The sequence below is a fragment of the Zea mays genome, chromosome 3 (genome assembly GCF_902167145.1).
Source record: "Zea mays cultivar B73 chromosome 3, Zm-B73-REFERENCE-NAM-5.0, whole genome shotgun sequence".
NCBI classification, from domain to species: Eukaryota; Viridiplantae; Streptophyta; class Magnoliopsida; order Poales; family Poaceae; genus Zea; species Zea mays.
The window spans coordinates 41658663-41730433 of NC_050098.1; the positions used below are offsets into that span (position 1 = coordinate 41658663).

At 51.7% G+C, this 71771-nt stretch overlaps 1 protein-coding gene and 1 pseudogene across 1 annotated transcript; both read left to right on the top strand.

The window, feature by feature from the left end:
- Positions 1-6406: 6406 nt before the first annotated feature.
- On the top strand, positions 6407-9094 carry LOC103650001 (BSD domain-containing protein). The gene has a single exon (XM_008675682.4). It carries the CDS (start codon positions 6939-6941, stop codon positions 8724-8726), a length of 1788 nt encoding a protein of 595 aa, XP_008673904.1. The 5' UTR covers positions 6407-6938; the 3' UTR covers positions 8727-9094.
- A 28045-nt stretch (positions 9095-37139) lies between these two features.
- On the top strand, positions 37140-46869 carry LOC103650002 (glutamate--tRNA ligase, cytoplasmic-like; annotated as a pseudogene).
- Positions 46870-71771: the final 24902 nt, after the last annotated feature.

The following is a 71771-nucleotide window of genomic DNA, read 5'->3' on the forward strand; positions in this document are numbered from 1 at the left end:
CCACGTTCGCTCCTTGGGGCCCTGCTTCTGACATAGCCGGGGGAACGCAAAAGCCTTTTTGATCGAAAATTTTGGATGTGGAGAGGTTCCCCAATCTTGACGCAGAGGGGTTCCCCCCTTTTTAGCCCCCGAGGGAGGGTCGGGCTCTGCCGAGGCGAGGCCGACCCTTCCTTGACGACTGAGACTTGTGTGGGAGCGAGGTATACGAACAACTTGAAAACATCTTAAGGGTAGAAGTGACGTAGCTGTCGGATGTTCCAAGCGTTGCCGTAGACCTCGCCCTGACTGCTGGCCAGCTTGTACGTTCCGGGCTCCAGAACTCTGGCGATGACAAGCCCCCGGGTGCCCCCAGCAAGGGCTCGGGGTGCTGTGCGATGGTCGCGATCTTCTCCGGGTTGGCTTCGATGCCCCGCTTGGAGATGATGAACCCCAAGACCATGCCCTGGGGCACCCCGAGGACCCACCTTTCGGGGTTGAGCTTGACGCTTTTCGCCTCTTTGATGGACTTCGCCGCCATTAGCTTGTGGATCTCCTCGCCTATCGCTCTGCGCTTCTCCTCGTCGAATCGGCGCAGAGGCTATTTGACGAGTCGGGCTCCGGCCCGAATATCCAGCGAGTGCTCGGCGACATCCCTCGGTATGCCGGGCATGTCCGAGGGACTCCACGCGAAGACGTCGGCGTTCGCGCGGAGGAAGTCGACGAGCACTGCTTCCTATTTGGGATCGAGCCCAGAGCCGATCCGGATTTGCTTGGAGGCGTCGCCGCTGGGGTCGAGGGGGACGGCCTTAACCGTCTCCACTGGCTCGAAGTTGTCGGCATGACGTTTCACGTCCGGCACCTCCTTAGAGAGGTTTTCCAAGTCGGCGATGAGGGCCTCGGACTCGGCGAGGGCCTCGGCGTACTCCACGTCGCATTCGAACGCGTGTTTGTACGTGGGGCCGACGGTGATGACCCCGTTGGGGCCCGTCATCTTGAGCTTCAGGTAGGTGTAGTTGGGGACGGCCATGAACTTCGCGTAGCATGGCCTTCCCAGTACCGCGTGGTAGGTTCCTCGGAACCCGACCACCTCGAACGTCAGGGCCTCCCTTCGGAAGTTGGAGGGTGTTCCGAAGCAGACGGGAAGGTCGAGTCGTCCGAGGGGCTGGACGCGCTTCCCGGGAATGATCCCGTGGAAGGGCGCAACGCCTGCTCGGACGGAGGACAGATCGACGCACAGGAGCCTGAGGGTCTCGGCGTAGATGATGTTGAGGCTGCTGCCTCCATCCATAAGGACCTTGGTGAGCCTGACATCGCCGATGACGGGGTCGACGACGAGCGGGTATTTCCCCGGGCTCGGCACGTGGTCGGGGTGGTCGGCTTGGTCGAAGGTGATGGGCTTGTCGGACCAGTCTAGGTAGACTGGCGCCGCCACCTTCACCGAGCAGACCTCCCGGCGCTCTTGCTTGCGATGCCGAGCCAAGGCATTCGCCGCATGCCCACCGTAGATCATGAAGCAGTCGCGGACCTCGGGGAACTCTCCTGCTTGGTGATCTTCCTTCTTGTCGTCGTCGCGGGCCCTGCCACCCTCCGCGGGTGGCCCGGCCCTGTGGAAGTGGTGCCGAAGCATGACGCACTCCTCAAGGGTGTGCTTGACGGGCCCCTGGTGATAGGGGCACGGCTCCTTGAGCATCTTGTCGAAGAGGTTGGCACCTCCGGGGGGTTTCCGAGGGTTCTTGTACTCGGCGGCGGCGATAAGGTCCGCGTCGGCGGCGTCGCGTTTCGCTTGCGACTTCTTCTTGCCTTTCTTCTTGGCGCCGCGCTGAGTCGACGCCTCGGGAGCATCTTCCGGTGGGCGGCCCTGGGGCTGCTTGTCCTTTCGGAAGATAGCCTCGACTGCCTCCTGGCCCGAGGCCAACTTGGTGGCGATGTCCATCAGCTCGCTCGCCCTGGTGGGGGTCTTGCGACCCAACTTGCTCACCAGGTCGCGGCAGGTGGTGCCGGCGAGGAACGCGCCGATGACATCCGAGTCGGTGATGTTGGGCAGCTCGGTGCGTTGCTTCGAGAATCGCCGGATGTAGTCCCGGAGGGACACACCCGGCTGCTGCCGGCAGCTTCGGAGATCCCAGGAATTCCCGGGGCGCACGTACGTCCCCTGGAAATTGCCGGCGAAGGCTTGGACTAGGTCGTCCCAGTTGGAGATCTACCCCGGAGGCAGGTGCTCCAACCAGGCGCGAGCGGTGTCGGAGAGGAACAGGGGGAGGTTGCGGATGATGAGGTTGTCGTCGTCCGTTCCACCCAGTTGGTAGGCCAGACGGTAGTCCGCGAGCCACAGTTCCGGTCTCGTCTCCCCCGAGTACTTTGTGATAGTAGTCGGGGGTCGGAACTGGGTCGGGAACGGTGCCCGTCGGATGGCCCGGCTGAAGGCCTGCGGTCCGGGTGGCTCGGGCGAGGGACTCCGATCCTCCCCGCTGTCGTATCGTCCCCCACGCCTGGGGTGGTAGCCTCGGCGCACCCTCTCGTCGAGGTGGGCCCGACGGTCGCGGTGATGGTGCTCGTTGCCGAGGCGACTCGGGGCCGCAGGCGCGGTGTTGCGCGTGCGCCCGGTGTAGACCGAGGCTTCCCGCATGAATCGGGAAGTCGCGGCATGAGGTTCCGAGGGGTATCCCTGCCTTCGGGAGGCAGAGCTCTCGGCCCGTCGGACCGCGGAGCCTTCCAGGAGATTCTTGAGCTCCCCCTGGATTCGCCGGCCCTCGGTGGTGGATGGCTCCGGCATTGCGCGGAGAAGCATCGCTGCTGCAGCCAGGTTCTGGCCGACGCCACTAGATGCGGGTGGCGGCCTGACCCTGGCGTCGTCGGCGACGCGGTGCTGGAAACCCTGGGGCAGATGACGTATTTCTCCGGCCGGGGGTTGGCCCGCCCATGCCTGCCCGACGTCCCGGTGGATCGGCTCAAGCGCTCCTGTTCCCTCATCGAGCCTGGCCTGCACCCCGCGGATTTGCTCGAGCTGTGGGTCATGGCCCCCCGCCTGAACGGGGACCACAGCTAGCTCCCGTGGGATGTCAACGCGGGGCACCGGCCTAGGGAGATCACCATCCTCCGACATGCCGAGATGATTGCCTTCGGAGGGACCCCCTAGATCGACGTGGAAACATTCGCGGCTTGGGCCGCAGTCCTCGTCGTCGAGGCTGCGGCTGCCGTCAGAACAGTCGGAGAGGCAGTAGTCACATGCGGTCATGAAGTCCCGCATGGCACTGGGGTTGCCAAGTCCAGAGAAATCCCAATAGATGCTGGGCTCGTCGTCTTCCTCAGACCCAGAGGGCCCGTAGGTCGAGACGTCCGTCAGCCGGTCCCAAGGCGACCGCATGCGAAACCCCAGAGGGTTTGGACTCGCCTCTACGAGAGCGCCCGCCAAAGCAAGGTCGCTAGGCGGGTTGAGGCTGAACCGGAATGACGTGGGATGGGAATCGGTCGGTACCTCTTGGTCGACGAGCGGCGACAAAGTCACGTCGGGGACTGACTGCACCGTCATCTCAGGTACGAGGGTGACGTCCAGCAAGCTCTCCGCGAGCGCGCTGGCGTCGTCCGCTTGCTCGGGATCGGCGTGTCGCGGGGGGACGGCGCTCGTCTTCGTCTCAGGCGCGAAGTTGATACCCGGTGCGCCCCTCGTTGGGGTGCCGGTACTGTCGACTCGCTCGACAGCCGACGAGGCGCTGCCTCCTGCTTGGCCTTGGTCGCCCTGCCTTCCCCTCCGCCGGCGGGGAAAGGGCAGGATGAGCTCGAAAGTTGCTCTTCCACCACGCGGGGAAGACGTCGTCGATTCCGCCGCCGGCGGGCGGGCTGTCGGCCGCCATTGTCGTTGTCGCGCGGCGGTGGAAGAAGTATCATGTCGTAGCTGCCGTCGAAGGACATGAACTCAAGACTCCCGAAACGGAGCACCGTCCCGGGTTGGAGAGGTTGTTGGAGACTGCCCATCTGGAGCTTGACGGGAAGCTGTTTGTCAACACGCAGCAGGCCCCTACCTGGCGCGCCAACTGTCGGCGTTTCGAGACCGGGGGGGTCCCTGGGCCGACGAGTGAGTGTCGCCGCGTGCCCCAGCCCAGATGGGTCGAGCGCGAGGGCGAGCGCGAAGGGGGGAGAAGCGAGGCGGCCGGAGACCGGCGTGAGAGAGGTGGGAATCCCGCGGCCTTCGTGTTCGTCCCGCGCCCAGGTCGGGTGCGCTTGCAGTAGGGGGTTACAAGCGTCCACGCGGGAGAGGGAAGCGAGCGGCTCCGAGCGGGCGCCTGTCTCGTCCTCGTCCCCGCGCGGCCAACCTTCTCTAAGAGGGCCCTGGTCCTTCCTTTTATAGGCGTAAGGAGAGGATCCAGATGTACAATGGGGGGTGCAGTAGAGTGCTACGTGTCTAGCGGAGGAGAGCTAGCGCCCTAAGTACATGCCGTCGTGGCAGCCGGAGAGATTTTGGCACCCAGCTGGTGTGATGTCGTGGCCGTCGGAGGAGCGATGGAGCCTGGCGGAGGGACAACTGTCGGAGCGGTTGAGTCCTTGCTGACGTCCTCTTGCTTCCGTAAGGGGGCTGAGAGCCGCCGTCGTCATAGAGTATGCGGGGCGCCATCATTGCCTATCTGGCGGAGCTAGCCAGATGGGACACCGGTCTTGTTCCCTGCGGCCCGAGTCAGCTCGGGGTAGGGTGATGATGGCGCCTCCTGTTGACGTGGCTGGCCTGCGCCCTAGGTTGGGCGATGTGGAGGCTCCTCCGAAGCCGAGGTCGAGTCTGTCTTCCATGGCCGAGGCCGAGTCCGAGCCCCTGGGTCGGGCGAGGCGGAGGTCGTCGGCAGAGGCCAGGGCGGAGTCTGAGCCCTGGGTCGGGCGAAGCGGAGTTCGTCGTCTTCTGGGGCTGAGCCCGAGTCCAAGCCCTGGGTCGGGCGGAGCGGAGTTCGCCGTCTTCCGGGACTTAGCCCGAGTCCGAGCCCTGGGTCGGGCGGAGCGGAGTTCGCCGTCTTCCGGGACTTAGCCCGAGTCCGAGCCCTGGGTCGGGCGAAGCGGAGCTTCCTATGGTGCCTTTGGCAGGGCCTGACTGCCTGTCAGTCTCACTCTGTCAAGTGGCACTGCAGTCGGAGTGGCGCAGGCGGCGCTGTCCTTCTGTCAGGCCGGTCAGTGGAGCGGCGAAGTGACGACGGTCACTTCGGCTCTGCCGGGGGGCGCGCGTCAGGATAAAGGTGTCAGGCCACCTTTGCGTTAAATGCTCCTGCGATTTGGTCGGTCGGTGCGGCGATTTAGTCAGGGTTGCTTCTTAGCGAAGGCAGGGCCTCGGGCGAGCCGGAAATATGTTCACCGTCAGAGGGGGGTCTCGGGCGAGACGGAAATCCTCCGGGGTCGGCTGCCCTTGTCCGAGGCTAGGCTCGGGCGAGGCGTGATCGAGTCGCTCGAATGAACTGATCCCTGACTTAATCGCACCCATCAGGCCTTAGCAGCTTTATGCTGATGGGGGTTACCAGCTGAGAATTAGGAGTCTTGAGGGTACCCCTAATTATGGTCTCCGACAACTATCTCTGTTCTCGAATATTTGTCGCTGATTAGTTTATTTTTGAACTAAAACGCGACAAATAAAAAAGAATGTATTAAGTATCAACTAAGCTAATCACAGCCCACAAGATGATGTAGCTTCAAATTCTATAAATAAGCAGAGCAGTTTGAAAGGCTTTTTCAAAGAAAACTCACCGCGTTTGAGGGGTCAGAAAGAGCATTAAGGATTGGATAAAAAATATCATTCAGGTACGCCAACAACCGTTCAGAAAATATGTAAATAAACCATAGGTCCAAACGAACATGTGTAATCAAAATGAATTACAACTCTCACATGTCCAACTCTAAGTTGATAAAATAAAATCATGGCAATGTAAAAGTTTAAAAACATGAAGGTACTTGTTGAGATTTATCAAGATGCAGTCTGAAAAAACATCGGTCTTCACACCCTCAGGCTTTATTTGGATACTCTAGTATTCACTCAGATCCACATATGTTGAGGTCAATACTAGAATACCCAAACTAGACCTGAGTGAGATTGAGATGTATTTTAACTTACTATGAATTTAATCCGACTCAATCCCACACAATCCACATGGATTAACTATAAAATAAATAAGCCTTTAGGTCTTGTTTAGTTATTCATATTCCATATAGATTAAGTGTATTGAAATGAATTTTGACTTGCTATAAATTTAAACCGATTCAATACCACCCAATCCATATGGATTAACGATAAAAACGAACAAGCCTAGCTGGGTCAGCTTTTATACCACATTTGCACGGTAAGATAGCACCCAATATATCAGCATAGTAAGGAACAAGTTGTTCCCACCAAGTTTTACAAACTTGTTGATCTGCACTTTGAACGATATGCCATAAGTCCAGCATTTTTACAAATATTTTGTAGACTAAATTCTAGGTTTTACAATCACAGAAAAAACATGAAAGATAAATTTTTATCTCCACAAGAAAATAGAGATGTAGAAAAAATATCTCAAGCGTTCGTCGTCGCGCAGACGAGACGAGGACGTGGAGCTATTTCCCACAATTTCCGTTAGCCATGGCTAGACCTTGATCCAGCGTTAGTGGATCCAGAACCGCTAGTGGGCAGAAAGCTCGGCTTCCACAATTTTCAGAGTTGAGCTCCGCCTGCCTGGTTGGTCCGTCGGATGGTGCAAAACTCCAGATCGCATCGCCCCCAACCCATGATCAGCAGTCAGCCACCGCCCACTAGCAGTAGCACACCCTCTGCCCTCGTGGCAAGCTGCAGTTTTTCTCACTGCAGAAGGGCCCCACTCGTCATCCAAAGATTGATTGAAGGGGAAAATTTCTCGCCGACGGCAGGTGCCTGATAGATCTATATATCTATCCCCGACGCCACCGCCGCCCGCCTTGTCCTCGCTCAGATCCAAATCCGAATCCCGATCCGCGCGCGCATGGATTTCTTCAGCTCCGTCTTCTCTGCCCCTGCCAAGGAGGATGGTGAGGAGCCGCAGCAGGAGGGCGAGGAAGAGCCGGCGGCCCAAGAGTCCGGCGGGGGGTGGATTTTCGGCAGCCTGATCGATACGCTCAAGGAGGAGATCGAGGAGCAGCGGAAAGTGAATGAGTCGGCCGCCGTCGCCGCGGAGGCGGAGGAGGCCCAGAGGGGTGCCGATGGAGAGGCTGTCCCCGGCAGCGGGTGGATCTTCGGCGGGCTGATCAAGACGCTCGCGGAAGAGATTGAAGCCCAGCGGAAAGAGCAGGAGGCCATTGCAGCCGCCGCGGAGTCGGAGGAGCTCGAGCGGGGAGCGGAGGCTGATGCGGCGGCGGCTGCAACGGCAACGGCAACGGCAGATGAGGAGGGAGAATCTTCTGGCGGCGGCTGGAGCTTTGGCGGCCTGATCAGGACGCTCGCGGAGGAGATTGAGGCGCAGCGCAATGAGAATGAGAAGGAGGCTGCCTCCACGGCGGAGGAGGACGGAGAGCAGGGAATCGATGCGGAAGTGGCGGCGGTGGATGGGGAGGAGGGGGCGCCGGCTGGGGAAAGCTCAGACGGCGGGTGGAGCTTCGGGGGCCTGGTGAGTACGTTCGCGTCGCGGTCGGAGTCGGTCCTGGGAGGCTACCGCCGCGACCTCGAGGACCTCGGCTCGGGGCTCCGCCTCGAGACGGCCGCGCTCCGGGCCGCCGCCGCGCGCGCCGCCTCAGCGCTACCTGGCGCGCTGGAGGCCGGCGCGTCTGTCGCCTCCGACAGGCTTGAGTCTGTCGGCCAGGCCGTTGACGACCTCGGTGCCGCCGCCGCTGGGCTCCTCTCGCATGCCAACGAGGCCCTCCGGTCCGCTGAAGCTGACGGTGTTGATGGTGACCGTGCTGCCCGCCCCTCCGACGGCTCTGTTTCCAGTGCGTCCTGGCGCGCTTCCTTGCCGACCAAGAAGTATACCAGGTTCGAGGCCCAGGTCTTGGCGTTGCGTGCGGACCCTGCCACGTTCACTGAGGAGCCTGAAGATTCTGAGGGCTTTGGTAAATGGAGTGCCTTGTTCTCAATTGACGAGATGAAGGAACAGATAGAGACGGTGCTCCATGAAAGCCCTGGATTGGAGAGCTTTGTGGAGAGGCTTGTGCCGTCAGTTGTGGATTACGAGACATTCTGGTCAAGGTATTTCTTTGCTGTCAATAAGCTCAAGCAGGCAGAGGATGTCCGCACCAAACTTGTGAGCAGGGCCATGTCAAAGGAGGAGGATGAAGAACTCAGCTGGGATGTCGATGATGATGATGTTGAAGATGCCAATACTAGTGATCACAAAGACAGCACAAACTCGTTGGTAGATAAGAAAGAGGAGCAAGCAGCGGAGCCTGTTAACTGTGAAACAGAGGGCAGTATGGAACAAGAAGCAGCAGCTGAAAATGATTTGGCCGACGATAAGGAGGTTGCTTTGGCTGCAGCCAAGGATGGTAACGGTGAATCAAGTTTTGAAGCATCGACTCCAAAGGCAAGCAATGGGACCAGACAAGAAGAGAAGATTGAGGCTGCTGACTCATCTAAGGGGGGTGATTTCTCAGTGGTGCCTCAACCATTAGTGCAGGAGGAAGATCTTAGCTGGGAGGAGATTGAGGATGTTGGCGATGAAGATCAGAAGAATGGGGTTAGCAAACGGTCAAGCTCTGTCAGCAAAGTGGAGGATCTCCGGAGACGTCTTAATTCTGTGGAAGATGATGATGAGGACCTAAGTTGGGATGTCGATGAGTAGAAAGAACGTGTGGAGCCCTGCACTGAGTTGTCTGAAGGACTTCTAAATTAGAGAGACTGCCATCCTAAGCATAAATTGAATCTGTATGGTGCCGATGAAGAAGCTTTGTGGATGGATTGCCACAATGTGAATATTGTGATGGACACTGGTGATTCAAATTCAGTGGGGGCTCATTAGTTTCCTTGCAAGAACTCGATAGAATGGTAGTGTTTTTTCTGTTAGTGTTGGTAATTTGTTTCCAGTTAGCATACGTTTGTTGCAAGTCCAACATGTACCACCTTCCTGTTTGAATATGACACATAGTTCATTTCAGATTCACAAAGTAAACATCGAAATTGTGAAACTATTGATCCAATGTGCTTGCAGTTCATGCTGTGTTATTAGCGGATAGGTAGTTTTTTAGCCTTTTTCTGTTATTGTCACTGGTTATTTGAGCTTTTAAGATCACCATGGGATGTCAAGGGCGTTGAGCCCTCGAGCGGCTGGACCGCGACTACGTAGTTCGTAGCTGCTGTTCGTCTTCTCCGGCGAGGGGTTCCTCAGCCGCAGGCTTAGAGAATGCAGGGAGATAGGAGATTAGAGATAATACTTTTCTTATTCCTCATGTCTCACGGTTCCACTATAAATAGGCCACCTGACCAACTAGGCAACAACTAATTAGGTAACTAACTTATTTGGAAACCAATCCGACCAACTAGGCAACAACTAATTAGGCAATTACTTATTTGGTAACCAATCCCCCTGCCATTAAGGCCTATCAATTTAGCCATCAATCTAGCCACTTGCCTTAGTCGTGCCTTCCTTATGCGCACTGCTGTGGGCCTGCTGTTGGCGCGCATAGGTGTGGCCCCACATGACATGGGATGTGTTCTGTTTGGATATAAATTTCAAATTTGCACAGAATCTCTAACAAGGGTGTTAGTGCCACCCTCTTTCAGAATGTCTTTTACTCCTTTTCTGTTTAATATATGGGTATCCACTTCGCAGTTGATGCTACAATGTAGAACTGCACTTTCTGGTTATCTGGACTTGACAACAGTGAGTTGCCCAAGAGATTTGTGTTTCTTTCTGGCAGTTTATGTACCTTCTGTTACGGTTACATGACCTTTGGGTGTGAGCCTGTGAGGCTGCCATCGAGCCCTGGTTCTTCAGAAAGAGAGAAAGAAAAGACTTGCTGCATGTTCCGCTGGTCGTGGTGTCGTTGTCGCTGAACGATGGATGTGGTAGCTGGTAGTGGCTGATCTCAAGGTCTTTCTTGGACATATCATGCTTTCGGCCGGAATATCTCCCCTTAGTGAGTTCTTTTTATGTTTATGTTATGTGATGTAATTCAGACAACAATTTTATCCATTGAAAACTACAAATAATGAAATTATATTAATCTCACCTCATCAGCAGCAACTTTTTGCTACTACCATTGGCTTTCCTAGTAGTGCAATAAGTCCGTAATCTTGTTACTTCGTAGTTATTCAATGAAATTGGATAAGGCTGGGTAATAATATTCTTGTTCTTGGCATAATATTCTTGTTCTTGGCCCATTGATTTGGAATGCGTTGGCGGGTTCATTGGCAATTTACTATTACTCCAGGTAACACAGGAGCAGAGACATCAGACTGAATTCGCTCCAAATGCGAACCACATAAATAGGCCATCTGGGTCTTCAAGTTCAATCTGCGCTAAACGGCCCATGAATCCTGGTCCTGGGGTACAACACAATCCTTTGTTACATTGCTCGTGTCACAATTGTTCCCTTCTATGGTCATGATGCTATTCAGGGGGGCACATGTGTGTTTTGCTCAATTATTTGCAATAGAAGTTGCTTGTCCACGATAATGATGATTGCCTTGTTATTCTTGTTGGGAAGAATGATTCTCAGATTACTGGGCCAACCCTAGGGGTGGCTATATAGGGTTTATACATGGGCCACATGGGCTTAGCCTCATGGGCCTAATCCACATATTCTAACATCCCCCCGCAGTCTGAACTTCCGTCGCAGCGGAGTTTACAGACTGGACTCGAAAAGAAGAAGTACATCACACACAATAGGATCCCCCCACAGACTCAACTAGCCACTACTGATGTTGAGGCTGGACCGAAACTCGGCGAAGGTCGAGGACGGAAGACCCTTGGTGAAGATGTCGGCAAACTGGGAGGTGGTCGGGACGTGGAGGACCCGAACAGCACCAGCGGCGACATAATCGCGGACGAAGTGTAGATCGATCTCTACATGCTTGGTCCGCTGGTGCTGCACTGGGTTGGTGGAGAGGTATACCGCACTGACGTTGTCGCAGTAGACCAGCGTGCTCCTGGAGAGGGGACTGTGAAGCTCGGCGAGGAGCTGCCGTAGCCAGGTAGCCTCCGCCACGCCGTTGGCCACGACACGGTACTCCGCCTCGGCACTCGAGCGGGAAATGACCGGCTGGCGCTTCGACAGCCAGGACACTAGGTTGCCGCCTAAGAAGACGGCGTAGCCGGAGGTGGAGCGCCGAGTGTCTGGGCACTCGGCCCAGTCAGCGTCGGTGTAGACGACCAGCTCGGAGGAGGTAGACCGATGAAGAAGCAGCCCGTAGTCGACGGTGCCCCGAAGATTGCGTAGGAGGCGCTTCAGAGCCGCGAGGTGGGGCTCCCGGGGATCGTGCATATGGAGACAGACCTGCTGCACGGCGTAGGAGATGTCTGGCTTGGTGAAGGTGAGGTACTGAAGGGCACCGACAAGACTCCTGTAGTCGGTGGGGTCCGCGACTGGGTCACCGGTGGCCTCGGAGAGCTTGGCCTGCATGTCGACTGGGGTGGAGCAGGGCTTGCAGTCACTCATTTGGGCCCGCTCCAGAATGTCAAGAGTGTACTGTCGCTGGTGAAGGAGGAGTCCTGAGGGGCGAGGCTCAGCAGTGACCCCCAGGAAATGGTGAAGCACGCCCAGATCCTTGACCGGAAACTCCTGCTGAAGTGCGTCGACGAGGCGGCGAAGAAGTGACGGGCTGGAGGCGGTGAGGACAATGTCATCCACGTAGAGAAGCAAGTAGGCAGTCTCGGCTCCATGATGGTGGACGAACAGAGACGTGTCTGACTTGGCCTCCACGAAGCCCAGGGTCACCAGGAACGTAGCCAGTCTGGAGTGCCACGCCCGGGGGGCCTGCTTGAGGCCGTAGAGGGACCTGTTGAGCCGGCAGACCATGTCAGGACGAGAGTAGTCCACGAACCCCGCCGGCTGACAGCAGTAGACGGTCTCGGTGAGGGCACCGTGCAGGAAGGCGTTCTTGACATCGAGCTGGTGAACTGGCCAGGAGCGAGCGAGGGCCAGCGAGAGCACCATGCGGACGGTGGCCGGCTTCACAACCGGGCTGAAGGTCTCATCGTAGTCGACTCCGGGGCGCTGAGTGAAGCCCCGAAGAACCCAGCGAGCCTTGTACCGCTCCAGGGTACCATCGGCCCGCCGCTTGTGCGTCCAGAACCACTTGCCGGTGACGACGTTTGTGCCGGGCGGATGGGGCACCAGATCCCACGTCTGGTTGGCGACGAGCGCCGCGTACTCCTCCATCGCTCGACGCCAGTGGGGGTCCAGCACGGCGGTCCGGACGGAGGAGGGAACCGGAGAAACCTGCGAGTCTCCGGTCGTGGCCGCTAGGACCCGGGGCGGCAGGGTACCAGCCGCGTGCCGCGTCACCATCGGGTGGACGTGCCGCGGGTTGCGGTGAAGAAGCGGTGGGTGGTACACCGGCGTCTCAACACGTGCCGCGGATGGCCGCGACAGAGGTGTAGGTGTCCCTGGCGGGGACTCGGCCACCGGCAGTGCCACCGAGGGAGAGGTCACCGGTGGGGACGGCGGCGATGGTGGCGACGGTGGAGGTGCGAACCCTGGCGGCGGCAGCCGGCGCTGGTAGACGCGCACCGGCTGGGCAAAGCGGGCCGGAGGGGTCGGTGCCGACGGTCCCGCAGGCGGTGCAGTCCCACCACCCCCGCTCGGCCCGGGGGCGATCAGAGATGGGGCCCCGCGGAGAGGCGACACCACCGATCCCGGGCAAGGCACCGTGCCGGTAGTAGGACCGACAGGCGGTGAGCGAGTACCTGCAGAGAGAGGAAGGAAAGGTGGCTCGACCACCGCGTCAGTCGGAAGGAGAGTGAAGAGGTCAAGGTCAGGGTCGGAGGAGGGAGGTGTGATGGTGGAGGAGTAGGGAAATATGGACTCATCAAACACCACATGGCGAGAGATGAGGACCCGGCGAGAGGAGAGGTCAAAGCAACGGTAGCCCTTGTGGTCCGGGGAGTACCCGAGAAACACACAGAGGGTGGAACGGGGTGCAAGCTTGTGAGGAGCAGTGGCAGCGGTGTTCGGGTAGCAAGCACACCCGAAGACACGGAGGTGGTCATAGCGCGGAGGGGTACCGAAGAGTGCCTGGTGAGGAGTGGGGGCCGGGCACGCAGTGGAAGGGAGACGGTTGAGGAGGTAGGTAGAGGTGTGGAGGCCCTCGGCCCAGAAACGTGCCGGTAGGTGCGCCTGGAGGAGAAGAGTGCGGATGGTGTCGTTGGTCGTGCGGATCATGCACTCAGCCTTGCCATTCTGGGAGGAGGTATACGAGCAAGACATCTGCAAGTGCATCCCGTGGGAGAGAAAGAAGGCGCGGGAGGTGGAGTTATCGAACTCCCGACCATTGTCACACTGGACGGCCTTAATGGTGAGGCCGAACTGAGTGGACACCCAGACGAAGAAGTGACGGAGGGCGGGGAAAGCTTCAGACTTGGCACGCAAAGGGAAAGTCCACACATAATGAGAAAAATCATCAAGCACCACAAGATAGTAGTTGTAGCCTGACATACTGGTAATAGGTGAAGTCCACAAATCGCAGTGTACAAGATCAAATGCATGAGTAGCATGCGAGGAAGAAGAAGAAAAAGGAAGACGAACATGGCGGCCTAACTGGCACGCAGGACAAAGATGCTCATCATGTGATCTAGTACATGGGATAGTGGCACTACGAGTAAGCTGCATCAAGGCATCGCGTCCGAGGTGACCAAGGCGACGATGCCAGGTGGTAGGAGACGTGGTGGCAGCAAAAACACCAGCAGTGGCAGGTGACGAAGACGAAGAAGAGGTGGCGTGCGGAAGCCGAAGGGTGTAGAGGGGGCCGGTGCTGTCACATCGGAGGAGGGGGCACCGAGTTGCCGAGTCCTTCACAGTAAGACCAGAAAAGTCAAACTCAACAGAACAAGAATTATCAGCAGTAAAACGACGAATGGAAAGAAGATTGTGGACCAAAGAAGGAGCGACAAGAACATCGGGAATGCGAAAAGAGCCGGGACGGCCGGCGGCACCCACAGATGTGACAGGAAGACACGAGCCATTCGCCACCATGATGGACGAAGGGAGAGAGGAAGAAGGAGGGCGAACAGAGGTGAGTATACCAGGGTCGGGAGTGGTGTGGTAGGAAGCACCGGTGTCCGCGATCCACTCGGGACCCATCGACGGAGTCAGAGTGGGAGTCTAGAAGGCAGCCAGGGCGGCCGCGTCCCAACCAACCAGCCCGGACGGTGGAGCAGACGGCGGCATGGGCCAAGACAAGGCGGCAGGTGTCGAGGTCCAGGGTGACAGAGAGGCCAAGGCGAACCCTGGCTGCGCACCAGCGAACAGGGCCGCCGGGGGACGCGCCTCAGAACCTGGCCCCTGGAACAGCCACATGGAGATGCGCCTTGACCACGGGTGGTGAAAAGTGGGCCAAGGCGCACCCTGCTGGGGTCCCGGCGTCGGTGCGGTGCCACGGGCACCACCGCCGGAACTGAAAGGGAAATGTGCCCTTGGGCCATTTCTAAGTATTTTGGTGATTGAGTGTCAACACAAGTGCTTAAATGTGAATCAATACCCATGGATGAACAAAGTGCAAATCTAGAGCAAAGGTATGTTTCTAAGCCTTAGTACATTGGTTTTGTGTACTAATATATTTGTCTAAGTGTTAGAAACAGAAAGAAGAAGAGAAGAGAAGACTTGGCTGTGTACAGCCAAGAGGCTGTTTCGGTCTGGGGCACCGGACTGTCCGGTGGTGCACCGGACAGTGTCCGGTGGTGCACCGGACAGTGTCCGGTGCGCCAGGCTGCCTCGGCCGAAGAGGCCGCTCTCGGGAATTTGCTGACGGCGTACGGCTAAAATTCACCGGACTGTCCGGTGTGCACCGGACTGTCCGGTGAGCCAACGGTCGGCCAGGGCCAACGGTCGGCCGCGCGATCTGCGCGGGACACGTGGCCGGGCCAACGGTCGGAAGGGGGCACCGGACTGTCCGGTGTGCACCGGACATGTCCGGTGCACCAACGGCTCCCAGATCTGTAACGGTCGGCTTCGCCAAATAAGGAAAGGAATCGGGCACCGGACACTGTCCGGTGTGCACCGGACTGTCCGATGCGCCCGACGACAGAAGGCAAAGATGGCCTTCCAGATTTGTTCTCAACGGCTCCTAGCTGCCTTGGGGCTATAAAAGGGACCCCTAGGCGCATGGAGGAGAACACCAAGCAACTCTTGAGCATTCTTAATCATCCACACTCAGTCTTAGCGCATCCGTTTGTGATTCTAAGTGATTTGAGCTCCGTTCTTGTGAGAAACTGTGAGATAGTCTTTGAGCTCGATTCTTGGCCGTGTGTGTGCGCATTTCGCTGTGGATTTGTGTGTGTTGCTTCCCTCCCTTACTCCGTGCTTCTTTGTGAATCTTAAGTGTAAGGGCGAGAGACTCCAATTTGTGGAGATTCCTCGCAAGTGGGATAAAGATAAGCAAGGCAAAATACCGTGGTATTCAAGTGGATCTTTGGACCGCTTGAGAGGGGTTGATTGCAACCCTCGTCCGTTGGGACGCCACAACGTGGAATAGGCAAGTGTTGTACTTGGCCGAACCACGGGATAAATCACCGTGTCTACTCTGTGTTGAATTCTTTGTGATTGTCGTATTGTGCAAGATCTCCTCCTTAGCCACTTGGCAATTATTGTGCTAACCCTTAACAAGTTTTTGTGGCTATAAGTTAAGTTTTTACAGGATCACCTATTCACCCCCCCTCTAGGTGCTCTCAATTGGTATCGGAGCCGTTCTCTTCACAAAGGGACTTACCGCCCGAAGAGATGGATCCTAAGGGGAAGGGAATCGTGATCAACGACAAAGAAAAGGAATCCTTCGTCAACGAGCCGAAGGACGACAAGCCTACCGACTCCGGCTCGGGGCATAGACGGAAGGAAGGGAAGAAGAAGAAGACAAGGCGCATCAAGGAGATCATCTACTACGACGATAGTGATGAGTCTACTTCTTCCCAAAAGGATGATGACAACGACTACAAAAAGACGGTCAATTCGAACTTTTCATTTGATTATTCTCGTATTCAACATAGTTCGAATTCGCATTTGCTTTCCATTCCTCTTGGCAAACCTCCACACTTCGATGGGGAGGACTACGGATTTTGGAGTCACAAAATGCGTAGTCACTTATTCTCTCTCCATCCAAGCATATGGGAGATTGTGGAGAATGGAATGAAATTTGATAGCTCGGATAGCCCTATGCTTATAAATGAACAAATTCATAAAAATGCACAAGCTACTACTGTTCTCTTAGCGTCTTTGTGCAGGGAAGAGTACAATAAGGTGAGCGGCTTGGACAATGCCAAGCAGATATGGGACACCCTCAAGATCTCTCACGAGGGGAACGACATCACCATGCTCACCAAGATGGAGTTGGTGGAGGGCGAGCTTGGACGATTCGCCATGATAAGGGGAGAGGAGTCAACTCAAACTTACAACCGGCTCAAGACCCTTATCAACAAAATAAGGAGCTACGGAAGCACGCGTTGGACGGATCACGACGTCGTCCGCCTAATGCTCAGGTCCTTTACCGTTCTTGATCCTCATCTCGTGAACAATATTCGTGAGAATCCCAGGTACACGATGATGACGCCCGAGGAAGTACTTGGAAAATTCGTGAGCGGGCGGATGATGATCAAGGAGGCAAGATACGTCGACGACGCGTTGAACGGGCCACTCCACGAGCCTCAACCCATTGCTCTAAAGGCAACGAGGAGCAAGGAGGCGCTACCCAGCAAGGTGGCACAAATTGAGGCTGCCGGTCTTAATGATGAAGAGATGGCCCTCATCATTAAAAGATTCAAGACAGCGCTAAAAGGTCGAAAGGGACAGCCAAGCAAGGCCAAGACCAAGGGAAAGCGATCATGCTTCAAATGCGGTAAGCTTGGTCATTTTATTGCTAACTGTCCCGAAAATGATAGTGACCAAGAGCAAGGAAAAAATGGGAAGAGAGAGAACAAGAAGGTTTACAAGAAGGCCAAGGGCGAAGCACACCTTGGAAAGGAGTGGGATTCGGATTGCTCTTCGTCCGACTCCGACGACGAAGGACTCGCCGCCACTGCCTTCAACAAATCGGCTCTCTTCCCCAACGAGCATCACACTTGCCTCATGGCAAGGGAAAAGAAGGTAATCACTCGTAATGCTAATACTTATGATTCTTCTAGTGATGATGAATCTAGTGAGGATGAAATTGATTACTCTAGTTTATTCAAGGGATTGGATAGAACTAAGATAGCTAAGATTAATGAGTTGATTGATGCCTTAAATGAAAAGGATAGAATCTTAGAGAAACAAGAAGACCTTTTATATGAAGAACATGATAAATTTGTTAGTGCACAAAATTCACTTGCTTTAGAAGTTAAAAGAAATGGAATACTTTCTGGTGAACTTTCTACTTGTAATGAAACCATTTCTTCTTTAAAAGGTGAAATTAATGTTTTAACTGCTAAACTAGAAGTAGCAAGTAACTCCTGTGTTGAAAATATTACAATTTGCACTAGGTGTAAGGATTTTGATGTTAATGCTTGTAGTGAACACTTAGTCTCAATTTCAAAACTAAATGATGAAGTGGCTAGTCTTAATGCTCAACTTAAGACTAGCAAGAGTGAAGTTGATAAAATAAAATTTGCAAGGGATGCCTACACGGTCGGTAGACACCCCTCAATTAAGGATGGTCTTGGCTTCAAGAGAGAGGCCAAGAACTTAACAAGCCATAAGGCTCCCATCTTCGTCAAGGAGAAAGGGAAGGCCCCTATGGCTAGTAGTGCTAAAAGGAACCATGCTTTCTTGTACCATGATAGGAGACATGCTAGAAATGCTTATAATGATTTTGATTCACATGTTTATGATTCTCATGCCATGTTTGCTTCTAGTTCTTCCTATAAGCATGATAGAGATATGTGTAGGAGAAATGTTGTGCATATGCCCAGGAGAAATTTTGCTCATGTTCCTAGAAAAGTTGTGAACAAACCTTCTACCATTTATTATGCTTGCAATGCTCCCTTTGCTATTTGTAGAAAGGGTAAGAAGGTAATTGCTAGGAAGTTAGGGGCAAAATGCAAGGGAGACAAAACTTGCATTTGGGTCCCTAAGGATATATGTGCTAACCTTGTAGGACCCAACATGAGTTGGGTACCTAAGTCCCAAGCCTAAATTTGCCTTGCAGGTTTATGCATCCGGGGGATCAAGCTGGATTATCGACAGCGGATGCACAAACCATATGACGGGGGAGAAGAAGATGTTCACTTCCTATGTCAAGAATAAGGATTCCCAGGATTCAATTATATTCGGTGATGGGAATCAAGGCAAGGTAAAAGGGTTAGGTAAAATTGCAATTTCTAATGAGCATTCTATCTCTAATGTATTTTTAGTAGAGAGTCTTGGATATAATTTGCTATCTGTTAGTCAATTATGTCATATGGGGTATAACTGTCTATTTACAAATGTAGATGTGTCTGTCTTTAGAAGAAGTGATGGTTCATTAGCTTTTAAGGGTGTATTAGACGGCAAACTTTATTTAGTTGATTTTGCAAAAGAAGAGGCCGGTCTAGATGCATGCTTAATAGCTAAGACTAGCATGGGCTGGCTGTGGCATCGCCGCTTAGCACATGTGGGGATGAAGAACCTTCACAAGCTTCTAAAGGGAGAACACGTGATAGGTTTGACTAACGTGTATTTTGAAAAAGATAGACCTTGTGCAGCTTGTCAAGCAGGTAAACAAGTGGGAGGAGCGCATCACAACAAGAATGTGATGACCACTTCAAGACCCCTGGAGCTGCTGCATATGGACCTCTTCGGACCCGTCGCCTATCTGAGCATAGGAGGAAGTAAGTATGGTTTAGTTATTGTTGATGACTTTTCTCGCTTCACTTGGGTGTTCTTTTTGCAGGATAAGTCTGAAACCCAAGGGACCCTCAAGCGCTTCCTCAGGAGAGCTCAAAATGAGTTTGAGCTCAAGGTGAAGAAGATAAGGAGCGACAATGGGTCCGAGTTCAAGAACCTTCAAATGGAGGAGTTCCTTGAGGAGGAAGGGATCAAGCACGAGTTCTCCGCTCCCTACACACCACAGCAAAATGGTGTGGTAGAGAGGAAGAACAGGACGCTAATCGATATGGCGAGGACAATGCTTGGAGAATTCAAGACCCCCGAGTGTTTCTGGTCGGAAGCCGTGAACACGGCTTGCCACACCATCAACAGGGTCTACCTTCATCGCCTCCTCAAGAAGACTTCGTATGAGCTACTAACCGGTAACAAACCCAATGTATCTTACTTTCGTGTATTTGGGAGCAAGTGCTACATTCTAGTGAAGAAAGGTAGAAATTCTAAGTTTGCTCCCAAAGCTGTAGAAGGGTTTTTGTTAGGTTATGACTCAAATACAAAGGCGTATAGAGTCTTCAACAAATCATCGGGTTTGGTTGAAGTCTCTAGCGACGTTGTATTTGATGAGACTAATGGCTCTCCAAGAGAGCAAGTTGTTGATTGTGATGATGTAGATGAAGAAGATGTTCCGACGGCCGCTATACGAACCATGGCGATTGGAGAAGTATGGCCACAGGAACAGGATGAACGAGATCAACCTTCTTCCTCAACCATGGTGCATCCCCCAACTCAAGACGATGAACAGGTTCATCAAAAGGAGACGTGTGATCAATGGGGAGCACAAGATGATCAAGTGATGGAGGAAGAAGCGCAACCGGCACCTCCAACCCAAGTTCGAGCGATGATTCAAAGGGATCATCCCGTCGACCAAATTCTGGGTGACATTAGCAAGGGAGTAACTACTCGATCTCGATTAGCTAATTTTTGTGAGCATTACTCCTTTGTCTCTTCTATTGAGCCTTTCAGGGTAGAGGAGGCCTTGCTAGATCCGGACTGGGTGTTGGCCATGCAGGAGGAACTCAACAACTTCAAGCGCAATGAAGTTTGGACACTGGTGCCTCGTCCGAAGCAAAATGTTGTGGGAACCAAGTGGGTGTTCCGCAACAAACAGGACGAGCACGGGGTGGTGACAAGGAACAAGGCTCGACTTGTGGCAAAAGGTTATGCCCAAGTCGCAGGTTTGGACTTTGAGGAGACTTTTGCTCCTGTGGCTAGGCTAGAATCAATTCGTATCTTGCTAGCATATGCCGCTCACCATTCTTTCAGGTTGTACCAAATGGATGTGAAGAGCGCTTTCCTCAACGGGCCAATCAAGGAGGAGGTGTACGTGGAGCAACCCCCTGGCTTCGAGGATGAACGGTACCCCGACCATGTGTGTAAGCTCTCTAAGGCGCTCTATGGACTTAAGCAAGCCCCAAGAGCATGGTATGAATGCCTTAGAGACTTTTTAATTGCTAATGCTTTCAAGGTTGGGAAAGCCGATCCAACTCTTTTTACAAAGACATGTGATGGTGATTTGTTTGTGTGCCAAATTTATGTCGATGACATAATATTTGGTTCTACTAACCAAAAGTCTTGTGAAGAGTTTAGCAGGGTGATGACGCAGAAATTCGAGATGTCGATGATGGGCGAGTTGAACTACTTCCTTGGGTTCCAAGTGAAGCAACTCAAGGACGGCACCTTCATCTCCCAAACGAAGTACACGCAAGATCTGCTAAAGCGGTTTGGGATGAAGGACGCCAAGCCCGCAAAGACTCCGATGGGGACCGACGGACACACTGACCTCAACAAAGGAGGTAAGTCCGTTGATCAAAAAGCATACCGGTCAATGATAGGTTCTTTGCTTTACTTATGTGCTAGTAGACCGGATATTATGCTTAGCGTATGCATGTGTGCTAGATTTCAATCCGATCCTAAGGAGTGTCACTTAGTGGCGGTGAAGCGAATTCTTAGATATTTGGTTGCTACGCCTTGCTTCGGGCTCTGGTATCCAAAGGGGTCTACCTTTGACTTAGTTGGATACTCAGACTCCGACTATGCCGGATGTAAGGTCGATAGGAAGAGTACATCGGGGACGTGCCAATTCTTAGGAAGGTCCCTGGTGTCATGGAACTCTAAGAAACAAACATCCGTTGCCCTATCCACCGCTGAGGCCGAGTATGTTGCCGCAGGTCAGTGTTGCGCGCAACTGCTTTGGATGAGGCAAACCCTCCGGGACTTTGGCTACAATCTGAGCAAAGTCCCACTCCTATGTGACAATGAGAGTGCTGAGAAATTTGCTATTTTGCCACTCTTAAATTTGGCTGTCTGTTATTATGCCATCCCGTGTCTATGACTGGTGGGATCGTCTGTGTCTATGATTTGTGGGTCCGATGGCATACTGGCGAAGCCCACAAATGATAATGGCAAAATTGCCAATGGCTCTGAGAGTGCTATCCGCATGGCGGAGAATCCTGTTGAGCACAGCCGCACAAAGCACATAGACATCCGGCATCACTTTCTGAGAGACCACCAGCAAAAGGGAGATATCGAAGTGTTTCATGTTAGCACCGAGAACCAGCTAGCCGATATCTTCACTAAGCCTCTAGATGAAAAGACCTTTTGCAGGTTGCGTAGTGAGCTAAATATCTTAGATTCGCGGAACCTGGATTGAATTGTAGCATACATGTACTTATGCTTTTGATCATGTTCCTTTTTGCATTTTATTGCTTTTTATGGTGCTCAAGTTGTAAAAACACTCCCTGGACCTCACAAGTCCGTTGCAAAGTGATGCACATGTTTAGGGGGAGATGTGTTACAACTTGACCCTTTGAGACTAACCATGTGCTTGGGTTTGATAATTTAGTCTCGAAGGAGGATTGAAAGGAAAAGGTGGACTTGGACCATGAAAGACTTCCACTGCACTCCGATGAGAGGGTAACTTATTCCAAGTTCATCTTTAGACTCTTATTGCCCTTGTATTCTTATTGAAGATCTTGGTGAGGCAATGGGGTTAAAAGGCCAAGATTGATCCCGTTTTGGTGCTTGATGCCAAAGGGGGAGAAAATAAAGGCCAAAGCGATAAATGGATCAGCTACCACTTGAGAGATTTTGAAAATAGTAGAATAGAGTTTTTGTTTTGTCAAACGCTTTTATTGTCTCTTATTGTCTCTCTTGACAAAAGTTGGCTTCTTGTGGGGAGAAGTGTTGATTATGGGAAATAGGGGGAGTTTTTTTTGATCAATCTCTTTTAGAATGACTCTCTTTATGCTTCAACATGTGTGTTTGACTTAGAGATAGAGATTTGAGTTTGATTTGCAAAAACAAACCAAGTGGTGGCAAAGGATGATCCATATATGCCAAAATTGAATCAAAATCAATTTGAGTTTTATTTGAAGTGATTTTGCACTTGTTCTAGTTGCTTTATGTTGTGTTGGCATAAATCACCAAAAAGGGGGAGATTGAAAGGGAAATGTGCCCTTGGGCCATTTCTAAGTATTTTGGTGATTGAGTGTCAACACAAGTGCTTAAATGTGAATCAATACCCATGGATGAACAAAGTGCAAATCTAGAGCAAAGGTATGTTTCTAAGCCTTAGTACATTGGTTTTGTGTACTAATATATTTGTCTAAGTGTTAGAAACAGAAAGAAGAAGAGAAGAGAAGACTTGGCTGTGTACAGCTAAGAGGCTGTTTCGGTCTGGGGCACCGGACTGTCCGGTGGTGCACCGGACAGTGTCCGGTGCGCCAGGCTGCCTCGGCCGAAGAGGCCGCTCTCGGGAATTTGCTGACGGCGTACGGCTAAAATTCACCGGACTGTCCGGTGTGCACCGGACTGTCCGGTGAGCCAACGGTCGGCCAGGGCCAACGGTCGGCCGCGCGATCTGCGCGGGACACGTGGCCGGGCCAACGGTCGGAAGGGGGCACCGGACTGTCCGGTGTGCACCGGACATGTCCGGTGCACCAACGGCTCCCAGATCTGTAACGGTCGGCTTCGCTAAATAAGGAAAGGAATCGGGCACCGGACACTGTCCGGTGTGCACCGGACTGTCCGGTGCGCCCGACGACAGAAGGCAAAGATGGCCTTCCAGATTTGTTCTCAACGGCTCCTAGCTGCCTTGGGGCTATAAAAGGGACCCCTAGGCGCATGGAGGAGAACACCAAGAAACTCTTGAGCATTCTTAATCATCCACACTCAGTCTTAGCACATCCGTTTGTGATTCTAAGTGATTTGAGCTCCGTTCTTGTGAGAAACTGTGAGATAGTCTTTGAGCTCGATTCTTGGCCGTGTGTGTGCGCATTTCGCTGTGGATTTGTGTGTGTTGCTTCCCTCCCTTACTCCGTGCTTCTTTGTGAATCTTAAGTGTAAGGGCGAGAGACTCCAATTTGTGGAGATTCCTCGCAAGTGGGATAAAGATAAGCAAGGCAAAATACCGTGGTATTCAAGTGGATCTTTGGACCGCTTGAGAGGGGTTGATTGCAACCCTCGTCCGTTGGGACGCCACAACGTGGAATAGGCAAGTGTTGTACTTGGCCGAACCACGGGATAAATCACCGTGTCTACTCTGTGTTGAATTCTTTGTGATTGTCGTATTGTGCAAGATCTCCTCCTTAGCCACTTGGCAATTATTGTGCTAACCCTTAACAAGTTTTTGTGGCTATAAGTTAAGTTTTTACAGGATCACCTATTCACCCCCCCTCTAGGTGCTCTCAGGAACCACCACCACCACCACGGCCACTACGGTGGCGATGGCCACCGCCCCCGCATCCGCCACCTCGACCCCCACCGCCCCTGCTCGGCCCGGATGGATGAGGGCCAAGGGCAGAGTGTGACAGAGTAGGTGGACGGGTCGGGTGATAGCCGCCAGGGCTGTCGAGGAGGACGAGGACCCCGGGTCGGAGATCGATGCAGCCTGAGCACCCAGAGTGATCGCCTCCAGAGCAAGGTCGTCGCAGACCTGGAGGAAGGTAGGGAAGGGGCGCTGATGCATGATCAAGGACCGGAGGTGGGTGTAGCGATCGCTCAGGCCGCGGAGGACGTTGAGGACGAGCATGCGGTCCTCCACGGGGCAGCCTAGATCACCAAGGGAGTCCGCCATGGTCTTCATCTTGCTGCAGTACTCACCTACGCTGAGGTCCCCCTAGACGAAGATGCGGAAGGCCGCGTCGAGGCGGAGAGCCCAGGCCTCGGCGTTGCCCAGGAACTGGCCCTCGATGGCTAGCCAAACAGCTCGAGCGTGATGAAGGTTCCGGAGGAGGCTGTGGAGGTCGACAGAGATCGTCCCCACGATCCAGGTGAGCACGATGCTGTCGAGGCGGACCCACGCGGCAGCCGGCGCCACGCCGGTAGGGTCGCAGAGGACGTGGTCATCCAGGGCGTAGCGGCGAAGGGTAAGGAGGAGTAAGTCCCGCCAGCGTGCGTAGGATGGCGACTCTGGCTCCAGGACGACAGAAACCATGAGGCGAATGTTCTGGACACTCCCAGCCTGAAGGTGAAGCTGAGCCACGAGTGGGTCAGTCGGGTCATGCCAGAGCATCGTGGGGATGGCACGGGGCTCGGTCCCGACGGTCGGGACACCGTACACGTCCCCCACGGTGTCAGAGGAGGTGGCCCCGCCGTCGTGGGCCGCAGGCGCGACGAGGAGTTGTTCCGCCGCGGCAATCTGAGCAGCGATAGCGTCGGCGGCTTCGCGCTCGCGCTCCCACACGAGGGTTGCTTCCCGCAGACGTGCCTGTCGCGCCGCGTGCTCCGCGCGGGCAGTGGCGAGGGCGGCGACGGTGGATCCCTCGTGGGCGATCGGTGGAGGAGGCAGCGGACCAACGACAGGATGTGTATCGACAACCGACGACGGGGGGATTGGCGCGGGAGGATCCTTCGGAGCTGCAACCCCCGCGGGAACCCCGGTCGCCACAACAGTCAGGCAGAGGCGGTGCTCGCGGCGGTGAGGGCCCCACCGGCGGCGCTCGGTCCTGACCCCCACTCCGGCCCGAGCGCAGGGGAGATCGGGGGAGCGCGCGCGACGTAGGGGGCGGTCCTCCCACCGACGGCGGCAGCAGCTCTCGTGCCCGCGGGTCCGGGAGAACCGGCGCGGGGTGGAGCAGCTGTGAATCATCTAGGCCCCTTTGGTAATGTTTTGGTAATTAATGACAACTACTTGTGGACTAACGATTCTTGGAGAAATAAGAATGCAGGGTTGGACCACATAGAAATAAGAATGTTGAAGAGTCATACACATTGGTTGTGGATCAGATGAAGGCAAAGGTATAATATAGGTTTTACTTTTGCCGGTCTTAAGGAGTTTAGAGAAGATACCTGACCGGATTAGTAGGCTAGATAGCCGTACTATTAAGAGGGGTCAATGACTTAGATCTGTGTAAAACTTAGTGCCTCATAGAGCATCAAGTAGTTGCATTTGCATAAGGACTAACAGCGCTTCTCATTTTGTGAGTTAAAAGTTCATTCAAAAGCTTGTTTGAAACTTGAGAAGTCTTGGTCGCGCGGACTGTCCGGTCCTTGGGGGCGGACCGTCCGCGATCCTCCAGAGGGTCCGAGGTTTGACCATTTGTATTGACTCTGTGTTCTTTTGCACTGCGGACCGTCCGGGCCTTAGGGCCGGACCGTCCGCAGTCCTGACCAGAGGAAGGTGGCTTCGGGTCAGTCCCTGAATTATAGGCGGACGGTCCGCCGGTGAGGCGCGGACGGTCCGCATGTGTCTAACTCGTTTTTGGACAGGGACTGTGTGTTTTTTATAGAATTGTACTACGGACGGTCCGGGGGACCAGTCCGGACAGTACTGTCTCAGGTCGCGGACGGTCCGGGATTTATAGCCGGACGGTCCGCGTGTGTTAACTCCGTTTGATCCGAGGCTCGGGTGTTTGAAATTGCCAGGTCGCGGACGGTCCGGCCTTGAAGGGCGGACTGTCCGGACCCACCTTTTGAGTCTGCTCTGACATGTTTCAACGGTCGTTATAGCCGTTATGGTGTACGGCGGACCGTCCGGCCCTAGGGCGCGGACGGTCCGCGTGTGCGCAGAACTGCCCCCTTTTGCACATAACGGTTGGTTTTAGATGGGGGACTATAAATAGAAGGGTAGCTCGTGTGTGAGACCTCTCTTGGCCATTCCTTGCACACATTGAGCTCATTTGTGATCCTCCAACTCACTCTCTCACACTCTTTGCTTGAGATTGCATTCTAGTGAGAGATTGAGGGTTCCTAGTGCATTTGCATCATTTGGTGATTCTTGAGGCACTAGGTGGTACACCGAGCAAGCGTCGTTGGCTTGTTACTCTTGGAGGTTGCCGCCTCCTAGACGGCTCGGGTGATTGTCTCCGTCGAGCTCTCCAAGAAGATTGTGGAGAAGCCGCGGTGTTGATTGTGAGGGGTTCGCGCCTACCTCGCCGGAGCGGCAAAGGTGACATTAGTGGAATCGAGGTATTGAGTGATTTCTTGTCCACTTGGCTCAAAGATCAAGTCGTGTCTTGATAGAGGAGCAAGTGAGAGCTTGAAGTCCACCTCAACGTGGATTAGGGGTGATCGGCAAATCACCGATACCACGGGATAAATTTCAGTGTCTATTCCTTCTCGCATTACGTATTGCCTTGCAATTGATTAGTGTTTTGCTTATTGTTCTTCAAGTATTCAATCTCCGTAGTTGTCTTTCATACATTGTTCACTTATTGACACTAGTAAATTTATTCCTCTTGTTGAATTGATTAAATTTACTCAGTATTGTTGTTTTTAGTCAAAACCGTCTATTCACCCCCCCTCTAGCCGGTGTCCTAGATCCTACAAGTGGTATCGGAGCCGAGGACTCCATTGTTTGTGGATCTAATCATCCCGGAGTGGGACAAAATGGCTAGTAACAACAATGTGCACATTGGGAAGCCACCGCACTTTGATGGAAACAATTATGATTATTGGAAAATAAGAATGTCAATGCATCTTAGAGCAATGGGTGGAAAAATTTGGCCAATTGTTAGAGATGGATTTGTTGTATTGAAGGAAGATGAACCATCCGTTAGTGATAATGAGAATATCCTCACAAATGATCAAGCCATGAATGTCTTTTATGATGCTCTTGATATAAATGAGTTCAATCGTATCAAGAATCTCACAACCGCTCATGAGATTTGGGTAAAACTAATGGAAATTCATGAAGGAACTACAATTGTGAAGAGTGCCAAACTATATGTGTGCAAAGGGAAGTTTGAGCAATTTATTATAAAAGAAGATGAGAGTGTATCCGATATGTTCAATCGGTTGAATGAGATAGTAAATGAACTCAAAGGACTTGGTTTTAATGTACCGGATGTGGATTTCACACACAAGTTCCTTAGATCACTTCCGGAGAAATATGAGACTATTGTGACAATGCTAGTAAGGAGTGATCTATCTACAACCTCTCCAACCGAAGTATTGGGAGAAATTCTCACTCAAGATATATTTAAGAAGTCACAAGCCGATGCTTTAAGTTTGGCAAAGAAGGTGAAAAATGAATCTATTGCTCTCAAAGCCAAGGCCTCAAAGGCAATTGAAAAGGAAGATAGCAATGATGAAGAAAATGAAAGTGAGAGTGATGGTGACATGGCTTTATTTGTAAGGAAATTCAATAAATTCATGAAGATGAAAAGAGGTCAACCTAGAAGAGGTCAAACATCTAGAAGAAATGCTTTCAATGATAGAAAATGTTTTGAGTGTGGGGAACCCGGTCACATTGCCATGAATTGTCCAAGCAAGAAGAAGAAGGGCAAAGATGAAAGTGACAAGAAGAAAAAGAAATACTATAACAAGAAGAAAGATGGCAAAGCCTACTTAGTTGAATGGGACTCGGATGATAGCTCGGATGATGATGATGATGACACCTCATCCAAGCTTAATGCCGGAATTGCCATCAAGGAAGCTCCCTCACTCTTCTCATCCCCCCATTGCCTCATGGCAAAGGGAGATGCTAAGGTAAAAATCATCACCGATTTAAATGATATAAATGATGATGATGATATCGATGATGTTGATGATGATGGCTATTCATATGATGATCTTGTTAGAATGTTAGGTGAGGCCGATGACTACATGCACAAAGAAAAAGAAAAATTTAAGGCCTTGAAGGAATTGTATAAAAACCTCCAAGTGTCTTTTGAGGAGCTCAAGACCTCTCACAATGACCTCAAGGAAAATTGTGAGAAGCTTGCGGATGCTCAAAAATCATCTATTGTGCATGAAGTTGAGGTGGTCACTAAGGATGTTGGAGTCACTTGTGACTTACTTGATAGTCTTACAAGTGAACCACTACCTACTAACTCTATTTGTGATAAATGCAAAATTTCTCTCAATGATAATATTGCTCTTGATGAATCAAAAATTATTGTTGAGAATGAAGTGTTAGTGGATAGAATAAATACTCTAACTCATGACCTAGAAAAGGCATATGGTGGTAGAAGAAATTGGATTTCATATTGGGAAGTCAACGATGCTCTCTTAACCGTGAAGGTCTTGGATATGTTCCCAAGAAAGGAAAGAATGCTTTTGTAAAGCAAAAGACATTGTTTGTGAAAGAATGTGACAAAGTGTGTCACAAGTGTCACAAAAAGGGACATGTTAAGAAAAATTGTCCCAAGTTCAAACATGTATCCTCCACTTGTTTTGAGCATTGTTATGTTCTTTCTCATAATGCAAAAGGTGTTCATGCTAAATTTGTTGGTACTTCAATTGTTGGAAACAAAAAGAAAGCTATTTGGGTGCCAAAGACCTTGGTCACTAACATCCAAGGACCCAAGCAAGTTTGGGTACCTAAAAGAGATTGATTTCCTTTTGTAGGTAAACTACAAGGCGGGAGGGAATCATTGGGTGTTGGATAGTGGATGTACTCAACACATGACCGGGGATATGAAGATGTTTACCCAAATGAGTGAGGAAGATTGCTCAAATTATGATAGTATCACATTTGGAGATAATCGTAAAGGAAAGGTTAAAGGTTTGGGTAAAATTGCTATCTCAAATGATCATTCTATATCAAATGTGCTATTGGTTGAGTCTTTGAACTTTAATTTACTTTCCGTAGCTCAATTATGTGATTTAGGATTTTGTTGCAACTTCACGGTTGAAGATGTTATTATCTCTAGTGTTGATGGTAGCAATCTTAAATTTAAAGGTTTTAGACATGAAAATCTTTATCTTGTTGATTTCTCATCTAATGAGGCAAAGCTCACAACTTGCTTATTTTCAAAAGCTTCACTAGGTTGGTTATGGCATAGAAGACTTGGTCATGTTGGGATGAAGCAACTCAATCGGCTAACCAAGCATGACTTAGTTCGAGGCTTAAAAGATGTGAAGTTTGAAAAGAACAAATTGTGTAGCTCTTGTCAAGCCGGTAAGCAAGTGGCAAACACTCATCCAAATAAAAGTCAAATGTCCACTCATCGACCTTTGGAATTACTTCACATGGATTTATTTGGGCCCACATCTTTTGTTAGTATTGGTGGTAATTCTTATTGTCTTGTGATTGTGGATGACTATTCAAGATTTACTTGGGTTTATTTTCTACGAGACAAATCCAATGTGTTTGAAACATTCAAGTCATTTGCTATATTGGCTCAAAATCAATTTGACTTTGACATCAAAAAGGTTAGAAGTGATAATGGGTCAGAATTCAAAAATGCAAGAATTGATCAATATTGTGATGACAAGGGTATCAAACATGAATTCTCTTCCAAATATACCCCGGAACAAAACGGTATTGTTGAAAGAAAGAATAGAACTCTTATTGATATGGCAAGGTCTATGTTAGCGGAGTATAATATATCGGATTCTTATTGGGCCGAGGCAATAAATACCGCTTGTCATTCATCAAATAGACTATATTGTCACAAGCTCTTGAAGAAAACTCCATATGAATTGCTCATTGGTAGAAAGCCAAATATCTCATATTTTAGGGTATTTGGTTGCAAATGTTATATTTTGAGAAAGGGAAGCCGGCTTTCTAAATTTGAGAAGAAATGTGATGAGGGTTTTCTTCTTGGATATTCATCAAATAGTAAGGCTTATAGAGTCTTCAACAAAACTCATGGTATTATTGAGGAAGCATATGATGTTGAATTCGATGAAACAAATGGGTCTCAAGATGAGAGTGATAATCTTGATGATGTTGGGGGAACTCAATTGATAAATGCAATGAAAACAATGGCCATTGGTGAAATAAAACCAAAGGAAGATGATGATGAAGATAGTGTGGTTGTCATTCCTTCATCCTCAACTATAAATGAGGAAGATCACCGAAGCCAACAACTCAATGAAACCATGGATACTCATGATCAAGGTACTTCAAGACCTTCAATTCCTCATAATGCTTCAACAAGCAATTATCAAACGGTATCAAGAATTCATCATTCCATTGTGAAGGATCACCCGGTTGATCAAATTGTGGGTGATATTAGTAAGGGTGTTCAAACTCGCTCTCGCATAGCTTCGTTTTGTGAACATTTCTCTTTTGTATCTTGTATGGAACCTAACCGTGTAGATGAAGCTCTACTTGATGTTGATTGGGTGAATGCAATGCATGAAGAATTAAATAACTTCGCTCGAAATGAAGTTTGGGAGCTTGTTGAAAGACCAAAGAACCACAATGTTATTGGTACAAAATGGGTGTTTCGCAACAAGCACAATGAAGATGGTGTGGTAGTAAGAAACAAGGCAAGATTAGTTGCACAAGGATATACTCAAATTGAAGGATTGGATTTTGGGGAGACATTTGCTCCCGTAGCAAGATTAGAAGCAATCCGGATTCTACTTGCTTATGCTTGTGCACACAATATCAAGCTCTACCAAATGGATGTAAAGAGTGCCTTCCTAAATGGTAAGATTAGTGAACTAGTGTATGTTGAACAACCTCCCGGTTTTGAGGACCCCAAAAGACCTAACCATGTGTTCAAGCTTTCTAAAGCTCTCTATGGGCTTAAGCAAGCTCCACGCGCTTGGTATGAAAGGCTTAGGGATTTCTTGCTTTCCAAAGACTTCAAAATTGAGAAGGTTGACACTACTCTATTCACTAAAAGAATTGGCAAAGATTTATTTGTTTGTCAAATCTACGTTGATGATATTATTTTTGGATCTACTAATGAACTATTTTGTGAGGAGTTCGGAAAAATGATGTCAAAAGAATTTGAAATGTCTATGATAGGAGAATTGAGCTTCTTTCTTGGCCTTCAAATCAAACAATTGAAAGATGGAATTTTTATAAGTCAATCAAAATATTTGAAGGACATGCTCAAGAAGTTTGGTTTAGAAAATGCTAAGCCTATCAAGACTCCAATGGCAACAAATGGTCATCTAGACTTAGATGAAGGAGGTACTATAGTTGATCAAAAACTTTATCGTTCAATAATTGGTAGTTTGCTTTATATTACCGCATCTAGGCCCGATGTTATGTTTAGTGTATGCATGTGTGCTCGATTTCAAGCTTCTCCTAGAGAGATTCACTTGAAGGCCGCTAAAAGAATTCTAAGATATTTGAAGTATACTCCCAATATTGGTCTATGGTATCCCAAAGGTGCTCAATTTGAATTAATTGGATATTCGGATTCGGACTATGCGGGGTGCAAAGTTGATAGAAAAAGCACCTCCGGTTGTTGTCAATTTCTTGGTAGATCTCTTGTTTCATGGTCTTCTAAGAAACAAAATTCGGTTGCTCTATCTACCGCCGAGGCGGAATATATATCGGCCGGAAATTGTTGTGCTCAACTATTATGGATGAAACAAACCTTATTGGACTATGGAATTATTTTCAAGAATGTGCCTCTCATGTGTGATAATGAGAGTGCGGTAAAATTGGCTACCAATCCGGTCCAACACTCAAGAACCAAGCATATTGATATACGGCATCACTTCTTAAGAGATCATGTTGGCAAAGGAGATATCTCTATTTATTCCATTGGCACCGATGATCAATTAGCAGACATTTTTACAAAACCTTTGGATGAAACAAGATTTTGTTCTCTAAGAAGTGAAATGAATGTGATCGATATCTCAAATGTGACTTGAAGTTGATCACACATGTGTCGTCTTGCATCTCGGGTCTAAGTATGCTCTTTATGCTATTTATTTGGTATTATTTGTGCATTTTTCATTTCTAATTGCTCTAGATAGTTTAATTCAAAAATCTTGCATTACTCAATTACATCATTTGTATATGCATGCATACCAACTCTTGGATTGGTCAAAATGTCCATATATGAGCCCCAATTCAGATTCGAAATTCAAAATCAGCAAGTGGACAGCAATTGGCAAAATGAGTATCAGGCCGCGGACCGTCCGCCCATGGACCGCGGACCGTCCGCACCATCAGGAAATGGACAGTCCGTTCAAGCTTCGCAGACCGTCTGGACACATCAGGGCGCGGACCGTCCGCCGCCCCAGCGCGGACCGTCCGCGACAGGGCAGAAAAGTAGATCAGCGGCCGCAGACTTGTCATTTGTGCTCACTCGCTCTATCTCTCTTGCTCTCTACTCGCCATATACTCTCTTGTGTCGAGTGTGCGCGGACCGTGAAGTGCAGTTGCGTGCGGACAGTCCGACAGCTTGCAGCAACATTCCCTCAACATGTCTTCATCACGGTATCTTCAAATCTTGTGGATTTAATCAAATTTCATCACCTTTGAGATTATTTGGGTTTCTTCTCTGATCTGAAATTGAGCAGTGGGTTTCAAAATCTGATTGGTGGGATTGATAGTTCTCCTCAATATCAATGCTATGCAAATTTTTGAACTTGTTTTGCTGGGTATTATCTGCAAAAACCTCAAATTGAACACTTGTGGCGGCTAGGGTTCTTGGAGTCGCCACTGGTCGGTCGCGGACCGTCCGGGCCTCTGGCGCGGACAGTCCGGCCCCCTAGCGCGGACCGTCCGGACCCTGGCAGAGCATTACCATTCCATTCCTTTTTATAAGTGGTGATTGGTATCAATTATTTATCTATGGATGTCTGTCACCTTGTTGCAGTGGTTTTGGTGGTCTCCGCAAGAAACTTGCAGGTCGCTTTAAATCCAAGCGCCCTCGTGGCAATGATGATGACTATACACCGACCACTGATTCAGAGGCCCAATCCTCAGCTGGGGGCACTGAATCCATGGATGCTGAAGATTTTCTTCATGTTCATCCAGATTATCCCATTGATATCCAAGGATGGACTTATCCCAAGCGGCGATTTTCTATGGCTGAGTACTGCTCTAGACGGACTGTGAACCAGTATGCTCTGCCATCAGATACAAATATTCAGTTTTTCCACACTCAGCTGCAGTTTGATGTCTTTTGGGGCACCCTGGTGGATACCAATTTTCATAAGCATCAGGTGATTGATTGGTCCTTCTTACTCAGTCAATCAGTCATGGAGGGTCTCATCCCCAAATTTGACACATGTGGGTTATATCAGTTTATGGGCAGCGCACCGATTTCAATGAAATGGCAGTTAAGCAATTCTTGGCTACCTCTGAGATTGATATTGCAGAAGAATCTATCACCTGGATGACTGGCTTCAAGCGGTATTCTGCTTCTTTTGCTGACTTTGCCGCTGCCAACAGCCTGGACTATGGCACCATTTCTGCTGGGGTGGATCTTTATACTGAAGATAATTTTGAGGATTTTGTGCAGTTTTATGAGCCAGCCAGGCTCGGTATCCCCAGGAGGTTTGGAGAAACAGCAGGACTCAGACATCATCCTGCTGTCATCAACAAGATTGCCAGAGTCACCATTCTTCCCAAGAGTGGTGATAAGAGTAAAATTCGAGATAAGTTCTGGAACATAATCCAGCACATCATGAATGGTGAAGTCATGAACATTGTTCTTTTCATGATGAGGCAGCTTAATGATTTAAAGATGGACAAGAATCAAAACTTGGCATATGCTCCATACATTATGGCTCTCATCAAATCCAAGACAAGATTTGAGGGCCCATGCGAGATTGTTCACACTCCATTCAAGCCTTTTAAGAATGAGATAGGGTTTCTCACCAGGCCACTCACTCCATTCCCAAATGATGAGGAAGACCCTGGCTATGAGGGTGGAGCAGCTCCTAATGTTGAGGAACAGCAGATGCCTCCTCCTCCACCTCCTCCTCAGCCTCAGCACTATTGGGAGCCTGCTCCAGGATATTTTGATCCTTATTTTCACACTATGCAGCAAGGGCTGGAGACTCATATTGATACTCGCTTTGAGGGGTTGATGTCACATGTGGATCACCGCCTCGATGACATGCAGTCTCGCTTTGACAGCAACTGGGATGCGCTCAACTCTGAATTTTCTGACTTTCGTGATCAAATTCACACTAATGTCACTGATCCCATCATGTCAAGGCTGAATAATATGCAACAAAGTTTTCAAGATAACATGGGTGCTCTCTCCAGTCAGTTTGATAATCTTTCTACAAATGACAACATGCATGATATAAGTCAGCGGCAGCAGCAGCTCCAGCAGGACTTTGGCCAGTTCTCCTCCCTGTTTGACACCTTCAGCACTCATTATTACAACATGCATCCTCCGCCGAGTGATCAGTAAGGCCTCTCCTTTGTGGCAATTGATGCCAAAGGGGGAGAGAAGTGATGAGAAGTTGTCAGGCGTCTCCTTCAGGGGGAGTTGGTGGTTCTATGTGGACACTAAGACCATGCATATGCATTTTACCTTTTTCATGCCGCTTTAGTTTATGTCTTATGCATTTGGAACTTGGTTTGATCTATTAACTCTATGTCGTATGTCTGTGGACTATTATCTGTAATATTCTGTGGGATGAACTATGTTTTAGTTCAAATTACTCTGTGTGTGGTTAATCGAGATGTGATTATAATTGCTGCGCTCACTCTACGAATCATCTCTTGTATGCCTCGATAACCATGATTGTAGGAAAGTCTCCATCAAGCTCCAATATATTATGTGTGTTATATCTTCAACTTCAAATAATCCTGCACACACTTAGGGGGAGCCTTTCTTGCATACTGAGTTTTTATTTGGATTTATCTATCTCTTGGACAGAACTTCAAATCAAGATAAGTCCTATGAAACTCATCTCCAAGATCTATCTTATACCTTAGGTATGAGAGAGAGATTTGGAGAAACTAAACTTCTCTTTAATATACTATGTGGTGTTGTCATCAATTACCAAAAAGGGGGAGATTGTGAATCATCTAGGCCCCTTTGGTAATGTTTTGGTAATTAATGACAACTACTTGTGGACTAACGATTCTTGGAGAAATAAGAATGCAGGGTTGGACCACATAGAAATAAGAATGTTGAAGAGTCATACGCATTGGTTGTGGATCAGATGAAGGCAAAGGTATAATATAGGTTTTACTTTTGCCGGTCTTAAGGAGTTTAGAGAAGATACCTGACCGGATTAGTAGGCTAGATAGCCGTACTATTAAGAGGGGTCAATGACTTAGATCTGTGTAAAACTTAGTGCCTCATAGAGCATCAAGTAGTTGCATTTGCATAAGGACTAACAGCGCTTCTCATTTCGTGAGTTAAAAGTTCATTCAAAAGCTTGTTTGAAACTTGAGAAGTCTTGGTCGCGCGGACTGTCCGGTCCTTGGGGGCGGACCGTCCGCGATCCTCTAGAGGGTCCGAGGTTTGACCATTTGTATTGACTCTGTGTTCTTTTGCACTGCGGACCGTCCGGGCCTTAGGGCCGGACCGTCCGCAGTCCTGACCAGAGGAAGGTGGCTTCGGGTCAGTCCCTGAATTATAGGCGGACGGTCCGCCGGTGAGGCGCGGACGGTCCGCATGTGTCTAACTCGTTTTTGGACAGGGACTGTGTGTTTTTTATAGAATTGTACTACGGACGGTCCGGGGGACCAGTCCGGACAGTACTGTCTCAGGTCGCGGACGGTCCGGGATTTATAGCCGGACGGTCCGCGTGTGTTAACTCCGTTTGATCTGAGGCTCGGGTGTTTGAAATTGCCAGGTCGCGGACGGTCCGGCCTTGAAGGGCGGACTGTCCGGACCCACCTTTTGAGTCTGCTCTGACATGTTTCAACGGTCATTATAGCCGTTATGGTGTACGGCGGACCGTCCGGCCCTAGGGCGCGGACGGTCCGCGTGTGCGCAGAACTGCCCCCTTTTGCACATAACGGTTGGTTTTAGATGGGGGACTATAAATAGAAGGGTAGCTCGTGTGTGAGACCTCTCTTGGCCATTCCTTGCACACATTGAGCTCATTTGTGATCCTCCAACTCACTCTCTCACACTCTTTGCTTGAGATTGCATTCTAGTGAGAGATTGAGGGTTCCTAGTGCATTTGCATCATTTGGTGATTCTTGAGGCACTAGGTGGTACACCGAGCAAGCGTCGTTGGCTTGTTACTCTTGGAGGTTGCCGCCTCCTAGACGGCTCGGGTGATTGTCTCCGTCGAGCTCTCCAAGAAGATTGTGGAGAAGCCGCGGTGTTGATTGTGAGGGGTTCGCGCCTACCTCGCCGGAGCGGCAAAGGTGACATTAGTGGAATCGAGGTATTGAGTGATTTCTTGTCCACTTGGCTCAAAGATCAAGTCGTGTCTTGATAGAGGAGCAAGTGAGAGCTTGAAGTCCACCTCAACGTGGATTAGGGGTGATCGGCAAATCACCGATACCACGGGATAAATTTCGGTGTCTATTCCTTCTCGCATTACGTATTGCCTTGCAATTGATTAGTGTTTTGCTTATTGTTCTTCAAGTATTCAATCTCCGTAGTTGTCTTTCATACATTGTTCACTTATTGACACTAGTAAATTTATTCCTCTTGTTGAATTGATTAAATTTACTCAGTATTGTTGTTTTTAGTCAAAACCGTCTATTCACCCCCCCTCTAGCCGGTGTCCTAGATCCTACAGCAGCGGCGGCCGCGCGCACGCCAGGGGCGACGGCGCGGGCCCAAGAGGAGGAGGAGACGTGGGGAGGAGGAGGAGGCTGCTCAGCCATGGGGGAGCTGAAGGGACGAGCGGTGCAGGGGGCGTGGCCGGCGCTGAGGGAGACAGCGGCGCGGTCTGCCAGAAAGGGGCAGGGTTGACGGCGGTGAGGGGTGGACGGAGCAGGGGCTGCTCGGCCGGGGTCGGCGGCTGGGCGACGGCGCGGGCCCAAGTGGAGGAGGAGACGTGGGGAGGAGGAGGAGGCTGCTCAGCCATGGGGGAGCTGAAGGGACGAGCGGTGCAGGGGGCGTGGCCGGCGCTGAGGGAGACGGCGGCGCGGTCTGCCAGAAAGGGGCAGGGTTGACGGCGGTGAGGGGTGGATGGAGCAGGGGCTGCTCGGCCGGGGTCAGCGGCTGCCTGGCGGCCCGGCGCGGGCGGGCGCGCGGCACAGGGGCAGGGCGCGGTGTCGTTGGCACCTGGCGGCGCGGGCGGACGGAGCAGGGGCGGCGCGGGCGGGGTCGGCGGCCTCCGGGCGCGTTGGCGGCTTCCGGGCGTGGGTCGGCGGCTTCCGGGCGCGGGCAGGTCGCGCGGCACAGGGGCAGGGCGCGGGGGCACGTCCGCCTGGCGCGCGGTCAAGCAGGGGCGGCGGCCTGGCGACGCCTGGAGGGAGCAGAGGGGCGGCGGCCTGGCAGCAGGGACGAAACCCTAGTCGCCGGCGGCTGAGGGATGAGGGAGGAACGAAAACCTAATGTGATACCATGTTGGGAAGAATGATTCTCAGATTACTGGGCCAACCCTAGGGGGTGGCTATATAGGGTTTATACATGGGCCACATGGGCTTAGCCTCATGGGCCTAATCCACATATTCTAACAATTCTATGTTGATCAGGTACATCATAAATGCAGGTTGATCAATGGCTTGACTACGTGCCGGTCATTCTTTCAAGGTCTGTTTGTCTGAATTTGAAGCTGCTTGCTCATTTCTAGATTGACACTTGGTGTCTCAAACCTTGGTTGACTATAGTCTGTCAATTGCTGACATTGTGGTATGGTCGTTGAATATTGCAGGTGATTTTCTTGCACTTTAACTTGATTATAAAACTCGACCTGGGGGAGAGGGGGTTAAGACAGTCCAGGTATTGCATTAAGAAGACCTTACACAGGCCAGTAAAACCTCTGAACCTGTGCCCCACCCATGTACACATCAACACCATAGCCTATTTGAGAATGACCACGACTGGGTCAGACCTTAGATCTGTGATTTGGTGTGGAACAAACGAGAGGATTTTTTTAACCCAACCTGAAATTCGCTCCCATGGGGAGTTGAACTCATGAATTGGGAAATGGTACTCGGACCATCTAACCAATTTAGCTAGAGGCCCTTTCACATAAAATGCATATTTCTTAGCTATCCTGATCTTTTTTAGGAACTGATTAACGATGGAAAAGTTTGAGAAGATCTATGAAATATCAAAACCTTATTTGCTGGTTCGATTGCATAGCTGTAGACTATGCCGGTACACTAGATGAAGCAGTAGTAGCTTATGTTGGGAAGAGGGATTGGGAAATCACCTGCACCAAGCCTGAAAGCTAAGATTCCTGTTCCGAATGAGAACTCCCCAGGTCCTGAGATAGATCTGCCAAGTGCATAAGTTGTGGACAATGTGGAGGTTCGCCTTTGTTTTGCTCCAGAGCCTAGCGGTATCTTCACGTTGATCATGCGAAGGTTGGGCTGCTGAATAAGTACTTTGCAGATAGATATAAAGGTCCTCTAATAGTTCACTTTGATGACACCAATCCTTCCAAAGAAAGCAATAAACTTGTAGATAACATCCTGAGAGATACTGATACAACGCAAATAAAATATGATACAGTTACACACCTTATTTTCAAAGCTAATATAAATGGCTGAAAGTTTTATTATGAAGGGTAAGACATGTGGATGACACACCAAGTGAGCAATTGAAAGTCGAGATGATGGCCAGTGTTGAATCAACTTGTAGAAACAACACCGCTGAAGAAAATCTATCATTGTGGAAAGAGATAGTTAACGGAACTGAATGATGTTGCTTACGAGGTAAGCTTGACATGCAGGACCCTAACAAGTTGCTCCACTATCCTATTTACTAGCGTTGCAACACTGGACCCTCATCATCGTGTTGGTTCAACATACAAGGCCTATCCAACATATGATTTTGCTTGTCCGTTTGTTGATGCGTTGCAGGGATCTTCGTTGAAGTGAATACCATGATCGGAATACACAGTACTATCATATACTTCAATTTATGGGTCTGCAGAGGGTGGAAATATTTCAGTTTAGCAGGTTGAATATGGTTTACACCCTTTTAAGCAAACATAAGCTTCTCTGGTTTGTACAGAACCACAAGGTGGATGACTGGACTGCACCTTTCTACAATTCAAGGTATGTTACGTTGTACTTGAAGATTGAAGCATTGACAATTTATACTTGAGCAGCTAATTGTGTAATCAGCTAATGTTTATGGCATTTTAAGCGAAAGGGCCTCTAGCCTAGTGGTTAAGGGCTTCCGAGTAGCACTTCCAAGATTTGGGTTCGATCCCCTTCGGGGGCGAATTTTCAGGCTTGGTTAAAAAAATCTCATCGCTGTGCCCCATCTGCTCTCGGGTTATGTGCGCCACCCTCCGGTTGGACCGTTGCAGAGTGGACGGTTGACGCCAGCCTGTTAGTGATGGGGGTTAGGGTTCGGGGATTTTCTCGGCCGGGACCATTATTTCGGTCTCTTTTTAACATAATACTGGGAGGACAGTCTTTCCCTTGGCCGAGTTTATGGCATTTCAAGTATGAGTGGTGCTCTTAAGCTCTATTTTTTTTTCTTTCTCAAAAGGTTTAGGGATAAACTCTGGACAATCAATAAGAAGATGGTTGATCCTGTGTGTGCAAGGCATACCGCTCTGTTAAAAGACCAACATATTCTCTTGAGTCTTATCGATGGTCCAAAGGAACGGACCATTTGAATCTTACCAAGACATAAGAAATATGAGGGTGCTGGAAACAAGAATACAATTTTCACAAACAGAATTTGGTTAGAGTATATGGATGCATGTCATCACCACTGGTCAGGAAGTCACTCTGATGGATTGGGGAAATGCCATCATTAAAGAAATCAGGACAGAGAATGGAATAATTACTCAATTAGTCAATTGGTTGGTCAGCTCCATCTTTAGGGATCAATGAAGTTGGCCAAGTTGAAGCTAGCTTGGCTGCCTGGTACTGAGGGCCCTGTATCTCATTCGTTGGTTGAGTTTGACTACCTAATTACGAATAAAAAGGTACTAACCACATTAGAGACATTCCTTTGCTACTTATTTGCTACAAAAAGTTGTAGCTTGTAAAGTTCGGTGCCTTTTCACTTGGATAAGCCATATACATTTCTTACCTGTATCATAATTGATTATTTTATCTGGTGAAGAAAAACACCTAGTGCCCAACTTATCTTAGCAGTTCAATAATTTTATGAACCGAATGGTCATAAAACTCATGACAGTACTTGAAGAGCTTAACATTTTAAGGAAATTGTTCATCTACTCAGATTTCATTATGCATTTGTTCAATGGTAGTGGAAAAGCAAACATGTGGAATCAGGTTCCTTGGGCAAAGTAATATCGTTCATCAATAAGGGAACATGTGCAAACCAACCTACTAGTGTGAACTGTGCAAACCAAAAACAAGAATGGAGGTGGGAAGACATTTTTAAAATATTATATTTTAAATCAATTCCACATCCCATTGGATATTTTTTAAAAAGGTCCTCTCACCTCTATTGTTGTGTTGGTTTACACAGTTTACACAGATATGTTCCCCATCAATTAATCTATGCTGTTATAAAAGGAAGGTTTATCCAGGATAACTTCATGTTAGTGCAACAAACCTCAAGGTTGTTCCATCAACATAACATGCCAAGACTGTTTTTCAAGTTGGACATAACCAAGGCTTTCGACTCTGTCTCTTGGCCCTTCCTAATTGAAGTAATGCAGCAAATGGGTTTTGGACATATCTGGCGAGACATTGTATGTGGCTTATTAGCCTCTTCCACTACTCAGGTGTTGCTCAATGGTGTCCCGGGTAAACTGATTACGCATAGAAGAGGACTCAGGCAGGGAGATCCTCTCTCCCCGATGCTATTTATCCTTGCTATGGATGTTCTGGGCCTTCTGTATTCCAAAGCTGAGGAAGCTGGCCTACTCCAGCAACTATCAAGAAGGAAAAGGCTTCACAGAGTCTCGATGTATGCAGATGATGTGGCGTTGTTCTTACACCCTACAGCTACAGATATTTCAACTTCTCTTGACATCCTCCAGCTTTTTGGCGATGCGTCAGGCCTTTGCTATAATCCACAGAAATCAAATGTGTACCCTATCAAATGCCCCGAGGAGACTATTGAGGAACTCCGGAGTTGGCTGCCTTGTGAGATTGCAACCTTTCCTTGCATATATCTGGGTCTCCCCTTGTCTTTACACAAGTTATCCAGGAATCAGGCTCAGCAGTTTGTGGACAAAATTGCAGACCGCCTACCAAACTGAAAGGCCGATCTGATGAGTAGAGCAGGGAGAAGAATTTTAGTGCAGCATGTCCTCACTAGCATGACGGTCTATATGACAATGGCAATCGATCTCCCTCACTGGGCCATTGAAGCAATTGATAAAAATCCGAAAAGGTTTTCTCTGGCGAGGAAGAAAAGAGGTGAAAGGAGGGCATTGCTTGGTGGCTTAGGGAAAAGTATGTCGTCCGTTGCAGCTTGGAGGTCTAGGTATTGCTAGCCTTCCTGAGCTCAGCTGGGCCCTCTGCATGCGATGCCTTTGGTTGCAAAAAACTGACCCAAAACGTCCTTGGTCTAGCCTGTCCATTCAAGTTCCTAGCATGGCCCGTTCCTTCTTCTCCAAGGTGTTGATCTCTGAGGTGGGGAATGGGACCAACACCATGTTCTGGATAGATAAATGGATCCATGGCAAAAGGGTATCTGATATTGCTCCAAGATTATTCAGCATTATTTCAAAAGAATTATTAACAGAAGAACTGTGCAGCAGGCCCTATTGAACAGACGATGGATTGCAGACATCAAAGGAGCTCTTACAGTTGGTGCCATTGTAGATTATCTACACCTCTGGAATATTCTCGCAAATTTTGTGCTGCAGCCTAACACTGAGGATAGACATATTTTCAGCTTATCTTCGAATGGTAGCTACTCTGCAAAATCAGCTTATATGGGTCTTTTCCTTGGATCTACCACCTTTGGGCACTATGAAAGGGTTTGGAGATCTTGGGCTCCACCAAAATGCTGTTTTTTCATTTGGTTGGTGGCCCAAAATAGATGTTGGACAGCTGATCGCTTGGCAAAAAGGGGATTGAATCACCCTATCAGATGTCCTTTATGTGACCAGCAAGGGGAAACCCTGAACCACTTGCTTGTGAATTGTGTCTTCTCAAGGATTTTCTGGTACAACCTGCTAAGAAAGTTTGGGCTGCATAGTTTAGCCCCACAGCCAGATGCAGTCTCTTTTATGGATTGGTGGGAGATGGTTTCAGAGACAGTAAATGGTTTGGTCAGGGAAGGTCTTGACTCCCTCATCATTTTAGGGTCATGGATGATTTGGAAGCATCGTAATAGAGTCATTTTGATGGAGGGTCTCCCAGCCTTCCTCTGATTATGGAGCATGCAGATGAGGAAAGAAGAGGCTGGAAAATTGCTGGAGCCAAAGGGCTCTCCTTCTTGGCTGCCCCCCCTGCATAGGCTATTGTAGGGAGTGTGTGTGGGTGTTTTTTATGGATCCTTTCATGTACGAGTGTTACTGGCCTCCATAGGGAGTGCGTTGTTATGTTTTTGGGTCTTTTAGACCTTTCTCTCTTCTTAATATACTAGGTGAGTACCCGTGCGTTGCAACAGGAACATATAATAACATAATAACTTATATACAAAATGTGTCTTATATTGTAATAGAAAATATTTCATAATCCATTTGTAATCCTAGCCATACATAAACATTGCAACCATCAGTATCATGCAGACTTCGATATACCACGATTTGCATGGTCTCATCATTGAAGAGCACGTGTCACACCTGCCGGTAGAAGTTCCCTTGTACATTGTCAGTCATCAGGTACGCACCACCATACAACTTGCTTAAACAAAAAAAGCAAGTGTATGTGTTTGCGAAGAGAATTAAAGGCAGGCCGACACAAAAGCTACCCCGACGATGGCGAGTGATCATTACTGTCGGTCCTCCTCTGCTTAACCTTTGGTGCCAAGATGACGCCATAGTCCTTGATATAGTAGTTGTCGAACGCGCACGACATGACGAGTACCGATGACTCTTGGCTGGGCTGCCAAACGAAGTGCACCCCGGGCTCATCAGCGAGGTAGTACACCTAGCCGTTGCACCACCGGATGTGTTACTCCTCTACATAAATCTTGTTGGAGGACACTCACACAATGTCAGCAACGGCCGTCGTCCCAGCGCACAAGAATTCATGGTCGGTCAGTAGTGACTTACGTGGGAGGTTGAGCTTCAGGTGGATGATGAGCCGGACGGTGTGATGACGTCGTTGTCGGATGCGGTGCCCATAACAACCCGATAGTCGCCGGCGTTGGCGACGACCATGAGGTCCCCCCTATTTGAAGATGGACAGCGCGGTGCAGCTGCTCTGGACCGCGTCCAAGCGGTGGCTGCGCCGGAGCTTGCCGAACACAGCGACGCATGTGGCCACGTAGTACTGCTTCCAGAGGTCGAACTGGCAGTCGCCAAGCTTCTTCTCGTCATCGATGAGCGACGCCAGCGCGAGTGCCTCCTGCCAGTGGTGTTTGTTCGGGGTTTCCATGTAAGAAACATGGATTCATCTTTGGCGTTGGTTTATGAAAATGACTCACAAGTTAGATCCATGGAAAAATATTACGGAGAATAAATGTCACACATATAAAAAAAGAATTTAAGTTGAAAATATTATTCAAACAAAAGAAATTGCATGCAAGGCTCTTCTTTAAATACTACTCCCTCCATCCAAAAATATAATTCAGGAATCTCGTTGATAATTATCTACTACTACACATTGTGCAAAGGTAGCAGGTGGGCTTTGGGAGAGATGTAGTAGATATTTTTACTGTAACAGATATTGACATAAACACAAATGTGGTGTAGTGGTAGCTACGAGCACATTTACTTGAGAGGTCGCAGGTTCGAATCCCATTGGGGCCACATTTGTGTTTTTTTAATTTAATTTTAGCTAGGCGTGGGATGCACGTGGGAATGGGATTTGCGGGAACACTGGCAGAACACGGAATGACAGCCGGGAATGAGAATGGACTTTGCGGGGAGGGGAGAATGAGAAAGACAGTGCGGGGAGGGGGAATGAGAATGACAGAATACGGAATGACAGCCTACCCCTTACCGTCTTAATAAGTAGTAGAGATATCTATAAAACGCAGTCCTCCTGCGTTTTTTCGAGAAAATTCTGTGGTTAAGTATCATTGACTTGTATACGTTATAAATCTTATTGTTTGGCATCTTCACAGTTGGATAAAAGGATGACTTAGCTACCTATCAAACTTTGGCTTGGTGACCCAGACATGCGGAATATCAAACAGGGAGAGATCATGCAGGCTGCAGCTCGAAAGAAAATGCTACCGATGTGATTTCCATTTACTGGGCCGTCCAAACCGGTTGTTCTTTTCGTCATACTAGATGGCCAACAACAGTCCCCAGCAAACTGAAGTCTCGTGTTGGTTTCCGGAGCACATGAATTACAATTACATGATGTTAGATTGTGTGAGTACCCTTGACTGACGGCGCGCCTGAACCGCTGATGTGAGACACCCAGAGCTTGATGGCAAACGCCGAGTATGGCACACACGCTACATGGAGAACATGAAGGTGAGTTGTATTCTGTTATTCTCTTCGTTCATCCGATTCCAAACTTACGCCCCTTTATAACGCAGGAATTTTAGAGGAATTATACATGAATTTCATAGAAATTAATTCATTTTCACAGGAAAAACACACGGGAAACGAAATTTCCCGTATTGAAAAGAGGCCTTAAACGCTTACATCTCCAAGTTCACAACACACGAACCATTCCACATCCCGCACACGCATGGCCCACACAACTGAATCCCTATGCACCTACGGATTTGCCGCCAACCACCGCGGTTTGAAGCCGGTGCCAACTCCTGCGCTCGCCCCACGCTTCTTACTCCTCTCTGGCCAAGGCTGCATCTCTGACATATTGGTACAGTGGTTTTTTTTGTTGTCATTGTTCAATTTGCATCGCGTTAGTCAAGATGAACACCTTTTGTGACTATCAAAATTGGGGAATCTCTACTATTATAAAACACCTTCGATGCGTCAACACTTTACAACTTCGACACGTCAACACTTTACAAAAAACCCTTCTGATACTATTTTTAGGTTGAGCAATCCATCTGGGGCGTCCATGGGCCTAATTGACAGTTCGCTACAATCAATTTCTTGGAAACCTTGGTATGCCAATTTCTTGAGGCCGATGTGATCGGTTCTTCCATTTTTTTCTATTCTTTTCCAACTGTTCCCAGATTACATTTTATGTCTGACCAAGGTTTCAGAATTCTCGTTTCAACTGCTTCTGCTATGAGCCTGCCTAAGGAATTTCACGAACAATGTGAATACTCACTTGAAGTGCAGTTTTTGAAGGTATTAATCTTCCCAAACATGTAGAAGTTTTGACATACATCCTTACATGAAAATACTACAGCCTTGTCATGTCATTTGAAGTCTTAAACCCTCGGTTATCATTATGACAAGCTATTCTCTTTTGCAAGGATTTTTACTACTGGGTACAAGCTGTTGTGTTCAATACTGCTGACAAAATCTTGAATTCAATTGTAACAATACCGGACGAAAGAGCATGTTCAACAACATTGCACCTGTTGATTTAGATACTAAGCTGGAATTTCAAGCATACTATGGAGCATGAGAATTCAGACGCTATGCTAAATTCCGACTTGAGGATTTATATAATAAATAGTTTGAATGTTCGTTGGTGAGGGTATATCCTAATTACTTGCATGCTTGCTCCATTTCAGCTTATAAATGGTTGCATTTTCTATTGTAGGCAAGGTCTATGTGGAGAGAGATTCTAATATCAAGTCGACACCCTATTTAGGTTTTTAACTTCTATACCACCTTGCGCCAAAAGTACTCATATGATAGACTGTGGGGTGATTCTCTAATTGATGTCTCTTGCAGACAGCTTACAGTGCAGTTATGCTCCATGGCAGGCTCTGTGTTTCCTAATGGTATGTACTTATTTCAAAGAGTCATTATTTATTAATGATCTGTAAAAGGTTCCCTTTCTATCTATAAATTCTGGCATTAGTTTGAATTTTACCTGGTACTAGAAAACCGTCGATTACAACCACAGATTACTATGAAACACAATCCTAATACTAGACCTCAGCAGTTTTCTTATATATTTTTTGTCTGAGTTATCCAAGTTAGACCATTATCAGTACACATGTATACGAGCTTTTTGGATGGCTGGTATCCCGAATACTCGGCTTCATAAATATAGTCACCCGAATGTGTCAATTGCAACTGTAGTATTATAACAGCAGCTCGTTCGTTCGTTTGGTACCGTAGACGAGTTTAGCTGTTCTGGGACGATTTGAATGTGATTAGGAAGATGAACAGGACGACGGCGTCCTCCTCGCTGCTCTCGGCCGCGGTCGCCTCCACACCGCTGCACGCACGCACCAGGGTGCTCGTCGTCCCGCGGATCGCGACGCAGCTCTCATCCACGGAGGAGGATGTCAGCGAGCCTTCGACGACACCACCAGCTCCGACGAGGACACCGAACTGGCGGAGGAGGTGTCCAACGGCTTCTTCATCGTCGCCAGGCTGCCGCCGTCGTCGACGTCCGAGGACCCGAGGGCGGGGACGACTTGGGCACTGCGGAGGAGTCGCTGGACAGGACTAGACTCTACCGCGCGCGCCATGGCGCTGCTGGTAGGCACACGGCTGTCCTCGCTCTCCTCGGCGTCCTCCTCGCCGCTCTCGCCTGCCCATCGACGGCGGATTGAGGAACATGCAAACATCGGCCAGTGAAGGGACAGCAGCAAACACCGGACGACGCTGGGGAGACTCCCTCTCTACGGACTCCTCTGGCTGGCACGCACCTTCGATGTTGGCCGCGAACTCGTCGATTGCGAGGACCAGCGCCGGGACTGGCGGCGGCTCCATTGCCGACGAGCTCAGCTGCAGCCGAGCGTGGGAAGAAGCCGAACGAAGAAGAATGAGGAGTCCCGAGTTTGATCTGTTATGAGTAACGAAGAGCAGTTCTTCAACGAAACAAAACGGCCACCCTGTACTTTAGTTTTCGGTTGATGACACTCGGCAGCGAGTAAACCTCTGCACGATATCAAATTTGCAAACAAACGGCAGTTATAATACCACAAATCCAATTGCAAGGTTGAGGATAATAATTTTACGAAGCCCTTGGTTCGGGATACCGAAGATCCAATAAACTCCATGTATACACATTAGGCCTCTTTTGGAGAACGAGGGCGGGGTTGGTCTTCGCCCTCCACAGCCAGATTATGCTGTTTTGGGACAAAGTCTCTTTCTATATTGCGGGCCACTTGCTGGTTCCCATAGATTGTTATGACCCTCTGAGGGTTGGGAATCTTCATGCATAGGTAGAGGCCATGGATAGTGGCCTCGAGCTTATTGGTCGAACCTTGCCAAGAATGGCATTATAGGAGTACACCATATCCACTATGTCGAATGTGATTTACTTCGTCCTCCCATTAGGAGTGACACCAAACCATAGCGGCGGTGCTAATTTTCTATTTTTCCACGGGGAGGGTAGCCTCCCCCAAATTCGTACAGGAGGTAGTTTGCTAGATGCGGCAAGTTGTGACTGATTTCCATGTGATCGAAGGCATGCAGGAAAATGATGTCTGCATGGTTGTCATTATCGACTTGCCATTATCGACGAGGGCCTTGGGCAACTCCCGACCAGCTATGTTGTAGTTTATTACCATTGCATTGGTGTGTGGGGCATTCCAGAGGTCCACATCCTTTGCATCAAATGTGAGAGATATATGAGACCACTTGGTCTAGACAACGGGCCCGGTAACGACAACATGTTTAACCCTTCGGTAGCGTTCTTTTTTCTGGTGCTTGTTTTCGAAGTCTATGCTATAGCCTCTAAAGATCATATTTATTATCTCATGGACTGGTGCTTGGAGAAATCGTCTTTGTCCTTGGGTGGGGAGGTGGTAACTGGTGGATTGGAGGGATAATTTGTGGAGTTGGCGGGAGAGGTAATCTTTCTTGGTGGTGTATTTGGCTGTGGTAATTGGTGGAATAAGGGGGGAGGTGGTTATTTTGGTATCGAGGGGGTTGCTGGGTGTCTTGGTAATGGAGGAGGTGTGGGCTTTGGTATTTGTCGGTTGGTCTTGTGTTGTCCTCGCCATTCTTTCTTTGGTTTCTTTCATCACTGCACAGTCCATGGTGGAGTGCTCGCGTCTTTGCCATGGAGGAAGACACTGTACAATTTTTGGTCCTACATGGGGACTCTGCCTCGCCCAGGGCCTCTGTTGGTCCTAACCCCTCGACCTAGTTGCTGAGGGTGATTTTGGTTGCAAGGGGGCTTTGACATACTATTGTTGATTGGTGATGTTGTGGACTTACTATTATGGTTTGCTGCTAGATTGCGAGGTCTCTTTGGGCTTTCGCGATGTTTCCGGCTTGTGGTAATGTAGCTCCTCTGATCATGCATATTTCTCGTGAACTTATATAGTTCCTAGAGCATGGTTGGAGGGTCCATAGTGTAGTGGCTATAGAGATGGCCAGCTCGAAGGCCACTGATTACATAATGGATGGCGATACGATCTTTGACTGATGGGAGTTGTGACTCCATCAGTAAGAATCTATTGTAGTAATTGCAGAGGCTTTCATTCTTCTGCGCCTGTAAAGGGATAGTTCCGTGAGGGAATCAGTGTCTAGCCTATACCCTTAAAAGTAGAGTAGGAATTACTCACGAAGGTCCCTCCAGGAGTCTATGGACATGGGTTGTAGTCTTGTGTACTAAGTGAGGGCTGGACCTTCGAGCGCTATGATGAATGACTTCGCCATGGCGTTATCATCGTCTCATGATGAGGCCACTGCTACCTGATAGCTCATGGTTAACTGTGATTGTGAAGGGTCTGAATTGCCATTGTATTTGGGCTAGTTGCCTGATTTGTAGTTGTGGGGCTAGGGGCGACTTGCAGCCTGGCTGAGAGGGGGGCACCTGTCATCTATGAAATTGAAGTTGTGGAACATGACCTGCTATGAAGTCTGCTCGATATTATAGTCAAGAGTCAAGTTGTCTGGTGAAATGCGGCGAAGGCTGTGAGTTGAACTCTTGGCCTTGCAGTGCTGTGATTTCCTGCTATAGAGAACACTCTTCTTCCCCTGGATGAGAGTGTGGATTCTAGTCTGAAACTTGCAGTGCTGCCTCTTGGCTGTGCGATTTCCTGCTGTAGAGAACACTCTTCTGTAGGTTGCTATTTCACACGCAAAGGCTTTTCAGCCAGAGCTACTCCTTGATGTTAATGCCAAGGTCATCACTATCCTAGAGGATATCTTCGCTTTCATCAACGACGGGTCTAGTGGCAGTGCCGTTTGGGGTGTGTTGGTTACTTTTCTTGCTGTGAATCAAGAACAAGACAACATAATTGTTAAAAATTAGAGGGAAAATATTCTATGCAATCACTTATCCTGGTGCAAGCATGCAATCAAGCGATCTGGTGCATCCGATCTAGATCTAATGGTAACTGTTATTTTACATTTAACCCCTTTCACCTGAAACCTAGTGTCTATTTTACATTTAACCACTTCCATATGAAACCATTGGATCTAGACTGGATGCTCTGGATAGTTTGATTGCACGCTTGCACCAAAATGAGTGATTGCACAGGATATGTCCTCGTTTTTAGAGGCATTATCTTTTTTCGGATATAATGATCTTTAGATGAAGGTCATGAAAGACACTTTTATCATTCGCAAGAATAATAATTCATAGAAATGATAAGTATTATCCATTCATATATCGATTTATATATTTATTTCGTGATAAACATATGAGTATTAATGGGATTTAAATTACATTGATACATTCATCTTGTTCGAAGGTGTTGATGCGAGAGCGATTACAATTTCGCGTGAACAGTACTGGGGTACTGTTCACCTATTTGTAGGTACGGGATGCAGCCCGACTAAAATTACATTTATAACCCCAATATGTACACATAATCATAACACAAACCATTAGTGATTAACTAGTCTTTTCCTCTTTGGCTCGGCATCATGCATTGACCTTCGTCGCCACCTTAAGTCGAAGCTGTCGTCCTTCGGTGGTAACTTCGGCATTCATCGTTATAGCTCTTAGATAGTATCTTCGTCTCGAGGACATTTGGCAGGGAGGATCCTCAACATCACTTTGCCAGTGATACCTTTGTCTTGAGGACCTTCGGCGGAGAAGAAGACCCCCAACAGTAGTCCCTTCGCGTTGCTAGATCGTTTTTTCATAACGAGCTCGATCCGCGAAAAGTACGGAGGCTTCGGGATGCCGAAGGTCCGAAAAACAACTTTCCTGAGCTAATTATTAAAAAACGAATATAAAATTCACAGCGCTTACCGGTCCACTGATCAGCCAGTACGCGCGTCTCGGCGGTTCGTCTTTTTCTTCTGCGGGGCTATATAAACAGATGAGTTGGTGAGAAGTTACCACAATATTCATTGCTATTACACCGTTGTGTTGCTGAAATTTTTTACTGAAGTTGAAGCTTGCTGCTTTACGCTTCGGACAAACATTCCATCGCTTAAGTGTAATGTTGGGGTGAAGACGAAGACGCTACCCTTCGCGCGAAGTCTTTGTCGCGTCGCTACACCAATGAATGCGAGACGATCGGCGCGACTGCCCTTCGTCTTCTCCATTGCAAGGCGAAGGCCAGACTCCGACGGAGTCTGCTAGTCCCGCGTCCTCATCTCGTCCGGAGGCCCACGTAGAATTCGGCCCACTGTAACGGGCCCCGCGTGGGCAAGCATATTACGAGCCTCATCTGTAATAACTTTTCTGTAATGACGGTCTGTAACCTCCCTTTATGGGAATATTCTGGGGATAGTCCGGGTACGCGAGGGCATAAACGTCCTTGTCTTGGGACGATAGACACTCGGGTACCTGTAAATACCCCCGTACAGTGCCCTTGAGAGGCCAGATTAACAGAGCAATTGTCATCCCACATTAAACTTTGCTTGCACTCTTTCTACTCCCCCATTGGATCAACTTGCCTAGGAGAGCAAGTTCCAACATTTGGCGCCCACCGTTCGTGCTACGAACAAACCACCCGCGATGGCACCCAAGAGAGCTAGTTCGAAGGCAGCTCCATCCGTCGACGAAGCAGCGAAGTCAGCGCTTCTAGTCGAGAAAAGGGCAAGGCCCTCGCAGACAACACACCCCAAGAAGCCTGCGAAGACGAAGCTCTTAGCAAGAGACAGCGCCACGAACAACCCACTCCCAAAGGCACCCTACGCACCTGCGCTCCGGAGGACAACCACAAGCACCACCCCAAGGCTTCGCTCCACCAGAGGGCGAAGACGCAACAGAGGATGGCGAAGTCATCAGTGTCTCAGCCGAAGAACAGCTACAGCTATGGGCCCTGTGCATCAAGAACCGTAACCTCCAAAAGCAGAAAGACATCCTCGAGGCCAAGCGCCAACGTGTCATCGCGCAAGCCAAGGTGCGCCAGATGATACGAGAAGAGGAGCAGAGAGCTCAGGAACTCGAGCAAGAGATTGCGCTCATGCAGAGCGAAGGCCGGCACGATCTGCAGCACGACCCGCCCCTCCAACATCGCGCGCCAGCCGGAGACTTATTCATACCCCAGCGCAGACCCTTCATCCCGCACGCCGCAGCTTTCCAAGGCATCAACTACCTTGATGAGCGAAGCCCCCTGGCTCTGCAACTTCAAGTGTCACCATGGCCCGCCAACTTCAGGGCAGGGACCTACCCCAAGAACAACGGCAACACCGACCCAGCACAATACATCATGAGCTATCAAGTCGCCGTCGCATCATCCAGAGGGGACGACGCCACAATGGCCAAGTCTTTCATCATCGCCCTCGAGGGTTTGGCCTTGACCTGGTACACCAGGTTGCCCCCATTGTCCATCGACTCCTGGAAAGGACTCCGAGACAAGTTTATGCTCAACTTCCAAGGATACCGACCCGACACCGATGCTTTGGCCGAGCTATCACTCTACAAACAGCAAGAGAAGGAAACCCTACGGGAGTACTACCGCAAGTTCCTGACTCTCAAGTCACAACTGCCTTCGGTCGACGACCACATTGCCATACACTACGCCATCAGTGGCCTTCGGGCTGGCGTCCTATACAGTCACTGCATCAGGGACCCACCCAAAAATCTCCAAGAGCTCTATCAGCTGTTCGAGAAGTACGCCAGATTCGAAGAGCTCCATCAGCGCAAGGTCGAGTCTTAGAGAAAGCCCAAGGACCCTTCGCAGTCCAGCCGAACCTGGACAAGGCCTTCGCAGTCAGACTCCGGACGGGACAGCCGCAGTCAGCAGCAGGTGCACAACATAGCCAACCAGCACCCCGCCGGTGAGACCGCTCACCATCAAGAATATCCCCCCAGGGTCGCGGCAATGGCACGCGAGGCCGGGGCCGGGGACGGGCGCAGCAACCGCGCAGATATTACTGCCTGTTTCATGACGAAAACTGCACGCACCCAACCAGCCAACAACCAGAGAGTTGTCGCGCACACATATCAACACCACCACCCACAACCATACAACAACGGCCACGCCCAACATCTACCCAACCACGCATATCAGCACCATCAGGAGGTACAAGTCGTACCACCCCCGCTCCTGCCTCCGCATCAACCGAACCCACACCACCAAAATCACCCCAAGCACCAAAACAAGAAGACTTCGCCGATCAGCCGTATCGCGGAGTCATCCACATGATCACCGGAGGGTCCAGCGTCGACTTCGAGACGAAGCGGCAAAAGAGGGATCACTACCGAAGTGTTAACCACGTCGCCCTCACCGGCCTAGTCGTGCAAATGAAGTGGTCACATGTGCCACTAACCTTTGACGCCAGAGATGTTGATTTGCGGAGCGCACCCCACGTCGACGCCGTGGTAATCAACTGCAGTGTTGCAGGTTGGGACCTACACAAAGTCCTAGTCGACAACGGCAGCCAAGCGGACATCATCTTCCTGCACGCCTTCGACCGTATGGGCATCAGCCACAGCTTACTCAAGCCTTCGAACAACCCCCTATATGGCTTCGGCGGCAAGGGCACTTTCCCTATGGGTAAGATAGAACTACCCCTGTCATTCGGCGTAGCACCCAATGCGTGAAGCGAACAGGTCACCTTTGACATCGTCGATATGGTCTATCCCTACAACGCCATAATAGGTCGGGGCTCCATCAATAAATTTGAAGCGGCCATTCACGGATTGTACCTCTGCATGAAAATTCCAGGTCCGCAAGGCGTGATAACGGTTTACGATAACCAGCAGACTGCGCGTAACATTGAGAGAGACTTTGTTCCAGGTCAATGGAACGTACACTGCCTTACGACACAGTGCGAAGTCTCCGAAGTGACCCGCCCAGCCGCCGACAAAAAAGTAAAAGCACAGCTGCAGAGCAACGACGGCACGAAGACAGTTCCCCTCGACCCGGCGACGCCCAACCAAACGGTTGTAATAAGCGAAGACCTGACTTCGCAAGACGAGGAGAAACTCATCTCCTATCTCTCCAGAAACAAGGACGTCTTCGCCTGGTCCGCCCTCGACCTTGTCGAAGTCAGTCGCACCGTCATCGAGCATAGTCTGGGCATCGACCCTTCGGTGCGCCCAAAAAAGCAGAGGCTGCGCAAAATGTCCGATGAAAAAACGGAAGCCGCCAAAGCCGAAGTGCACCGCCTGCTGGAGGCCAATTTCATCGAACCAATCGCCTACCCTACGTGGCTCGCCAACGTAGTCATGATACAAAAGAAAAGCGGCAAGTGGCGCATGTGCATTGATTTCACCAGCCTCAATAAGGTCTGTCCCAAGGACAATTTCCCGCTGCCACGGATTGACAAGATAGTCGATAGTGCAGCCGGATGCGAAGTCATGTCACTTCTTGACTGCTTCTCCGGCTACCATCAGATATACATGAAGGAGGAAGACAAGGCCAGCACAAGTTTCATCACACCCTTCGGCACGTACTGCTTCATCAGAATGCCGGAGGGACTCAAGAACGCTGGGTCAACCTTCTCTCGCCTCACCAAGACGGTGCTCGGGAGCCAAGTGGGCCACAACATTTTCACGTACGTGGACGACATCGTTGTCGCAAGCAAAAAATAAAGAAGATCACCTGGCTGACCTCGCAGAGACGTTCGCAAACATGCGGGACGCACGACTTCGCCTCAACCCCGAGAAGTGCGTCTTCGGAGTTCGCCAGGGGAAGATACTAGGCTTAGGGATGAAAATGGGACGGGAAATTCCCGTATCGTCCCGTTTCGAATACTGTTTTTTCCCGATCGTTTTCGAATTGTTCAGGAACCGATTAGAAACAGTGCGAAAACGATTTAACTAGTTTTTCGATCGTTTTCGTATTTTTCGTTTCCGAGTCATGCTAATACCATTTTCTACCGTTTTATATAATATGAGATATATCTAGCATATAATTTATTTAAGTTATAGACTTTTGTTGTGTTCAAGTGAATGAATAAGCGAAAAGCAAATGTTATAATTACTCTAACTAATATGGATGATGAAAAAGAGTTGTTTGTGTATTTCTAAATCTTAAAAATTAGGCAATACATCACTTTATTATGTTTTTGATAAAACTACAAAATAGTTATCTTTCCGACTATAGTTTATCGTTTTTGATCGTTTTCGAATAACCGACAATTCCGATCCCGTATTTCGACCGTTGGTTTTCGTTTTCGTCCTGACCAAAAAATATGAAAACAAAAACAATTTAGCTGTTTTTCGATCGTTTTCGGCCGTTTTCATCCCTAACTAGGCTACCTGGTGTCGCACCGTGGAATCGAGGCCAACCCGACCAAGATTCAAGCAATCATCAACATGACACCCCCGAAGTCAACCAGGGATGTCCAACGTCTGACAGGCAGATTAGCCGCCCTTAACAGATTCATTTCCAAGTCTGCAGAGCGGAGTCTACCCTTCCTCAAGACACTGCGCGGTGCGAAAGACTTCGCATGGGGACTAGAACAGGCGGCAACCTTCGCATCACTCAAGCTACACCTGTCAGACTTGGCAACTCTTACCAGTCTCGACCCCTCGCTGCCTCTGCTGCTCTACATCGCAGCCTCGCCATATGCAGTCAGCGCAGCTCTAGTACAAGAGCAAGACAGAGAGGGCACAACCCGGCAGTATCCAGTCTACTACGTCTCTGAAGTCCTCACGACTTCCAAGTGCAACATGACTGAATTAAAAAAAATCTCTTACGCAGTCGTCATGGCATCGCGTAAGCTGCGCCACTACTTCGAGGCGTTCAAGGTGCGGGTCACCTCGGACAGGGGACTGGGAGAACTATTCAGAAACCCAGAGGCGTCCGTCTGAATCGCCAAATGGGCAGCCGAACTCTCCGGGTACCACATCACCTTCGAACCCAGGACAACAATCAAGTCGCAGGTCCTGGCAGACTTCATCGTCGACTGGACAGGGCCGACACGGCAGCAAGAAGAGCCCCCAGAGAAGGTGTGGACCATCCACTGCGACGGTGCATGATGCCATGCGGGGGCAGGCACAACTGCAATTATCACGTCACCCACAGGCGTCAAGCACAGATACGCAGCACGCCTTAGCTTCGCTTTGGAGTCCGACAGATGCACCAACAACATAGCAAAATACGAAGTCGTCATCCTGGACCTTCGCAAGCTGAGAGCGCTCAGTGTCACCACCTGCATAGTCAAGACAGATTCCAAAGTAGTTGCCGGCCAGGTCGAAAAAGAATATTCAGCAAAAGACCCTGCACTCATGCAGTATCTCACGACTGTTCGCAGTCTCAAGAGACAGTTCAAGGGCTTAACCCTACAACATGTGGACCGTGCCAGGAACGAAGAGGCCAACGTGTTGGCTAAGGCAGCGGCCAGAGGCGAGACCTTGCCCACCGACGTGTTCTACCACGTCATTGGCACACCAGCCGTCCGCAACCCAGAAGGCTTACAAGTAACCAACGACACCGAGGGCCATCGCATCGTCAACCTCATTATGACTGAAGATTGGCGGGCCCCAATAACCCTGTTTTTGCAAGGATATTACCACCCAAGTGACGTCAATGAGGCCAAGCGCCTCAAACATCGAAGCCGGGACTTCGTACTAGTCGGGGGCCAGCTATACAAAAAGGGGATCAGCCAGCCCATGCTAAAATGCTTGACCGAAACCGAAGGCATTCAAATCCTTCGCGAAGTCCATAGCGGAACTTGCGGGTCTCACTCAGGGCCCAGGGCCCTCGCTGCCAAAGTAATCCGTCAAGGATTTTACTGGCCCGCGATAATCTGTGTAGCGAATCGAGTCACGAGGTCCTGCGAAGCATGCCAGAAGTTTTCCCCCCGCTCGGGCAACCCCTCGCAGTTCACCAAGCTGATCGCTCACACCTGGCCACTTCAACGCTGGGGGCTGGATTTTGTCGGACCACTACCCACGGCTCAAGGGAACCTTAGATTCACCTTCGTCGCCGTCGAGTACTTCACCAAGTGGATCGAGGCCAGGACAGTATCCACAATAACGTCGAAGACCGCCCAAAAGTTCTTCTGGCAAAACATTGTTTGCCGATTCGGAGTCCCGTCTGAGCTCATAGTCGACAACGGCAAACAGTTTGACAGCCAGGACTTCAGGGATTTCTGCCTCTCCATCGGCACCAAGCCTGCCTTCACCTCGATATACCACCCGCAATCCAACGACGTCGTCGAGCGCGCCAATGGCAAGATTTTCACCGCTATCAAGAAAAGACTTCTCGACGACAAGAAGGGTAAATGGGCCGACCAACTACCTGAAGTAGTCTGGGCCCTAAACACGACCAAATGCCGGGCAACTGGATTCACACCTTTTCGTCTATTATATGGATCGGAGGCCATGACGCCGTAGGAAGATAAAGCATGGGTCGCCCCGAACAAGCACATTAGCAGTGCTCGACGTCAACGAACCAACGTCCAAAGACCTCATCGACGGAGACCGCGTCTTCGCCCTGCAGGCCCTCAACAAATACCAAGCTCAAACCAAGGCCTTGCGCGACAACGCGGTCGTCCCAAGTGAGTTCAACAAAGGGGACCTCGTACTCGTCCGGACCACCCGGATAGAGTCACGGGGCAAGCTTGAGCCGAAATGGGAGGGTCCATTCATCGTCAAGTCAAAGGCATCCCCCAGCGCGTACAGGCAATCAACGCCATCCGGCGAAGACTTAGAGCACTCCTGGAACATTGACAATATGCACAATTTTTTGTTTAATCCTCAGGGCCCACGCGCCCTTGTAATCCACCAAACAATACTATTCCGGCCCGCACTCTTTTCCTCCCGGGGGGCGAGGTTTTTAACGAGGCGGAGCCATGTAATATACCTGCAAAAGCCCCCGCAAAAACAAAAACTCAGATGCAACATGTCAAAAAAGACCGCATCGACGGTCTTCGACATTCGACCACTCCGAAGTCACCGCGACAGGTAGCGTAGACTACCCTCGCGTGCGACACTCCGCGCAAAAGTCGCCTAAGGGTGCAGCCGGAATAGCACATCAAGTGCGATAATCGAAGTCTTTTATTAAAAAGACACTCCGCGCAAAAGTCGCCTAAGGGTGCAGCCTGAATAGCACAACAAGTGCGTTAATCGAAGTCTTTTATTAAAAAGACACTCCGTGCAGAAGTCGTCTAAGGGTGCAGCCGGAATAGCACAACAAGTGCATTAATCGAAGTTATTTATTAAAAAGACACTCCGTGTAAAAGTCGCCTAAGGGTGCAGCCGGAGCAGCACAACAAGTGCATCAATCGAAGTCTTTCATTAAAGACGCTCCGTGCGAAAAATGCCAAAGGGTGCAGCCGGACAGGCACAATAAAATACGCCATCGAAGTCTCTCGCCGAAAGAACACTACGTGCCAAGATCGCCTAAGGGTGCAACCGGAATAGCACAAGTACGTCAGTCTACACTCCGCGCAAAAGTCGCCCACAGGTGCAGCCGGATCAGCACAGGCGTACAAAAATGGCCAACAGGCCACATTACAATACAAATTACAGTTACATACACACGTCGAGGGCACCATATACTACATCGGCTCAACCTTTGGGATGATACCCATCTCCCTATAATTGAACAGCGTTATCCTCAATTATTCACCCTCAAAAAGATTCTGCAGATCCCCCTCACCTATGCTCGCCCCAATCGGCGAGGACAATAATTCTCGTTTACCAACCCGGTCTACTCGAAGACGGCCACGCTCCATCCCCATACGACTGCGCCTACCACTTCGCGAAAACTCACCCACACTGTGTTTCGACACCACCCTTCGCCGCATGTACTCAATACTCGCACTAGGAAGGTCAGCAGCCCTGGCACCCTCCACGTGGTGAAGACTCCGCTGCGACCACATCCAACGCAGCAAAATAATCCAAGCCTTCATCCGAGGACTCCTCCGTCCAGGAAAACGAACTCCCAGATTCACTATCAGACTCAAAACACTCAGATCCAGAGCCAAATAAATTATCATCGGCAGGCATAACGGTTGAGGCCGCCACAAAATCAGTATTGCCAGCAGCGGTTGCTTGCGCAGGCCCAAACGTCGGAACCTGCGTAGCAACCGAGGTTCAGTATCACAAAAAACAAAAGTTTACACCGAAAGCCCTAGCCCCTATTCCGCCACCTGCGAAGGCCTGGCCGACGCCGCTGGGTCTTCGACAGCCGGTTCGCCCACCACCTTTGCAGCATCCTCACCCGTCAGCACAGTGGCTGGCGTGGGGTCTTCGCCAGCTCCAGTCGGCGCGGGGGTCGCCGAGGGGCCCTCGCCAGCATCGGATGGCGGCGCTATCTTCACCCTGATGCCTCGGGTAGTGTTCTATCCAGATCATCGAGGTCCTCAACCCCTTCATCATGCGCCATCTACATCAATAACATATTCATTCAACAAACCACACATACCCACACATATAATCACACAAATGCACCTTTACCTGATCTATCGCCCGGTCGGACCTCTCCCGGACAGTCTCTCGGCCGTGAGGGCCCCACATCCTATCAAAAAGTGTCACAGCCGACTGCTTCAGAACCGGGTCCTCGACCTGGAAGATTCCACGCTCGAAGCCTTCGTCCGATTGGTTGAAGACCTTGAAGTGCCCGCATCCCTCGCGGGACAAGGCATTCACGGCCCCCTCGCAGGTGACGAGGGAAGCGAAGGACATGAGACCTGTCACAATGGTCGGGAGCACCTCTAGCTCCTCCTGTAGCCACCCAAGGAAGCGGAGGCCCACCTCCTGACCGGGCGCTTCGAAGGGCGCGGTCCGCGCACCCATCTACCGGTACGCATCCATGAGCTGCGTATGCGTCCGCTCGACCTCCTCGCGCGTCGAGGCCTCCGTTTTGTCCAGACGGTCGTGCAGGCTGTCGAGCCTCGTCTCCATCTCCTCGGCGCGTTGGCGAGCGAGACTGGCCTCCGCCCGCACAAGCTTGGCCTAAGCTTGCGCAGACTGTGCCTCAGCACAAGCCCTGTTCGCGTCCCTCCTCTCCTCCACCAACTAATGCCTGAGATCCTCCTTCTCGGCCTCCGCAGCCGCCAGCCTCTCCGCCAGCCTGCGGCTCTTGTTCTCCGTAGCTGACTTGTCCCGAACAGCATCCGTATGCTGCGCTCGGAGGCGCTCGATCCTACCCTCGAGTCATTGCCTCTCGGCAGCGAACTCCGAAGTTAGGGCGCCCGACGCAACATGGTCGGCAAAGGCGGCCGCCTGCCACAAAACATCCATCGGACTCGCAACCACATAAAAACAACGAGCTAACGAAGTCCAAGACGGCTTACATGCTTCAGCTGCCGCGACGCATGCCTCAGCTGCTGGGACACGGAGCCCGCCACGTCTTTGGCGGCGGCGGCCGGCAAAATCTCACCGCTGGCGCAGAATTCGGACCATGGGTCCTGCGAAGTACCCTTCGCTCCAACCGCCGCCGCAGGCGAAGTGGCCGCCACCGGAGACGGGACAATAGCCAGCTGCCCCACATTCGACCCTGCACCATAACCCCGTTCAAGACCCAGTCCAAAAAAAACTCACCAACGAGGTAATCATCCACGCAGATGTCCGTATCGAAGTCGGCACCGCCCGCCGCCGCTTCGTCGGCGCGCACCGGCGACGCCGGCCTTCGCTCCTTCACGGGCTCAGCCGAGGGCGGCTTGCCCGCGCCAGAAGCGGCAGCCCTCGAACCCACCAAAGACTTGCTGGGCCCGGGGACGGCAGGCTTCGCTACCGGCGGTGGTTTGCTGCTGCCAGGGACGGCGGCCTTTGCGCCTCCCCGCGCCCGCTTCACCTCGCGGGTAGGGTCCCCGACCCTAGTGAACGCCCGGCGCTTCCGCGCCGCATCTTGACGATCCTTGTCCATCACTACCGATACAACAACAACAATATTCTGTCCATAAGGAAAAATCTTCATCTCACAGGCCAAATGAGACATAAATATGTCCTCGCCGGCCGCCCAGGGAATCAGAACGTTCCTTGGCCATCGACCTCCGGTAACCTTCAGCATTCGCGTCGAAGACTCCCGGAGCTCGGGCGAAGACATCCTTCCCCCGAGGGCCGCACAAGTCCCCATCAATTCCATAGCAAAACGGTCAGAGACCCCCAACCCCCCCACTGTAGTACCTATTTTTCTCTTCTTAGTGGCCGGGGCAGCCTCCCGCGAAGGGCCTTCCTCAGCCACGACCACTGGTTTTTTCCCGCGGCAGTCAATAGCCGCAGCAGTGTCATCTCTAGGGTAGCCACCGTATGGCAAACGGTTTAACTCGAAGACCCGATTCAAGCGAACATTGGATCCACGAATATCCCAACTCTGCAGACTCTCCGTCCTCGGCGCATACCGCCTGACAATCCTCACAGCCCTGTCCTCCACTTCACGAACGAACGCGGCTGGGTCTCAGCCGCGTAGATCCAAAGCGAAGGCCGGACTTCGCACCAGCTGCTGGCCCAAAGTAGGCATCTGGCGAGGGTATACTTTGCCAAGCACCCAGCCATGCGCCAGGGGCCACACTCCATAACCAATGAATTCCTCAACCAAATCACGCCCGCTGCTCATGCGGGCAGCGCACCGAAGGGCCCCTTCGTTCTCATCATCCTCTGCCACTTCAAATGGTGGGAACACCACATAACAGTGGGAGCACATTATGGCCACAGGGAGCCCTGGGAGGTCTTCGACTTCGCTTCCCGAAACATAAAACCAATAATCCCACGAGTTGCCCCACTTGTTGCGAGCACAGGGAACTAACTCCACAACTTCCATCGAAGTCTTTCCGGTCCTCGACGTGAAGGTGCACGATCCAAATTGTGCAATTTTACCTCCAATCTTTCTGTTTTGCCAGTGTAGACAGTAATTCTTGGCGAAGACCTCTACGGAAGGCTATCCGCCGTACGAAGTCACCGCCCAAACATACTTCGTCGGGGCCACCGCGGCGTTAGGTGTCAACTGGTGGACCTGGACCTCAAACCTCTGCAGGACCTCCACCACGAAATGATGCGTGGGTAGGCGAAGGCCGGCGATGAAGAACACCTCAAACACGACTAACTCGCCCTCAGGCTCGAGAATCTCTTCCGCCCCTGGGACGCGCCCAACACCGTTCCCAAAATACCCTAACTACTGCATATCCTGCACGCGAACAAACGAAATCCTCGACACGCCGAACTCCACCGTGTGACCCGGCTGTAACTACACCGCCGCCAAATCGCTCGAGGTATCTTCGAACGATGAATCGGCCGGTGGCGCATTCGCAGCAGATGAGGAAGAAGACGACATCGCTACGTACCGGCGGCGGCGGCGCGGTTTGCTTGACGCGGGCCAGATCTCCAATGCAGAGGAACAAGGAGGGCAAGCGAGCGGGCGAGCGGTTTCAAAAGCATAGGGTTTTCCGGCGCACGCAAAGGTAAGAGTCAGCCCGCGCCGCGTCGCCCTTTTTATACACACGGCGCGGCGCTTCGGGAAACCCGCAGTCCAACAGTGCCATGTCCCATCAACGGTCACCTCAAAAACCCCCGCGGGACCACTTCGAGCGAGGGCAGCGTCTCTACCATCTAGCGACGTCTTCGGCACCAGATGACTCAGTCGAACTGGTCCCTCGGAGGGCAAATGTTGGGGTGAAGGCGAATACGCTACCCTTCGCGCGAAGTCTTCGTCGCCTCGCTACACCAACGAATGCGAGATGATCGGCGTGGCTGTCCTTCGTCTTCTCCATTGCAAGGCGAAGGCTAGACTCCGACGGAGTCTGCTAGTTCCGCGTCCTCATCTCGTCCGGAGGCCCATGTGGAATTCGGCCCACTGTAACGGGCCCTGCGTGGGCAAGCATATTACAGGCCTCATCTGTAATACCCCCGTACAGTGCCCTTGAGAGGCCACATTAACAGAGCAATTGTCATCCCAAATTAAACTTTGCTTGCACTCTTTCTACTCCCACGTTGGATCAACTTGCCTAGGAGAGCAAGTTCCAACATGTAACTTTGTCTGTCAAAGACTGAAAACTGAAATGGCTAGAGTGAGATCTACTGCTAGGGTGGCGTGCGAAGGAGAAGAGGCTGGAACTTCTGAGAGAACCCTCATTTCAGAGATGATGAAGCATTTTGGGTTGGTTGTGCAAGAAGAGACATGTCGGCGTTTCGACCCCGGGGGGTCCCTGGACCGACGAGTAAACTGTCGCCGCGTGTCCCAGCCCAGATGGGTCGGCGCGAGGCGGAGCATGAAGGGGGGAAGAGACAGGAAAAGGGGAAACCCGCGGCCTTCGTGTTGCCCTGCGCCCAGGTCGGGTGCGCTTGCAGTAGGGGGGTTACAAGCGTCCGCGAGGGAGAGAGAGAGACCGTCCGCCAGCCCGTTCTCCCGCGTGGCCAACCTTCTCGTACGAGAGCCCTGGACCTTCCTTTTATAGGCATAAGGAGAGGTCCAGGTGTACAATGGGGGGTGTAGCAGTGTGCTAACGTGTCTAGCAGAGAGGAGCTAGAGCCCTAAGTACATGCCGTCGTGGCAGTCGGAGAGGTTTTGGCACCCTTTTCATGTGATGTCGTGGCCGTCGGAGGAGCGCTTGGGCCCTGTGGAAGGACAGCTGTCGGATCCTTGCTGATGTCTCCTTGCTTCCGTAAGGGGCTGAGAGCCGTCGTCGTCATGGAGCACGCGGTGTGCCATCATTACTTGTTTACCGGGGCGAGCCAGATGGGACGCCGGTCTTGTTCCCCGTAGCCTGAGCTAGCTAGGGGTAGGGTAATGATGGCCTTCCCTGTGACGTGGCGGGTTCGAGCCCGAGGTCGGGCGAGGCGGAGGCTCCTCCGATGTCGAGGCTGAGCCCGAACCCTGGGGTCGGGCGAGGCGGAGTCCGTCTTCCGGGGTCGAGGCTGAGTCCGAGCCCTGGGGTCGAGCAAGGCGGAGTCCGTCTTCCGGGGTCGAGGCTGTCTGAGCCCTGGGTCGGGCGAGGCAGAGCTTCCCATGGCGCCCGAGGCTGGACTTGGCTGCTGTCAGCCTCACTCTGTCGAGTGGCACAGCAGTCGGAGCGGTGCAGGCGGCGCTGTTTTCTTGTCAGGTCGGTCAGTGGAGCGGCGAAGTGACTGCGGTCACTTCGGCTCTGTCGACTGAAGAGCGCGCGTCAGGATAAGGTGTCAGGCGATCCTTGCATTAAATGCTCCTGCGATACGGTCGGTTGGCGTGGCGATCTGGCCAAGGTTGCTTCTCCGCGAAGACTGAGCCTCGGGCGAGCCGAAGGTGTGTCCGTCGCTTGAGGGGGCCCTCGGGCGAGACGTGAATCCTCCGGGGTCGGCTGCCTTTGCCCGAGGCTGGGCTCGGGCGTGGCAAGAACGTGTCCCTTGAGTGGACTGAGCCTTGACCTTAATCGCGCCCATCAGGCCTTTGCAGCTTTGTGCTGATGGGGGTTACCAGCTGAGATTAGGAGTCTTGGGGGTACCCCTAATTATGGTCCCCGACAGTAGCCCCCGAGCCTCGAAGGGAGTGTTGATACTCGCTTGGAGGCTTTTGTCGCACTTTTTTGCAAGGGGACCGGCCTTTCTCGGTTGCGTTTCGTTTCGGTGGGTGCGCGCGAGCGCACCCGCCGGGTGTAGCCCCTGAGGCCTCGGAGGAGTGGTTTGACTCTTTCGAGGTCTTAGCGCGTTTCGTGATGCTTCGGCCGGTCTGGTTGTTCCCTCATGCGAACTGGCCGTAACCCGGGTGCATAGTCAGGTTCCAAGTTCTCGGGCTGGTATGTTGACGCTGTCAATGGTTTGGCCGGAGCCGGGTTTGCGAGAGCAGCCCCCGAGCCTCCGCACAGAGCAAGAGGACGGTCAAGGGCAGACTCGGCTTTTTTCATACGCCCCTGCGTCACCTTTCCGCAAGGAGGAGGGGGGAAGCGCCATGTTGCCCTCGGAGGGCGCCGAACATGGTGTCTCCAGTGAGTTGCTAGCGGGTGATCCGAGTGGACGCCCGTGCCCCGTTCGATAAGGGTCGGCTAGTGGCCCAGAGGCGTGCTCCAAAAGTACCTGCAGGTGATTTGCCGGACCCGGTCCCGTTCGATAGGGTCCGAGGGCTCGATGCCTCCCTCTGATGGGATTCCGTTACAAAATCGCTCCCGCTGGTCTCGGAAATGTCTTAGGGTACCTCGGGAGCGTAGCCCAAGCCTTGGTTGTGTATCGAACGTACCCAGAGTCATCCCTCACTCTGCGTGCTCTGAGGCGGCTGTCGAACCCTTCGGGGGCCAGCCTTCGAACCTCTGACCAGTGGTGGGCGCGGAGCCCGAGTGCTCTGAGGCGGCTGTCGAACCCTTCCGAGGGGCCAGCCTTCGAACCTCTGATCAGTAGGAGGGCTCGGGGCCCGAGTGCTCTGAGGCGGCTGTCGAAACCTTCCGAGGGGCCAGCCTTCGAACCTCTGATCAGTAGGAGGGCTCGGGGCCCGCTTCCTTCGTGGAGAAGGATCCCTTTCGGAGTATCCCCTTTCCCGGTCCCTGTAGCAAGAGAGAGAAAGAGGAAGAGGAAAAGGATACGAAATCGAACGACGTGGCACACCTTTTTTTGACACAGTCATTATGGCGGAGGTGAAGCGTCGCCTGCTTCGCCTGCCAAAGGTGCCGCTTGTCCTGCCGCAGAGTTAATGCGACGAGACGAGTGGTTCGCGGGGCAGCCGTTGTGCGTGCGCGAGCCATTCGAGGAACGGAACACGGGCACGTCGTCTTCACTCCGTGGGAGAGGGCTCTCTCACTGTCCCAGGAGGGGACGTGAGCCTGCGGACGACGTGACCGCTGCTTCCGCCCGCCTGCCGTCGCCATTACTGTCGGCCCACTTTTGGCCATATTGACCGTCGCGCCTTCTCCCGCGGCTGGCTGACCCGTGACCGATGTGCTCGGTTGGCACTGTTGGGCCATGCGCAGGGTTGCCTCGAGTCGCGGCACCGGTTCCGCAGTCGAGAAGGCACAGTATTGGCGCAAGTGGCGGTGCAGCTTCTCGCACGTAGCAACCGGCGCGCCGGTTACATGACGTGTGGGCCTGGGCCCCCATGCTGGACGCGTTGGAGTCGAACAAGTGCGCCCCTTGGTACGGTTGCATGCCGCCTGCATGGCGGTCCGCCCTTCCACCCGTTGGTCTAGGCGAAAGTGGAGGAGTGCTTGTAACCGCTGGGTAGTTGTGCGCTCTGCGCGCGACGGTTTGGCTCCTTCTGTCCTGGGCCAGCTTGCATGACGCGTGGGACCCAGCCCCCGTGTCGTAGGCGGAGGATCTTGGAGCGTGTTGGTGAAGACTCAGTCCGCGACGGCTGAGGACGCAAGTGGGGAGAGTCGCCTTTAAAAGGGGGGTAACCCCCTTGGATGGCAACCATGTCTTCGTACTCCCTTCATGCATCGCGTCCTTCCACCTTTCGAGCCCCCGGACGGGGAGCGCCCGCGGTTCTTCCGTCTTGTTGTCGTTGGAGGAACGCAACTTCGCGGAAGTTGGTACCTTTCAGCCATCGCTCGGCTTTAAGGATTTTCATCAGGCAGCCCGGCTGCATCCCCTCATCGGTGGTCACCCAAGACGGTGACCACCAGTTCGATGGTGGGGAAAAGCGAGCCGGGCTGCGACCTTTGCCCCGCCCTCAGCTTCAAGGATCTTCATCCTCCTTGCTGGGGTGGAGGCCGGGCTGAGCCGGAGCTCTACCTCCCGCGCGGGTTCGTGGGTCACCTTCTCCCTCAACATTCAGCGGAGAGGGCGCTCGTCGGCCTAGCGGGAGGGTCGGACTTTGACAACGCGGGGCCGGTCGACCGTGAGCGTCGTCAGCTTCAGCGTGTTGGGCTCGCTGGCTCAGCTGGCTCTGGCTCGGCGCCCGGTGCCCCCTCCCGCCGTGAGAGCGGTTGTCGCGCCACGCGCACCGGAGGACCGCCTAAGACATCATGCGCTGCTAGGGCGGCGTTCGTGTTCTTGGGCTGTCCTGCCTTTGCTCCGGTACGACGCCTCTGCGCGGGGGTTGGTGCTCGCCCGTCCTGCCTTGCCGCTTACGTGTGCTCTTACTCATCCGTAGGATTCTGTTATCGATATAGTCGAGAAGGCACGAAAAATCGTTTCGGCAGAACAGTTTTCGAGCAATAAGACTTGTTCGGTCAGCGGAATCGCTTATCCGAGCGTGAGTTACTTATCGCAGAAGGTGATGAGTGAGGTATCCGTATCCCGGAGGCGTAGGAGTCCCTCGGCTCGGTCGGCCTTGGCTGCTTACGTGTACTCCGTCGTTTTCAGGATCCCACTTTCGAAGTAGTCAAAAAGCACGAAAGACGTTATGGCAGAAAGACTTTTTCCGAGGAAAATTTTGACGCAGAGGGGGTGCCCCTCTTCTAGCCCCCGAGGGAGGGTCGGGCTTTGCCGAGGCAAGGCTGACCCTTGCTGGATGGTTAGACTTTATTGGCGTATGTAAACAAGGTATATGAACGACTTGAAAACATCTTAAGGGTAGAAGCGACGTAGCTGTCGGATGTTCCAAGCGTTGCTGTAGACCTCGCCTTGACTGTTGGCCAGCTTGTATGTTCCGGGCTTCAAAATCTTGGCGATGATGAATGGCCCTTCCCAGGGAGGCGTGAGCTTGTGGCGCCCTCGGGCGTCTTGTCGTAGCCGAAGCACCAAGTCGCCCACCTGGAGGTCTCGGGACCGAAACCCTCGGGCGTGGTAGCGTCGCAGGGACTGCTAATACCGCGCCGAGTGTAGTAAGGCCATGTCCCGAGTCTCTTCCAGTTGGTCCAGCGAGTCTTCTCGGTTGGTTCGATTGCTTTGGTCGTCATACGCCCTCGTCCTCGGGGAACCGTATTCTAAGTCTGTGGGCAAGATGGCCTCGGCCCCATAGACTAGAAAGAACGGCGTGAAGCCCGTGGCTCGGCTCGGCGTTGTCCTCAGACTCCAGACCATCGAGGGGAGTTCCTTCATCCATCGTCTGCCGAACTTGTTGAGGTCATTGTAGATCTGTGGCTTGAGTCCTTGCAGAATCATGCCGTTAGCACGCTCTACTTGCCCATTCGTCATGGGGTGAGCTACGGCGGCCCAGTCCACCCGGATGTGGTGATCCTTGCAAAAGTCCAAGAACTTTCTGCCGGTGAACTAGGTGCCGTTGTCGGTGATGATGGAGTTCGGGACCCCAAAGCGATGGATGATGTTGATGAAGAACGCCACCGCCTGTTCGGACCTGATGTTGTTTAGGGGTCGGACCTCGATCCACTTGGAGAATTTGTCGATGGCCACCAGCAGGTGCGTGTAGCCCCCGGGTGCCTTCTGCAAGGGACCGACGAGGTCCAAACCCCACACAGCAAACGGCCAGGTGATGGGTATTGTCTGCAGAGTCTGAGCGGGCAGGTGGGTCTGCTTTGCGTAGAATTGACACCCTTGGCAGGTGCGTACAATCCTAGTGGCGTCGGCCACCACGGTTGGCCAGTAGAAACCCTACCGGAATGCGTTTCCAACGAGGGCCCGAGGTGCTGCGTGGTGACCGCAAGCCCCCGTGTGTATTTCTTGTAATAACTCCTGACCTTCGGCGATGGATATGCATCGCTGGAGGATGCCTGAGGGGATGTGGTGGTAGAGCTCCTTCCCGCCCCCCAGCAAGACGAACGACTTGGCGCGCCGCGCCAGTCGCCGAGCTTCGGCTCGTTCGAGGGGCAGCTCTCCTCGATGGAGATATTGCAGGTACGGGGTCTGCCAGTCTCGATTAGGTGGGACCCCATTCCGCTCTCCCTCGACGCGCAGTGCCTCACCCTCGGGGGCCGAGGGTGCCTCGGGCTGAGCCGAGGGCGGCTCGGGCAGGGCCGAGACCTTCTCGAGCTCGGGCGTGTCGTCGGTCTTGACTGAGGGTTGATGTAGGTCTCGGGAGAAGACGTCCGGGGGAACCGTTGTTCGCCCCGAGGCTATCTTAGCCAGCTCGTCCGCAGTCTCGTTGTATCGTCGGGCGATGTGGTTGAGCTCGAGCCCGTAGAACTTGTCCTCTAGGCGCCGAACCTCATCGCAGTAGGCTTCCATCTTCGGGTCGCGGCAATGGGAGTTCTTCATGACTTGGTCGATGACAAGCTGCGAGTCGCCACGAGCGTCGAGGCGTCGGACCCCTAGCTCGATGGCGATGCGCAACCCGTTAACCAGAGACTCGTACTCGGCCACATTGTTGGACGCCGGGAAATGGAGGCGCAGCACGTAGCGGAGGTGCTTCCCGAGGGGTGAGATGAAGAGCAGGCCCGCGCTCGCTCCTGTTTTCATCAGCGACCCGTCAAAAAACATGGTCCAGAGTTCCGGCTGGATCGGAGCTGCTGGAAGCTGGGTGTCGACCCATTCAGCCACAAAGTCCGCCAAGACTTGGGACTTGATGGCCTTCCGAGGGGCGAACGAGATTGTCTCGCCCATGATCTCCACCGCCCACTTTGCAATCCTGCCCGAGGCCTCTCGGCACTGGATGATCTCCCCCAGGGGAAGGATGACACCACAGTCACCGGATGAGACTCGAAGTAGTGTCGCAACTTTCGCCGCGTCAGAATTACCGCGTACAGTAGCTTCTGGATTTGCGGGTAGCGGATTTTGGTCTCGGACAGCACTTCACTGATGAAGTAGACCGGCCTCTGGACGGGCAATGCATGCCCCTCTTCTCGTCTCTCAACCACGATCGCGGCGCTGACCACCTGAGTGGTAGCGGCGACGTAGATCAAGAGGGCTTCTCCGGCAGCGGGGGGCACCAAGATGGGCGCGCTGGTAAGGAGCGCTTTTAGGTTCCCGAGGGCTTCCTCGGCCTCGGGGGTCCAAGTGAAGCGCTCGGTCTTCCTCAAGAGGCGGTACAGAGGTAGGCCTCTTTCGCCGAGGCGCGAGATGAAACGGCTCAGGGCCGCAAGACATCCCATGACCCTCTGTACTCCTTTCAAGTCCTTGATGGAGCCCATGTTGGTGATGGCCGCGATTTTCTCCGGGTTGGCCTCGATGCCCCGCTCGGAGACGATGAACCCCAGGAGCATGCCTCAGGGGACTCCGAAGACACACTTCTCGGGATTGAGTTTTACGCCTTTCGCTTTGAGACACCGGAATGTCGTTTCAGGGTCGGAAAGGAGGTCGGAGGCTTTCCTCGTCTTGACTACGATGTCATCGACGTAAGCCTCGACCGTTCGACCAATGTGCTCTCTGAACACGTGGTTCATGCACTTTTGGTATGTCGCACCCGCATTCCTCAAACCGAATGGCACAGTAACGTAGCAGTACATGCCAAAGGGTGTGATGAAAGAAGTCGCGAGCTGGTCGGACTCTTTCATCCTGATTTGGTGATACCTTGAGTAGGCATCGAGGAAAGACAGGGTTTCGCACCCAGCAGTGGAATCCACGATTTGATCGATGCGAGGCAGAGGGTAGGGAACCTTCGGACATGCTTTGTTTAGACCAGTGTAGTCTACACACATCCGCCATTTCCCTCCTTTCTTTCTCACAAGCACAGGGTTGGCAAGCCATTCGGGATGGAATACCTCTTTGATGAACCCTGCGGCCATCAGCTTGTGGATCTCCTTGCCTATGGCTCTACGCTTTTCTTCGTCGAATCGGAGCAGAGGCTGCTTCACGGGTCGGGCTCCAGCTCGGATATCCAGCGAGTGCTCGGCGACATCCCTCGGTATGTCAGGCATGTCCGAGGGACTCCACACGAAAACTTCGGCGTTCGCGCGGAGAAAGTCGACGAGCACTGCTTCCTATTTGGGGTCGAGCTTGGAGCCGATCCATATCTGCTTGGAGGCGTCGTTGTTGGGGTCGAGAGGGATGGATTTGACCGTCTCAGCTGACTCGAAGTTGCCGGCGTGGCGCTTCGCATCTGGCGCCTCCTTGGAGAGGCTCTCCAGGTCGGCGATGAGGGCCTCGGATTCGGCAAGGGCCTTGGCGTACTCCACGCACTCCACGTCGCATTCGTACGCGTGTCGGTACGTGGAGCCGACGGTGATGACCCCGTTGGGGCCCGACATCTTGAGCTTGAGGTAGGTGTTGTTGGGGACGGCCATGAACTTGGCGTAGCATGGCCTCCCTAGCAATGCGTGGTAGGTTCCTCGGAACCCGACCACCTCGAATGTGAGGGTTTCCTTTTGGAAGTTGGAGGGAGTCCCGAAGCAGACGGGCAGATCGAGTTGCCCGAGGGGTCGGACGCGTTTCCCGGGGATGATCCCGTGAAAAGGTGCCGTGCCGGCCCAGATCGAGGACAGATCGATCTGCAGGAGCTCGAGGGTCTCGGCGTAGATGATGTTGAGGCTGCTGCCTCCGTCCATGAGGACCTTGGTGAGCCTGACGTTGCCAATGATGGGGTCGACAACGAGCTGGTACTTCCCTGGGCTCGGCACGCGGTCGGGGTGGTCGCCCTGGTCGAAGGTGATGGGCTTATCGGACCAGTCTAGGTAGACTGGCGCCGCCACCTTTACCGAGCAGACCTCCCGGCGCTCTTGCTTGCGGTGCCGAGCCGAGGCATTCGCCACATGCCCACCGTAGATCATGAAGCAGTCGTGGACCTCGGGGAACTCCTCTGCCTTGTGATCCTCCTTCTTGTCGTTGTTGTGGGCTCGGCCACCTTCCGCCGGTGGCCCGGCCCTGTAGAAGTAGCGCCGAAGCATGACGCACTGCTCAAGGGTGTGCTTGACGGGACCCTGATGATAGAGGCACGACTCCTTGAGCATCTTGTCGAACAAGTTGGCGCCTCCGGGAGGCTTCCGAGGGTTCCTGTGCTCGGCGGCGGCGACAAGGTCCGCGTCGGCGGCGTTGCGTTCGCTTGCGACTTCTTCTTGCCCTTCTTCCTCGCGCCGCGCTGAGCGGACGCCTCGGGGACGTCTTCCGGCTAGCGCCCCTGAGGCTGCTTGTCCTTCCGGAAGATGGCCTCGACTGCCTCCTGCCCAGAGGCGAACTTGGTGGCGATGTCCATCAGCTCGCTTGCCCTGGTGGGAGTCTTGCGACCCAGCTTGCTCACCAGGTCGCGACAAGTGGTGCCGGCGGGGAATGCACCGATGACATCCGAGTCGGTGATGTTGGGCAGCTCGGTGCGCTGCTTCGAAAATCGCCGGATATAGTCCCGGAGGGACTCTCTCGGCTGCTGGCGGCAGCTTCGGAGATCCCAGGAGTTCCCAGGGCGCATGTATGTGCCCAGGAAGTTGCCGGCGAAGGCTTTGACCAGGTCGTCCCAGTTGGAGATCTGCGCAGGAGGCAGATGCTCCAGCCAGGCTCGGGCAGCGTCGGAGAGGAACAGGGGAAGGTTGCGGATGATGAGGTTGTCATCGTCTGTTCC

Bases quoted from the DNA above. Each gene is read 5' to 3' on its own strand.
- LOC103650001 (XM_008675682.4), top strand. From the start codon at position 6,939: ATGGATTTCTTCAGCTCCGTCTTCTCTGCCCCTGCCAAGGAGGATGGT.